The sequence below is a fragment of the Perca flavescens genome, chromosome 3 (genome assembly GCF_004354835.1).
Source record: "Perca flavescens isolate YP-PL-M2 chromosome 3, PFLA_1.0, whole genome shotgun sequence".
NCBI classification, from domain to species: domain Eukaryota; kingdom Metazoa; phylum Chordata; class Actinopteri; order Perciformes; family Percidae; genus Perca; species Perca flavescens.
Window position 1 is genome coordinate 19666548 of NC_041333.1, and position 72089 is coordinate 19738636.

At 39.7% G+C, this 72089-nt stretch overlaps 1 protein-coding gene and 1 long non-coding RNA gene across 3 annotated transcripts; one reads left to right on the plus strand and one right to left on the minus strand.

The window, feature by feature from the left end:
• Nucleotides 1-14559: 14559 nt before the first annotated feature.
• On the minus strand, nucleotides 14560-40758 carry si:ch211-136a13.1 (HHIP-like protein 1). The gene is made up of 14 exons (XM_028573010.1): nucleotides 39391-40758; nucleotides 27906-28170; nucleotides 24637-24916; nucleotides 24386-24511; nucleotides 24079-24222; nucleotides 21997-22109; nucleotides 21502-21642; nucleotides 20999-21073; nucleotides 20595-20721; nucleotides 20025-20170; nucleotides 19176-19257; nucleotides 18594-18676; nucleotides 18000-18362; nucleotides 14560-15962 (listed from the first exon to the last, which is right to left on the minus strand). The coding sequence occupies exons 1-14, from the start codon at nucleotides 39682-39684 to the stop codon at nucleotides 15232-15234; spliced, it is 2970 nt and encodes a 989-aa protein (XP_028428811.1). The 5' UTR covers nucleotides 39685-40758; the 3' UTR covers nucleotides 14560-15231.
• Nucleotides 40759-46925: 6167 nt separating this feature from the next.
• Nucleotides 46926-57758, plus strand: LOC114552320 (uncharacterized). Of its 2 annotated transcripts, none has more exons than XR_003692157.1 (3): nucleotides 46926-46965; nucleotides 54671-54754; nucleotides 56648-57758. It is a non-coding gene; the product is annotated as an uncharacterized LOC114552320 (long non-coding RNA). The 2 variants fall into 2 exon arrangements; XR_003692158.1 differs by lacking the exon at nucleotides 46926-46965 and adding an exon at nucleotides 47069-47143.
• Nucleotides 57759-72089: the final 14331 nt, after the last annotated feature.

Below are 72089 nucleotides of genomic sequence, written 5' to 3' on the forward strand. Positions count from 1 at the left end.
TGTCAAAGCATGTACAGCATGTCAATCCAGAACGGATCTGCATTCATCAGCCAGAGCTGGTTCTCATAGAAAAGAAGAAATTGTTCTGGTCCTGATGTAGTCTTAGTGATCTCTCCAATGTTAATTTCCTTCTTCCTTGTTGTTCCTACACAAGATGAAGGTCCAGTTCTTCTCTCTGTAGTTATTCCACTCTCCCAGAGAACTTGCACAGCTGGCCCAAGATTTCTATGTCTTGTCTTAATTTGTAGCAACATTTGAACTTAACCCAACGTGGCTGTCATCTGACACACTTTACAGTTTTTCTATTCCGGTGTAAAAATCCCTTAGAATTAAAAAGTGCAAGTGTTTTTTCCTTCTGTTTCCCCCTCCGTGGTGCAAGGAGTCAGTTCTTTCCAGAGTGGCGTGTTGGCATCAATATTTAACGGGAAACTCTTGCTGTGTTGCTATCAGAGTTAAAGTTTCCATGCCGCATCGTCTCTATGTTCTTCTTTTATTGGTGTGTTCTACTTTTTTTTTTTTTTTTTTTGTACCTCTCTTCTGTCTATCAATTTGTCAACATTCTTGAAGCTTGTCCTGCCATATGCAAACCTCAGTAATGTCCCCTCCTTGTAGTAAGACACAGTTACTCAGGACTTTATCCCCTGTAGCTGCTCACATAGTTTTTCATTAAGCCTGTCCTTCTGTCCTTCACTGTTTTCTGTCCACTCTCCACCCCGCAGCAAACCTTCAATTAACCTTCCCTCAAATCCTCTTAAGTCGTATGAAACCTTCACTATGTAAACTTGCCTTCGTCTCCCTCTAGCAAGCTGATTCACTTGGCCTATATCTTAGATCCTCCTGCCAGTGTGGCTGCTTCTGTCTCCTCCTGTCCTTCTTCTGTCTAATGACTGCTCAATTCTGGTCAAGTCCTCTGTATTTCCCCCCTATATATCTCTCATTGTTCCTCTATCTCCCTCTACCTCTCCTCTTGCATGCCGAATACACACTATTCTAGCTGCTGTACTCTGACTCATACTGCTCTCTCCTCCCTTTTCCTCCCAGAAGCTTGCTAGGTTTTTTTTTTTTACTCCTGTCTCTAACAGCACATTAGGATCCATTCAGCAGTTCTCTTTTGTCCCAGACAACGAAATGAGAAATCTGCATCTTGTTGAGACAGATGGAAGGACAGCATGATTACAGGTGGTTTCTTCTCTCCTCTTCTGAAACAGAGGTGTCCTTTCACTTGCTGTGGTCAGTGATGCAAGTTTGCTCCCTTTTCCCCCCTTCTGCTGCTTCTTCAAGTACAGGTTTGGCACAGTCTAGAAAAAAAAAGTGGAAAATGTTGCCTGAAAACAACACAACAGAGAGACTATCTGAGAGGGGTAGAGAAGGATTGGAAAAGAATGATATGTGGAGAATAAAAAGAATAAAATAGATGCCCTCAGGATCTGTTGAAGTGACAGCAGAGGAGATATGGAGAGAGGGGGAGGAGGCAGGGTGGGAGGAGGAGGATGAAGAAGAGGGGGAGAAAAAAAGCTTGTGTGGGTGGAATGAAGAGATTATTGTAAAATGGACATGGACTGAAGCGAGAGGAGAAGCTTGAAGCAAGTAAGGAAGGAAGGAAGGAAGGAAGGAAGGAAGGAAGGAAGGAAGGAAGGAAGGAAGGAATGCATGGGTGAGTGGATGGAAGTGCCTGGATGGAATGAGGGATAGATGGATACAGGGGGAGAAAGATGGACATGTGCCTGGATTTATGGATGAATGGATGAATGCTTTGACAGGTTGACTGCTCTTCTATAACATCCAGGAAAGCTGTCATGGAAAGAAAAGAAGAAAAGGGCCTCTCCCAGTCTCTAATCAGTTAATACTATTAGTATTCAAAATATATAATTTAAATGTTTCATAAATAGTTTGAAGCTATTTGATATTTTACCTGTGTGGGAATCCTGTCATGCTCTCTCAAACAATGCTCCGCTCCTCTCTCTTAATTTCTACCTCGATTCTCTCCGTCCCCCTGTCTGCTCCTGCAGTCGCAGTCTGTGCTATCCCTAAAATGCAGCATGCCTCTTCCCTCCCTCCTTGCCTCCTCTTCCACACCCTGTCTCTCCCACTTGGCTCCCCCCTCCCCTCCCCCCTCCGCTCCAGTTCTCTCTATATTTGTCCTTCTCTGCCTCTGCCCCGTTTTCCTACTCTCTCCTTCCATCTTCTCTCCGTCTTCTTCCTCTAGTACCTCATCCCACCCTCTGTTCCCTCTACCCCCATATTTCATCACAACCTCTCCATCTTACTCTTTTGCTGTCCTCTCACTTGCTTTTTTCACCCCTCCCTTGCTAAGAGAAGCTTCGAGAACAGAATAGCCATGCTCTGGGAGTGGAAAGCTCTCAGGACAAGTGAACACCATTCATAACCATGCCACATGAATAATACACACACAATACATTCATATTTTCTCATACAGTATGCATGCACATGTGGAAAATACACACACACTCTCCGCCTCTCTCTCTCCATCTGGCTGACAAAAACAACAACACATCCTGCTGAAAAATAAACATACAGTGAGGTTTTCATGAATACCTGAGCAACATTCACAACACAGCCACACAGCCACACACACACACACACACACACACACACACACATTCACTTGGCACTGAAACACAACACACTGAAAGCACTGATAATAAAGGCAGTTTTTTGCAGTGTGAGATAACAGCTGCAAATCGATGTGAAAACTGGAACAGAGAATATATAGTGCATGTACACACACACACACACACACACACACACACACACACACACACACACACACACACACACACACACACACACACACACACACACAATGCACATGCTGGGTTAAAACGTTCTCATTTGAAATAGAAATTCTGTTTGACAAACAGCGACCAACAGTGAACAGTGAACAGTGAACAGTGAATAAATGTGTGACCAGGGAAAGAAAGAGTGTGTGTGTGTGTGTGTGTGTGTGTGTGTGTGTGTGTGTGTGTGTGTGTGTGTGTGTGTGTGTGTGTGTGTGTGTGTGTGTCTATTCATGTGTATGTTGCCCCATATTTGTGCAACTACATGTGGGAACTACAACAAGTGTATCTCGTGTGTGTGTGTGTGTGTGTGTGTGTGTGTGTGTGTGTATATGTATGTGTGTAGCTGGTTAGAGCCGTCCTTTTGGCCTCTAGCATCACCCAGTGCCACCATCTGTCCAGCCAGCAAGATGGTATGTGTGTGTGTGTGTGTGTGTGTGTGAGTGTGAGTGTAGGAAGTGTAATAAACAGCCCTTTCCAGTTGTCTTTGACATACTGCTTCCTGATACATTTAAATTTAATTAAAAAAAATATTTTCAAATTTTACTTTGCATTTCTATTCATGTCATTAGTCTCTAGCTGCTAATTAAACTACACAGATGTACAGCAGGGGGCATGCAGACAAATGTGGCTATGTTATTTAGGAGGCCAAGCATAGTACTGAAGGTGTATCTGTAGTCTTTATTTATTATGCTATTTTTGTTTTCAATCTAGAATCTGGCAGCCCATATAAACAATAGACCCAAGAATGCACATTTTGGACTCAATAAAATTCTATCGCATGACCCCATCAGTCAAAGATTTATTGTCAACCTTAAACCAACCTGTATGAACAAGCTCCTTTTCAGAGCCATCTGTGGCATAGCAAATATACTGTAGTAGTTAAGATTAATCCCAAAGAAGTGTGTATCCAATGTTTTGTGCATCATCTATAAATAGATGCAAGCAGGATGTTGATACTCCCAAGTGTTTGCTCATGACATGCAAGTGAATTTGGACAGAGACAGAGAAACTGGAAGTGAGCCATGTCTCTGCATTGCAACTGATCCAGGCTTTACTTTTCAAGAGAGTGTCTGACTATCCCAGAGGTTTTCATGTGCCACGTTTTAGCCATCACTAGGTGAAGTTGACTCCATTTAGAAGAAGTTCTAGCAGCAGACACATCTCTAGAACAACTAGACTGCGCGAATCAGGCCTTCATGGTCAAATAGCTGCTAGGAAACCACTGCTAAGGAGAGGCAACAAGCAGAAGAGATTTGTTTGGGCCAAGAAACACAAGGAATGGACATTAGACCAGTGGAAATCTGTGCTTTGGTCTGATGAGTCAAAATTTGAGATCTTTGGTTCCAACCGCCGTGTCTTTGTGCGACGCAGAAAAGGTAGGGCTGTTGGCTGTGTATCAACCTAACACAGCAAAACACAACTGATGTTCCCAACCCCATTAATAAGGGAAATAATTACACTAATTAACCCTGACAAGGCATACCTGTGAAGTGAAAACCATTTCAGGTGACTACCTCATGAAGCTCATTGAGAGAACACCAAGGGTTTGCAGCGCTATCAAAAAAGCAAAGGGTGGCTACTTTGAGGAATCTAAAATATAAGACATGTTTTCAGTTATTTCACACTTTTTTGTTAAGTACATAATTTCATATGTGTTCATTCATAGTTTTGATGCCTTCAGTGAGAATCTACAATGTAAATAGTCATGAAAATAAAGAAAACGCATTGAATGAGAAGGTTTGTCCAAACTTTTGGCCTGTACTGTATATATATATATATATATATATATATATATATATATATATATATATTAGGGCTAAGTTTTTATTTATTTATTTCTTTTATTATTGTAAAAGTCTGTTGCTCACAGGCTTTTATTATTGTAAAAGTCTGTTGCTCACAGGCTTTTATTTTGTAAAAGTCTGTTGCTGACTGCTGCCGCATTTACAGGAACTGGAAAAGAAAAGAATAGAGAGCCGAAGTCCTGCCCTTCTACTTCCGGTCCATGGGACCTTAATTCGGAAAAAATATGAACGAAAGTCAATGGAGAGATAATAATAATTTTTTGATCCCGTTTGAATTGAGCCATGGATTACAAATATGATGTTCATCAATTTAAAACATTACTTTTCAACCGAAGAAAGTCTCAGTGTTGAAAGTATAAGACTGTGAAAATTCATAATTAGAAAGACTACACACTTCAATGTCTCATGGATGACATCTCGCTGAAGCTACGATGTCTGTGTGTATTGTACCGGGGATGTAACGTTACTCAAATGAGCAGAGGATCTCGCTTGTTCTTTTGCTTATCTGCTGAAAACACTTCACTGGATAAAACACAGCAGTTAAGATAACGTTACATGTGTTGTTTAATAGAGCTAAGCTAGCTAGCTAGCGAGCAAGCTGAGCATCAAGCTAGGTGAGGTAGATTGTGTGAGACGGGAGATGTTGTTCATTGAGCGGTTTCACACAAAACCAAGTGGTCATATGACAAAGCTACGGTTAACTGAGACCTTCTTCGGGTGAAAAATTATCTTTTAAATTGACGAACATCATATTTGTAATCTATGGCTCAATTCAAACGGGATCAATATCATATTTTTTCTGAGTCCACCGGAAGAGGCGTGACTTTGGCTCTCTATTGGCGGATTAACAAACATGGGGAAGGGTACGGAACTTTTACATGGCCATTTTCATTTTAAAGTTCTTCCAGACGGTGCAGTCGACAGAACCAAAATTATTTGTAACCACTGCAAAGTTGAATTTTCTTATCGCCGGAGTACTTCCAGTCTGAAATATCACCTAAGTGCAATACACACAGTTGATACCAGCAAATCATTCAACGAAACAAACAGTGGTGCGTCGGCAGACTACGTTAGATGCAGCGTGTGGGAGTATAAGTATAGATAAAGTATAGATAAACAAAAGCAAGAGAAGCTAACAAATGCCATAGCGAAGTGGATAGCTACAGACTGCAGGCTGATTAGTGCTGTGGAGGACGTCGGTCTGAGAAACATTCTGAAAATCGCAACAAATGACGGCAGGTATGAGATTCCCTCAGCATCACAAGAAGAATACATACACATATATATATATATATATATATATATATATATATATATATATATATATATATATATATATATATATATATATATATATATATATATATATTCTATAACATGAATGCTCTGGCAGTGGCAATAAGCTTTAATTTTGTATTTGCTTTGATTACATTGTTTAAATTAAGATTTACACTAAATATTTTATTTATCTGCTACTGTATAAACAAAATGCTGATGTTAAGTGTTTGCAGAACAAATGTTATGGCACTTTCGTTCATACGGCAGAACATTTAAAATAAAATTGCGCTATACACTACTTTTGACTTCATTGTTGGATTTTGCTTATAACAATGTGATTAATTGCGATTAATCAGGGAAATCATGTGATTAATATATATATATATATATATATATATTGAGTGAACAGTTTCAACTTTTGCACAGTTCTGTCAGGAACATTTATGTCATGCGTAATACAGTTCTGTCAGGAACATTTATGTCATGTGTAGCTGACCATTTGACTGTGACAAAGTTTGCAATGAAGACGTGAACAGGAAGTGGGCCATATCTCAGCAGTGCTTTCTCCAGTCATTCAAACATGCTCAGTGGTTGGAAAAGTCCTCATTTTGCTTTGCCTCTGGAAATGTTGACTGAAGCAACAACAGTTCTTTTTTTTGTTAACACAAAAACACCCTTTGTGGCAAGATGAGTGACAGAGGCATAAGCAATGTAGCACTGGTAACACCCTTTGATAGCCGACTGTTCATTCTGTATATAGTTGACTGTCAAGAAGATTATTCTTCACAGATGAATAAACTGTCATGACAATGTCCACTCCATCTCCATCTCATGTCCCTTGCAGTAAAACCTCCATCTCTCTAGTCTCTGTTGCAATATTCATCCATTCAGGGGCTGAACACAAAATGAAATACGTCACATCAAGTCAACATGGCTGTACTTTTCATTTTAAAGGCTCCTCCTCATGCAACAGAGGCTACATCTTCATCTGTGGCAGAAATTCTCCTTGACCGCTGATTCCACTATGCTTGTTCTAATCTTGCCTGTTTTTTATCTACTATAGGCCTGTCTGACTAACCAGGAGTGTGTTTTTACTCCACCTCTTGTATCCAAGATCTGCCTGAAAGCATCACAATGAACAGCAATTCAGCCAACCAATGGCAGATGTGAGTCTGAATTTCTGGTCAACATATTCTCTTAAATGAGTAACTGGTCTTCTACACTAGATATACCTGCAATAACAGATTTTTTGGTCAATTAAGAGCACCAGAAACAAATTGTGAACATATCACCTTTTAAGTTGATATGGTAAATTTGTTAGCTACCAGTTGCTTATTTACTCATCCAGCAGATATTGAGCAACTTTTAATTCATTGATGGTTGCATTTCTGGACACCTGGCAATTGAAGCTCTACAGTTAGTGGCTGTATATTAATAATTGATAATCAGTTGTATGCACAGGTTACAAAGTGTTGTCTATAGAAGTGAAATTATTGTTGGAAAGGGCTAGGTGGTGTGATGCTCATTTAACAGTTTTGTTCCTATGGTGTTTGAATAGGAACAATTTGCCCAGAACAGCACACCACACACTAAAACCGGAAATCTCGCGATTAACTTGACTTTAGAGTATACAAACATAGCGACAATGGAAAAACTGCACTGCCCGGACTGGGCTTCTGCGAGAGGTCGGTGCTCATACAAAGGTTACCCGCTGATAACGGCGGTCGGGACGGTTAATGATGAGCATGGCTCTCTCCCGGAAGCAAGGTCACCATGATGAGTGTGAGCTAACCATGTTGTTAACTAATGCTCTGTTTGCACTGTTAGCGCTGTTAGTGATTCCCGTTTCCTCCACCCTCTCTCCCCCTTTGTGATCCACTGATCAGCTGTTTGAGCACCGGTCTCCCTTAGAATCCCGTCCCGGGTAAAACAAAACTGGACTGCGTCCTCAGCTGTCCTCAGCATTCTCCACACACAACAGGATGTCAGATCAAAAATTTTGAACATGTTTAATATTTGCGATTTGAAATCAGTGCGGCCAGGATAGACTTCTGAGCAGATTGGGGGATGTAAGAAAATACTCTTAGCATACCTTACACAACAGGAAATTCTGGCAAGATAATCTTGAGAATCATCAAAAAAATCTAGTCTTTGCTGACAATTGTCAGGAGGGGGGAATCAGGCCCAAAATCTGCTTGATGCTTGTGTGGCGTGTACCCTGCACAACCTTAACCCCTCTTTTTTTGCCATAAACTTATTAATTTACTAACCTAACCATGTTGTAGTTGCCATGTGCAGATATTCTAGGTAGTGACAATTGCAAGTGTTGCTTTGGACAGTAAAACAATGTAATTGAATGTCACAAACTTGGCTCAGGGAATCTGACAAGGGAATCCACACATGTGCATAATTTATTAATCTTAAATTAACACAAAACCAACAATGAGGGGGTGAATCACAAATGTCAGCAATAAAAGCAGAAGTAGCCTTTCACAAAGGTTGCCATTACACTAGGATGGCACTACTCCACCAAGGCCACAATGACCCAAACTTTCCCACCACTGCCACCCATTTTACCAGCTCCATTTCCCCCACCTAGCAACGTTGGATCCTGAGGAGCAATTTAAGGGTGAGAAAACTGCTAGTAAACGAAAAGCAAGTGATTTGGCAAGTCAGTAGGCAGTCACATGGTAAAACTAATGGGACATGGCTGTTTCTGAACTCTTATGATTGATATCAAAATGGTGTAAACAGTATCCACCTCAAAATGCCGATCTGATTGTTGTAGAAACACAGGAAAGTGAGAAAAAGAACAGTGAGGAGTGTGGTCAGCAGGAACTGAGGTTCAACCCTTGAACCAAAGTACGCATCAAAATGTTAAGCACCAAAGCTCATCACAAGTGTCCAAGCAGTTTGACAAAGCATAGTTCAAGATGCTCCGTCTTCTCAAAATCACACCAACCACCATCTACCAACTGCACACAACTGGAATTAACATGCACTAAACAAAAAAGTAGCATGCCCAAATAATGTACAAAGGATAGCTACATCAACCAAGCTCCGACACAAAACCAAACAAAGCTGCAGCTGTACTACTTACCACCAAAGCTTCTTGACCAAATTGCAGATACTGTTTAAAGGAAACAACTTTCTCACTACCGATATTCTAGTCCTAACCTACCAAACCAAATTCTGCAATGAACCTAAGCTTCAGACAGGCTCAGGGCAAGTTAAAACATGTGACCAGACGGAAGGCACAGACTTATTTTCCAATCTGAGCCATGGTACAGTAGTTTTAAGGTTACAAGTATACAAGTTACAAAAATACATGTACTGGAAAGTGTGCAATGGTGAAATCAAAGATAGCCACCACACAAACCAAATTGGTCACAAACATACCAATCAACAATTACAGTCCCGGACGAGCCCCCATTTGTCACAAACTGCTCAGGGAATGTGACAAGGAGGGAGTCCACTCTACGCAAGGGATTTACTTAAAACAAACATTATTTATTAAACTAAAGTTAACACAAAACCAACACAAGAGTGGGTGTAGTAGATCAGCAATGAAAGCAGTTATTGATGTGTGGCATGTGTAATGTAATGATAATTCAAAGTAAAAAAAAAAAAAGTTTTACATTTTTCTATGCAAGTAAAGATGTTCTAAAGTAGGAAGTGTGTTTATAATCTACGATGACATAATACACTGATGTCATGAGGATGTTTGTGCCCAGACTTTAAGCCATGTTTATTTGCATAAATGTTCCAACATGTCAGGCAGTGAAAAGAAACCTCATGAACAAATGTATGCACTGTAAATATTGGATAAGGTACGGAAGAGCAGAATTGACGCAGTGGTTAATCCTACTAAATACTTTAGCGATGTGGCAACTCTGGAGTTCATATTATGTGATGTGAATTGTATGCCTTACTTGTAGAGAGAGGCAAAGACAGATTGATATACAGAATAGACAGGGTAAACAGATACTGTAGATAATGAGGAAAATAATGACACGCGCGTGTCTGGCAGCAAACAGACACCTACACATAGGCAGGAAAGCAGCAGGAACCTACATATTTTTTCTTATTACAAACTTTGCTGCGTCATTACCCTGATAAGACCTTAGCTGCTCTCTTTTCCTTAATCTCTTCAATATATTTCTTCTCTCTACCCTTCCTCATTTCAAAAAAACCAAACCTGCTTTGGTAAAGAGTACTACTTTAAAGAACACTGCAGAGTAGCATAAGGATAAGAGAGATGGAGAGAGTGATTAAGACAGAAATAAAGAGACAGTGTGAGAGAGGGAGAGCTAAATTAGGAACAAAAGACGGGACACCGGAGGGAAAAGTATCTGTGCGCGTGCTCATGCATGTGTATGCTTGCATGTTTTTGTGTCTGTGTGCAACTTTACAAAACCCCTGTAAAACCGCAGGCTGCTTAATTCAGTTTTTCCGGTTCAGTCCCTCCCCCTCATTGCCCTCTTTCTTCCATCCCATTCTGTTTCAGAATCGTTTGGGATGTAATGAACTTAAAAACAATAGCTAGCTATAACTAAAAGAAGATGTATTACTTTAAGAAATAAATAAATGAAGTATAATTGTAAAAGAATTTCTATCAGGTAATCACATATAGGAAACAACTTTCTGTTGGTATCCTAGAATCAAAGCATTATTTCCGCCCACTGGGATATTCAAAATATCCCTTTCATTCCTGTAGCAGTAGTGTTTTACTGTAGATCAATAAGACATCCAATCCATTCCTTTCGGTTTAGATCCTGTTTGGGGATATTTCGGTAGATCCATTAGATATAATTACTTGTCAGTTTGTTTGCTGGTAAAGAAAATAGTCTCTTATACCTAGTATGATTAATGGCTCCCTCTCTCCCTCTTCACTCATTTTTATACATCAGTATATGTCTCTTTATTTGTCTTCCTAATATACAATACCAATTTTGTCAGAAATGCTGTATCTCAAGCTAAAGCCAATGCTGTAATAAGAGAATCCTCCATACATACACATATACATGCAGACACTTACAGCTAGTTTACAGGAGATATGTAGAAGGATCATCATCATAACAGCAACGTGTCCAAAAATTAAAAAATGCAGTGCAATGCAATTTTCAACACTGTTAATATGTTTTTTTCTGGGTCAACAGCAGACCACTAGACTGAGTAAATAATAAACTGCACAGGGTTATGGCTCCTCCTTGTGTTAATGTTTGAGACTGCAGGATGTTCTGTAGTGAAGTGTTTTTTGCCGTGTAGTTTCAGTCACAGATTGTAGTGGTTGTTTGTGGTTTGTTTTGTTATTAGGCGATGGACCTAGTGCCAATGAAAAAAACTGCTTAAATCATTATTATTATTTATAGTGTAAATTGTACAAACTGATTAAAACCCCCCAAAAAAACTCATATGGAGTGTCTTATGCACTGTTCTCTTAACGTCTTCCACTGGCGACACATCTATATCCATGACTGCCTCCCTCTGCTCTTAAAGAAGCAGAAGCATTTTTAAAAAACATTCAATTTGTTGACAGTGTACTATAAAATTGTTAATAGAATCATTTTCATTTTGAATACACAATTTTAAAATGGGTTCACCTTTGATATAGACTGAAACTGATGTCTTTGTACCGTATATTTTGATTATTTACTGGAGAAGTGGAGAGCTAAAGTAGACTGCTATCAACTGTCCCAGTTCATTTGCTTCAATGCCTCCTTACAGAATCTGACTGCCTGGAGAATCTTGCTTTTGCTTCAGTCAGTTCAGGTCAGATGTGCTGCAAGTTCTTCAGACTTCACAGCAGGACTTGCTCTCAGACACTACACAGTATATAGAATATAACAGACAGGGATAGAAATACACTGTACACAGACACACGTGTCCTTTATTCATTCATGCCAACCTTTCTGACTGAGCAATTCTGACTGAGCAACCTTAAATAGTAGTTTATTGGTGTGTAATGAGCTGTAAAGCATTACAGTACACAGCAAATCAGACATGTGTTTGTCTGACAGCTACTCCGGTATATGCATTTACATTTTTATTCTTTTTGACTTAAGATGTGTTATCTTTTAGCAATACTCAATGACAGTGCATCACATATTTGCACAGATAAGTGTCTTGCTTTTTTTTCTGTTATATAAAAAAGAGTAACTATTTAAAGATGTGCGTGGCAATGGAGCAATGGAGTAAGTTCAGTCTTCATATCATGTAGATACAAACAGTTGGGAAACCAGATTATTATTATATTATTATGTGCACAATGAGAGATTCTATCTATAGAATATTTTTTGAGGGGGCTAATTTATTCTTTCATTTGTCCAAGCAGCATGTCTCCATCGATCTATTCATCCATCTGTTCATACATTAATTTGATGCAAATGTAACTGACTTAAATTGGCAAATAATATTACACAAAAATGTCCCTTCATGAAAAAACTCCACAGTGTACTAAGGACAGTAGTTTTATCAAACATTATCACATTTTTTAGAAGCTATTAAGAAAGTGCTGCCTTCCACCTCGCTGAGCAGTGATTCCTTTACAGTTTAACCTGTCAGCACTGGAATCTGTTTGAGTCTGTTTTCCTTCTGTCTAAACCTTGAAAGCATAGTACATAAGACCTTCCCATTCTCAAAACAAATTCTGTTCCAGAAAGCAAGAAGTTGCTGAAAATTTTAAAGCCTACATGGGATCTTCTCCTGTGTGTTACACTTTTTCATTTGTCTGGCTGACACATCGTGATTAAAGATTGGGAATCTGCCAATGATGTCAATAATATTGGTGATTTCTTTCTGTTTGATCACAGTTACAAGGTGAGAAAAGTGGAACATTAAACTTTCTTCAGTCCCACAGGTTTTCCTAAGATCTGTTAGGAAGCACTGTGGATGATTTTGGTAACCTGTGGGAGCCAAGGACACCGTCTCACTCACAGAGCCACATGATGGGAAGAACAGTTTGACAGTGAAAGTGTGTGTGTGTGCTTGCTGCTGTAGGAAAATCAATGGGAACCAACGTGATCCATTGTTATTCAGCACATTAGAATACATCGGTTGAGAATAATAGAAAATGGCAAGGAGGTCATTTTGCAGTAAAACTTTTTTTTATATCACAGGCACTCGGTGCCCTCAAATCTCGTTATATAAAAGTGGAAACATTATTCATCATACAGAATGTCCAGCATTACATATTGTTATAGCTCTTTAGATTTGTTCATCTTAAAACTACATTAAAAAAAAGTAAAAAAAAGGTATCAAAATGCAAATTATAAAAAGACGCTCAAGAAAATAGATCTGCTGAAATGATACAATATACAAATATACAAATGTCTTCTTAGAACACAATGGACTATTTTAAAGGGATATACTCTCTGTTTGCCTCATGGATGTCTAAAACAGAACACACAGAAAATTATTAAAGTTTCTCCAAGACTCACTTAGTCCACGTTGAGCATTTATGAATAAGTCAAACTCATTAAAAACATATGCGTTAATGCTTGAAGACCTCACACCACAAACATCAAATCACTCTGTAGTTGCACTAATCTTACAATGATCCTTCATCAACAATCGCCATCTTTACCATGAACAATACTCATGAGTGTGGCATAGTGGAATTCCTTTGAGCGTTCTTTGAAATAAGTGGTGCTTGAAGATTAACTTAAAGTGCCCATATTATGCTCATTTCAGGTTCATAATTGTATGTTGAGGTTGTACCAGAATAGGTTTACATGGTTTAATTTTCAAAAAAACTATATTTCTGTTGTACTACACATTGCTGCAGCTCCTCTTTTCACCCTGTGTGTTCAGGTCTCTGTTTTAGCTAAAGAGTGAGGCATCGCCCTTCTATCCCATCTTTGTTGGGAGGCGCACATGCGCAGTAGCTAGGTAAGGATCACATCAGCTAGCTGTTTGTTTCTACAACTTCAGTTAGTACAAGGCAGGATTAGCCGGGAGACTTCTTCTAAACGAGGGCGCACTTCCAACTTTGCGTAGAATACCTGCAGAACAGGGACATGTAAGTAGTTCTTTTGTAGATTATGGTGAACTATTGTGTGTTGTAGCAGTGTTTTGCCATTGAGAACGAGCTAGCATGCTTGCGCTAGCATGCTACGGTTAGCTACCTCATCTCGGCTACTGATGTAGAAAGCCCTGCAGATTTTGAACAGCCCACCCGGAGACTGAAGGTAGAAGACATTCAGAAACCCGTATCTCACTCTAATATCTGTATCTAACTCATGTATTTTTTTTTTCTTCCAAGTTTGTATGCGTGTGGAAGCACCAGAGACACAAAATAACACCCGAAATCCCAGAAAAAGTAATTTTTTCATAATATGGGCACTTTAAAGCTTTAGTGCGTAACTTTTGGTATTAATGAACGTCTGTTACATTCAAGCCATTGCCAAATGAGATGCTACAATGCTAATTAAAAATGTCTCCACACAACTCTCTCTGTATTTCTATGTTCAGAAGATTGTGTCGTCCGGTGACTTTCCCGGGCAGAAACTTGAGTGAAGATAAATACCTCTTCTGAAGAGTCCATCATGTTTTTTTAATCCTCCGTGTCCTCCGTGTCCTCCTTGGCTACTAGCAACTACGTGGAGGAGGGGTGGGGTGGTGCGCGATCATGGAAGGCTTGTATCATGTGGACTCGCCAACAGTGTTGTTGTTATTACTTAGAATTCCTCATGTGGGAGACAGAAACTACGCACTATAGCTTTAATTACTATTTAGTCGCTTAAACAGTTGTTTTAAGGGAAGATACTTGTATCATCCTGCACAACGTATACTTCAATATATATAATTAGATGATCAACAATGCAAATATGTATGCCTAAGTTCACATCTCAGAATACCTTTTTAATAAGTGTCTGCAAGCAATTCCACCGAAATTACTTGATGTGTTCGGAAATATCACTGTAATAAAAGCAGATATGACCCGAGCCTTTGTTACACAGTGGTTAATAATGAGTGATATAGGGATAGATAACTACATAATGGTTTATGTGTTAATATGAACTTTCACAATTAGTGTTATTTGCTTGATTAGATTTTACAAAACAGTGGACTGAGTGAGATTAGGAGAAACTCCCATCATAGGCTCCTCTGGAATGTTTTTTTTTTTATTATTATTTGGCAGAGGAAGGGAAATGACAAATGAAACATCAATATGTAAAACTGGAAAATGTGAAAAAACAACATTCCTAGAATTGTTAGCAAACTGACATCACCAACATCAATGCTTAAAAATGAGCAGTCTGTAGTAACCTTTCATACATTCTTCAAACACTATCTTCACCACTTCTTTCTTTTCTTCCTATACTTTAACTTTTCACCCCTCCGTGCTAACCGCAGATCACCCCTACATCTTCCCCATGTGAGCAGTTGTGTTTCCCCACCCTGGATCTCTTGCACTCTAGCAGCGATCGCTCCCCGCCCTCACACTCCACATCATCCAGTAGGATCCTGACGCTGCGGTCTGCCTCCCCAAGTGCAGCCCTCTTCATCACGGCCAACGCTGTCGTGAAGCCGAGCTGTCGACACACCACAGAACCTGCTTTGCTGTTGAAAAGGTCATCGCAAACTGTCCCCCACTCACCACGGATAAAGATCTCCACTCTACCTCGATCTGACAAACCATCGGCGCTTACCAGTCGCACTGAGCCAACCCGCAGTCTTCTTCCTCTCTTGTGACCGCGACCTCTTCCTCGAAGCCTCTTATATACTCTGTTACCCTCTCCTGCACTTTCAAGCTTCTCTCCGAGCCACAGTCTCTCTTCCTGTGATTTAGGTAGCGTTGTGTTGATTGGTGGTCTCTGGGGCTTGAAGCCTGATACCGTGGGTTTCTGGCTCCAATATGGCGGCAGTGGTGTGGTCAGCGCTCCAGGAGACTCCGGGTATCGTTTCAGGGATGTTGTGGATGGAGAAGGAGGATGTTGTGGTGAGGTAAAAGGTTGTGAGGTGGTAAAAGGGGCGTACTGACGGGGTCTCCCGTGTCTCCTGGTTGGAGGTGTGGTGATGATTGGGGTTTGAGCAATCCTAGAGTAGGCTGCAGTCATGACGGTTGTGAGATAACCTGATGGAGAGACAGAATCACCCTCTTTATTTGAATATATGTAATTTAACAATGTGTTAAAGATGCTTATATGGTAATTATGAAACTACTTCCGGCAGCTGGTTAGCTTAGCTTAGCTTAGCATAAAAAGAAAGAAAAGAGGGGGCTGGCTCTGTCCAAAGATAACAAAATTCACCTGCCAGTTTGTTAATTAAGATTTGTTTTCGGTGTCAGTTTTTTATTTGGCTTGGTTCTAACAGATTAAGTCCAAAGTCTAAAAGCATCCATGAAGTCACTGCGTCCGGCAAAAAAAAAACAGTTATTTTTACACTTTGGTTTTGTACAAACAAGATATAATATGTTGATTAGTGAGCTTTAGAGGTGCTGTTAGCTGGATTTTGTTACCTTTGGACAGGCTTTCTGTTTCCCCCAGTTTCCAGTCTTTATGCTAAGCTAAGCTAACCGGCTGCTGGTGGTAGCTTCATATTTATCGTACAGATACAGTCTTTTCTTCTAAATCTCGGCAAGAAATCAAATAAAAATATTTTCTAAAATTTTGAATATATCTTTAGCTAGTACACCAAATTGTTCATTTGTGAACATGTTTTACAAAGCTCAGATTTCACAAAAGCCATTTAAGACCGGCAAAGGAAAGACATAAACACAGACACACAAAGATGAATGTCCAAACTGAAGCTGATGCAGAACCATTTATTCAAAATAAATAATGCCAAAGTACCTGATTTAATTTAAGGTACTGCAACACATAAATAAGCACCATTTATCCTGCTTTAGACTCCAGTACCAGCCAAAGAATATAATGCAAGAAATAAAGTTGCCACGTTCGCTAATTCCACTACCTGAGTTTGACACAAGCTTGTGTGAAAGGCTCATCCTCACCTTCTACATCCGCAAAGGCAATTTTGTCCTCAATTTGCTTTCGGTCAGTAAACAGAACATGAGCAAAAGTTGAGACATTGGTACACTAATACTTTATATTAATTTTCCAACATTTCCATTTCCATTTTAGCATTTAATGAGGTGTATACTACTAATCTGTTGTGCCCTCTTCAGAGACTTAGCACATTTTATGTAAGTTTTTTCTACTTTTCTAGTGCAAAGTGCAAAGACTGAAGCATTTAATTTAGTCATTTTTATGAATTGTAAAAAGTTTTTTTTAAATAAGGCTACTTTGCCACAAAAAAAACTGAATAATTTAAAATAAATACATTACGTTCTCATTTATAAATTAGACCACCGGCTATTTTACTGTATTTTTTTATTTCCTCACTTTTAAGCATCTTTTAATCATATTTCGATTTTCACCATGCAAGAAAATACTTGAGAGCTAACTGTAGGTAGTTCATCTCTAACATACTGTGCAAGCTGCGATATAAAAGATTACAGAGTAGTTTTAAGTTCATTCTTATGCTGTAAAACTAGTATGGAGCTTTGAATAAATAATGCTATAATAGCCAGTTGTGAGCTATAATTAAGTTAATTTCTACCCTGCAGTATTTTAAACTGATATACAGACCAAAAACTGGTTAAAAAAAGTAAAAAACAAAAAAAAGCCAAATCATATTTCCATTAATCCAACTTAGCTGCCAAACTATATTATTTTATATTTTCTATTTCTATATGGTTGATTGATTGTAAAGGTGAGTCATTAAGCGGCCTGTAACTGACATTTGTAGCAAGTAAGACTGCTTCAGCAATCCTGTGTAACTGTAATGTACAGTTTTCTAATTTAATAGTGATTTGATTTGATCAAAAAGGCAAGTTATATTAATCATTGAAGGTAAATAAATTGCACAGCATTTAGTTAATTTAGCTATTAGCATGTTAAAATGTAAAGCAAAAATAAAGCGCAGAAGGTGAAACCACCTGGTTTGACACTGGTGGCCTCACCGCGCATCAAGACACTTATTCGTGTGGGTTCACCGGTGGATTTACTGTTAGTCCTAACAGTTGATTTAGTGGTTATGTAAAGAGTGGGCCTAGTGGTTGGGTAATCAGTGGAGCTGGCTCGGTAAACAGGTGCACCAGTAGGCCTACCAGTGGGTGTGGTTGTGGCGGGGGTTGTTGCCATGGACATCTGGACAGGTGTTGGTACGGTTGTTGATTTTATTGTTGTTGCTGAGGTTGTTTTTATTGTTGTTGTTGCTTTTATAGTTGGTTTTGTGGGCGCTGGGGGTGTTTTTCTCGTTGTTTTTCTTGTTGTCTGTAATGTTGTTTTTCTTGTTGTTGCTTTTGTTGGTGGTAGGGGCGTTTTTCTTATTGTTGCTCTTGTTGGCATTGGTGGTTTTATTATTATTATAGGTGACTTTCTTCTTGGTGGTGTTTTTGTTGTTGTTGTAGTTTTTCTTGTGGTTGTTGTGGGTACAGGTGTGGTGGTTGGCTTCTTGTTGATTACAAACTCTGCAAAAAAAGGAAGAAATAAAGACATTTGAGCAGTGTCAAAAAGCCTATCCAGAATTTGATGCACATTGACAAGATAATCAGAATTCTAGACACGATTTATTTGATGAGGTTTTGGTAGAGTACATATGGCTAAGAGTCTAATGTTTCTATAAAGAACAACAACAAACAAAAAATGGGAAAACACACTGACAAAACCAAAAGTGGAACAGAAGTTAACCATCTGCTTACCTTCTTTGGGGTAGAAGTGAATCAGTTTTCCTTTTATCTTAACAGGTGAAGGCTTGACCCTGCATTTTCCTGGTGCTGCTCGCCTATGTGGTCAGGAGAGAAAAAATAAGCACACACATGCAACTTATTATATCATTTTTGAGCTTTGAAGAAATGTTAGTGTATTCTAAGATCAGCTATTCTACTTTAACTAGAGCTAGACTGGACCGCCTTGGTAGCCGAGTGGTTACAGCTTGTGTCACTTAACCGGTTTAATTACAGCTGGGGACCTTTGTTGCATGTCATATTCTCTCTCTCTCTCTCTCTCTCTCTCTCTCTCTCTCTCTCTCTCTCTCTCTCTCTCTCTCTTCCCCCATTTCCTGTCTCTCCTTGGTAAATTGTTGGGGCTTATTGCTGATACATTTGCATCCACGTATATAGCAGTCAATAAGCAACAAGAAAAATCAGTTTAGTTTAGTCCAAGTCTACATACAGTAAGTCACAATGACCAATGTCCCCATTACTACACTCTACACCACACACCCTGTAGGTATGATGAAAGTAGATTTATTGCTGCAATGATGTGTTGTAATGGTTAGCTACCTGGAAGGGTCAACTATCTTATAGATGACTCCTGCTCTGGCTGTGGCACTCGCGGCTCCTGTTGCTAAAAAATACAGTTCACCTAGAAAGATGGACAGAGGAAAGGGAGAGAGTGAGGCAGACAGAGATAGGTGGAGAGTAAAAGACAAAGAAACGGAGGGAGGTGTAATGAAGGTGGACAGCAGGGAGAATGGAAGGAGGGAGGGGATATGTACAATGAGTATGGATGAGGCGTAGAGCAAGAAAGAGGGAGAACAATGGCAAAACAGAGGAGATAGAACTTTTTAACTTTAATCTTCTCTGAGGCACTTTCAGGGGATGGAGGAGATTGTTTAAGACCAGCAGCATGTGTACAACCCTCTCCCTGGTAAATCAGCAGTCTCTTTAATACAAACCAGATTTAAAGTCAAACCAAACCCTCTACTGGGTCCTTTTGGTGGTAATTAATCATTATTAATGATTCCACAATTTAAAAAAATTATACTTTAGGAAACAAACTCTTTAACCATATCATTTAACTTTACATACATGTCCCACACCTCAATGACCTCATTAATGTTTACTTTTAATTAAGCAATATACTGTATATGATACAAGGACTATTTTTTTACATTACATTGCATGTCATTCAGCTGACACTTTTATCCAAAGCGACTTACATTTGCTATATATGTCAGAGGTTGCACGCCTCTGGAGCAACTAGGGGTTAAGTTAAGTGTCTTGCTCAGGGACACATTGGTTGATGTATCGCAGTGGGAATCAAACCCATGTCTCCCATACCAAAGGCATCTGTCATATCCACTGTGCCATCACCACCCACTATTTGTTTGCATGTTGGTAAGTTCTTACCTGCTTCATCCTCAGCAAAAGAGATGATGTATTTGTAGTAACTGTTGATGAGTTTGGGGAATCTGCAGGTCTGGTCTCTTCCCATGCAGATCTCATTGTACAGCCATTCACCAGAAGTAACATTCTCCTTTAGAGACATCAGACGCCTAAACAGAAACAAACCGCACATAAGTATAAATATATATAATATTTATCCCCATAAATTCTTTTATATACATGCATATTTATCATAAATATGAAATCCAGCCTGTGCACAATAGCTCAATATGAGTGCAGATTATTGCACTCCTTATTAAAAATAATATGTTGTAATGTTTTTCCACGTACTGTAATACTTGATGTTGCATTGGCTTCACTAAAGAATTGAAGGAAAAGGTGCGGCTAAAAAATCCTCAATCAAAGGACAAAGACAGATCTATATCATGTATTTTTTTATTAGGCTTTGTATTGTAATGATGTTGCAATTACGGCTTCTACAAATTGGATCCTGGGTCTCTGCAGTTATCGGCGAGAATTTGTCTCAAGAAAATGTCTAAAGTTTAGATTTAAAAATGACGCAGAAACACTTACCCACTCATAAAATCCCCGAAGATGTAGAGTCCATTGAGGTTGGGCATCTGACAGCCTCTGTAGATGTATCCTCCCGTCACTGATTTGCCCAACTTGTGGGGGTAGGCAAAGATAGGCAAGATGTCATCTAGACATAGACATAGAACAACACACCAGTTTATCACCATAACAAGAAGACAAAACTATAGCAACCTACTGCTGTAAATATGCATCCTATTCAGAGGCATATGAAAAGTCACTTGACCCCACAAACTTGAACTAAATTAAAATTAGCTAAAGTTATTATTCACAGCCTTCAACAGTGACCATACATATCATGTAAAAAATGTAATCCTTCTCAGTAGTGTCTGCAAAAAGTGAACGTGAAAAAAGTGAAATAACAGCAGCCTAAAAAGAGTCCTCACCTAGCGAGGAGTTGTGACAGAGTTTGCGATCGTAGCAGCTGAAGCCTTCTTTGGCCCTCCATCCATAGTTGCCTCCTTTAAACATGTATTGACAAAGTTAGTGCAACTTCTCAGGGAAAGCGCTATTGTACCATTCTTTCTAAATGGAATTGCTTCACAATCACAGAGTCTATGTTTACAATGCAGTAAATATACTGTGAAAAACCTTTGGACTTGCAAAATTATTGTTCGGCTGTAATTAGATGTTTATTTCATGCCCCTTTCAGGTTTCTACGTAATCAGATTGCATTCACCCTAATTGTTAGGGAGAAGACTGAGATTAAGCTATGATGTCTGACTCACTGTCTGCGTGGTCTTTGAGAGAACAGTTGTATATGACATGAGGATGATAATGATACCCTTCTCATATTTCTTATGAAAATGTTAAAAGAATTTTGAACACTTAAAATTCAGTAAAATCTCTCTTTAAAGTAAAATGTTGCTTCAAACTAAAATTACCATACCTTTAACAATAAGGTCCACCTCTTCATATTTGTTCTGGCCTACGTCACCACAAAACATCCTGCCTCCGCCCCGGCCTGTAGCGGGGTCACCACGGTCAATGGAGCAACGCCACATATTGCGAACGCCAAAGGCATAAATCTCTGCACAGAAAGAAAAAAAAAATACATTTACATATTGACAAAAATAGCACACATCCATTGTGAGGCTGCATACAGAAACCAAAAAGGCATATATTTCTGGAATGAAAGGTGATTTTGCATCTGCCATAGCCTAAAGACATGTTTTTTTTTTTATTGTATTTAAAAATGGCAGTTTACTGAGTTATGTTTTCCTCTGTAAGAGAAGGACAGTCCCACAGCAGTCACATATTATGTGTGCTCATTAGAGTCTACATTAATATTTATTATTGTGCAATTGATCTTAAATATCCCATTCATTTTAAATGTGACCAGACATAATTATTCCACAGATATAGAACGTTTTAAGAGATTTACCGGGTCGTGATTCTTTTTCTCTCAAGAATGGGTTATCTGAGGGGATGCTGTATGGGGGGCCATCGTCATTGTTGTCAACATCAAGACGCAGCACCTTGCCGAGGAGTGTTGACCTATAGTCAACAGAGTAGACCAGAGAGTGAGAACGATTTAGAGAGGCTTCAAGACTGAGGTGACTGAGTGAGTGCTCTTTTTAGGCAGATATAAAAAATAAGCTTGAGCACCTTGACCTGAATCTTTTCTTTATTTTTCTGTCCAACATATGTTTCACCTTTGACCTTCCACTCTCCCATCATCCTCTTTTTCTACTTCTTGCAACACACCTCATCTTCCTCTTTATTAACTTCCCTGCTATTTATTTTCTCTCTTTCCCATCTTCATTGTTCTTCATAATGTCTTCCTCTAAATCCACCTTTCCTATCATTGCTTACTTTCCCTCACCTTTCTCTCTGTCCATCCATTTGAACTAAATCTCTAAGTTTGTCCTTTATCCCTTTCTCCATTTTCCTTTTTCTCTTCTCCTCTCTCATTTACTGTGCACCTTTCTCCTCCCTATTCCCTGGTCGCTCTCTCCATATACCCCTTTTCCACTCTTTCCAATCCTTCCTTTCACTCCCTCACTCTCCCCGTCTCTCTCTCTTTCCTCCACATACCAGTGTGTGGCAGTCCGCAATGTGTAGTGTCAATATTAGACTTGGCAGGCGCTATCCTCCCTCATTCCCAGAACAGCTAATACAGCCTGTCAACAAAACCCCTCAGAAACAGTTAAAGGGCCAAACTATAACCGTCTGGAGAAAAGCTGTCAGCATCTCAGATAAACCTGTTTCCTAAACTGTCGTTAACCTGCTGCTGATAAAATTCATCAGAGGGCTTCCCCAGTCTGTCACAATTCTGATCAGATTTGTAGGCTGGTTTTGAGATAAACAACACCATGGGTATTCCAATTTAGCTTTAACCTCTCAGTCCTCTGCAGTCCCTTTAATACAAGCTCCTTTTATAAACTCTATGTGCACTGCTCTTGGCATAAACACATCCTGCCACCTCTCCTTGACTTTGACTGTTGGAACTCCCATTGGCACATGCCTGCCACCAGATACTGATGTGGTTTATTCTTTTAGTTTTAGAGAACAATTGCACATACATTATGAAGTGGAACTCTACATTCAGTCCACCATTACTTCAAGTCAATTATTGGAAACGTATGTCCCTCCTGATCTTTGGACAGTTTATGCACTACTCCTACAATAATCTTTGCTGACATGCTTACATCCAGCCCTGTTAATTCAAGTCCCTTCCAAAACTCTTCAGCACTTTTCATTTCAATATAATATAGACATAATTGAGATCTTCTCCATAAACCCTCTAGAATGTACAAAAAGTTCATTATTGAAATCCTAATTAAAGAGGTGTTCTACAGGGCATATAAAGAATACTTTTTTGTGATAATTTGTGTGCACAAATGACAAATATGTACTTTTGGAATGATAATCTGTGTTATATGAGCAGGTTCCCTGCCCAGCAAGATCCTTAGTTTATGGGAATTTCCATAAGTGGAAGATAACCTGTCTTTAAAAAGCTATAATTTAAAGTTGCAACAGAGTAACTTGAGAGTCTTCACAGCTTTGAAGTCTACCTTCTCCATAACTTTTCATTAGACTTAACTGGAATTTAATTAGCGGGAACTCCTTTAGGCAGAACTGCCTGGTTTTAACCAGACTTTGGTATTTTTTAATATATATTTATGCAGCCAACATCTCAACAACGTCAAGGTGTCTGGCAAAATTTTCTATGATGAGCACCTTTATCATTTAAAATTTTAACAACCTCCAAGTGTAATCAAAAGGATGTGCTTATCTTCCTTTTGTAAATATTTTTTTTTATTACACATAAGGATGAAGCTTTGCAAGGAGAATTATTTCCTTTTCCTGTGCTCACTTAGATGTGCAGCTCATTTTCAGGTTGGCTGTTGTAGATGAAAAAATATTACAACAATGACTTACGACTTGAAGAATTGAATGTGATGTGTTAGGAAATACTGTAGGCAACCTAATCAAGCACCTACATTTGTTAAATTATTCTTACTTGTTCTGTGAGTTGCCAAACTTTCCAAATGGGTCCCCAGCTCGGCCCCCATCACCAATGAAGATGTACAGGTACCCGTCATGGCCAAACAGAAGTTGTCCTCCATTGTGATTGGATGCCGGCTCTACCACCTCAAGAATAGTCCTAAATACAAGTAAAGTACAATAAAGTACAAGTACCAGAACTTACAAATATCCTATTACTAACTACTACTAACAACTAGTCAAAGTCTATCAACACAAATCTAAAAAAACGCTCTCTCTTTGTTTCCACTTGTGTTTCTCTGACTCTGAAATTCTCTCCCCACCTCTCAGAGGAGTGGTCTAGTTGGTTGTCATCATGTGCTGACAGTGTGAACTCGCTGATACGTATCCTCTCCTCCTTCTTGACAGACACAGAGTAGTATACATAGGCTTTTCTGACTGCGGTGATCCTATGCACGAAAAAGAAGCAGAAGAAGTCATACTGTACACAATCTGTTGGCACAGTGGCCTTTTCCCTTGAGAATTATGCAAAACATTACTGATAATGTCTCTACATTATCATGAAAGTATGAACCTTGGGTGTAGAGCTATGCAGAGGAATCCCCTCTCGTCTCCAGCCCATGGTGATGTGAGGACAGCATGAGTGAGGTTAAGGAAAGGACGGTCGATCCTAGAGCCGTTGGCCAGATACACCCATACATAACCCAGCTGCTCCGCCACAAAGAATCGATGAGTCCCATCATTTGCGTGAATCATGGCCACGGGATTACGGAGCCCGTTGGCAACCTCCTGCAAACACAGCTCCAGACATCCTTTGGGATCCTCACTTACCAACCCCAAGTTAGCATTTAGTGCTAGGGACAGAAAAGATGATACGAGAAATGAGAAATGAAGCCGGGAGTAAAACGGTACTGTTAATGGATCTTTATAAACACACAAAAACAGAGCAGAGTTTTAAGGGGCTGTAATATTAAAGTGTCAGTATCCATGAGACTTGATTAGTACAACTTCCTTTCTCCAGGTTTCTTAAGGTTAGAATTAAAAATCCATATTCAGCAAATACAACCTACTGCCAGACCAAAACAAGATGTATATATCCAGGCAATCACTTAGTTTTCTAACTTGCTTCTTACATATATAATATAATATAATATGTCTTCAAAATCATGCTTTTACCCTACAGCCAACCTTATGTGCAGATTGGTCTGCACATGAATCATAAATAGACTGTTATGGAGTTAGAATCATGCCAAAACCTCACACACACACACACACACACAAAACGTGTTTTACTCACGCCCAACGATTCACAAACAAACTCAGTGTGGTTTGCAAATACAAAACATCATTCACAAACTAATGCATTTTGTTCTGCAAATAAGAAACCTACCTATCAAACAAATACAGTATGTTTTACACATACAAAAACATATTTCTTCAATGACAAAAAATATCCTGCAAGTACAAACTAAAATCTTTCAAATACAAAAAAAATCTACTACGAAGCAAGATCAACATGCTGGATTTCTTCAGTTACCCGGCTTCACCTAACCTAACAACCACAATACAGTCGCTGCTTCCTAAAACAGGAAGGAAAGCTGGCAAAAAAAATAGCGGACGCTGTAGCCTAGATGCGTAGGCCTAAATCACATGGCTTATCAATATCACTTCCCCATCAGTCTGATATATCTGACCATAATTACACTTGTGCTTTCCATAAACTGTCGTTGCTTTCGCCTATTATATGATCAGTTGCAACCCTGGCAGTGGAAGCGATCATGAGAGCAAATACAATATATGAAAACATAATTCAAACCGATGTGCGCATTGGCGACACACGGCTCAACAAGCGGATATGCAATTCCCTCCCATTAAAATCTAGCCTATATATTTAATAATAATACCCATCAGGGAATGTTAACAGGGTTTTTTGTCTCTAAAGGTTTTAACTTTTATGAGCGCATCTATTTCTCTCTCTCTCTCTCTCTCTCTCTCTCTCTCTCTCTCTCTCTCTCTGTCTCTCTCTCTCTCTCTCTCTCCACCGGGCTGCACCTGATCTTCTAAGAACAGTGACGGCGTTATCAATCGAGTAGCCTATTGACTGGTCAGTAGGCCTATGTGGTGCTCCCGACCAGGTTAGGTGTTCAGAATAAGTTACCACGGTGATTGTACCCGGTAACAACTGATCCACCGTTACCATCACTGTGTCACTATAACCAGCGTTGTGACACAGGTTATTCAGGACCCCGGTTGTTAGGTTAGGTGAAGCCGGGTAACTGAAGAAATCCAGCATGTTGATCTTGCTTTGTAGTAGTCTACAGGCTGCCGGTCTCACAGAATTCTGTGAAATGAACATGGCCCCTTAACTCAAAAACTGTGGCAGTTTCACAGATTCGCCGAAAATTCTGTGACGGGCCCACGGATGCGATGCATGTAGGTCAATGACATCATCATCCGTGGTTTACGCACAGATTCCCTGATCACAGCACGTTTATTTCTGTACAGAGAAGCTGTATACAGCTTTGCTATTATTGGTATTTTTAGCCCAATAACCGCTGTTTTAATCAACATTTATTCACCAGATCTTATGGTTTAATTGTATTTCTTTTAATGTTATTATTTCGGTCTATTTCGGCCAGGGAAGCTGCTTTGTTGTTTTGATATTTTTTAAACTATAATACTACATCTAGCAACATATATGTAGATATTATCATAGTATGCATTTCTTTACTTTAATAATATTATTTTGGTCTTATTACTGGTGAAATATTACAGTAGGCTGTAAGACAGAACACGATATGATCAGAGTTGGGCGCATGCAAAGCCGATTTCCCACAATGCAATGCCGGCATTCATTTCAGAGAATCAGACAATGATCAGCGGGTCTTTAACGCCAGCATCGCTTCAATATACATATATATAATCAGTGGTTTTGTCATCAGCAACAACACGTTGCTCAGTTTTGTTCCAGTAAGTTATGTACCATAATAACGTTTAAAAAAATCTGCGTGTATATATCTATGGTCCTGGTAGGCTTAAATTGACTTAACAGCGCCACCTGCTGTTGTGGAGTGCGAATTACAGGACATTTGTTAGAAAATTTACCTGCATTTGTGTGTGGATCTGAGGGCATTTGTGTGTAGATCAGCAAGGCGGAAAGTTAGTGCCAAAACTCGCGTGACAGTTTTCCGTTCTTGTAGAATTTGTTTTGTACTTGAAGGATTTTTTTTTGTACTTGAAGGATTTTTTTTTGTACTTGAAAGATTTTAGTTTGTACTTGCAGGATATTTTTTGTCATTGAAGAAATACGTTTTTGCATGTGTAAAACATACTGTATTTGTTTGATAGGTAGGTTTCTTATTTGCAGAACAAAATGCATTAGTTTGTGAATGATGTTTTGTATTTTCAAACCACACTGAGTTTGTTTGTGAATCGTTGGGCGTGAGTAAAACACATTTTGTGTGTGTGTGTGTGTGTGTGTGTGTGTGTGTGTGTGTGTGTGTGTGTGTGTGTGTGTGTGTGTGTGTGTGTGTGTGTGTGTGTGTGTGTGTGTGTGTGTGTGTGAGGTTTTGGCATGATTCTAACTCCATAGATGTCTTTTTAGCACAAGTTCAGGTTCTTGCCACTGCGAATTTAGACTTTCTTTTTTCTATGACAACCTTTTTGTTCATGTTGGCTGTTTATGTAAATAGAAGTAATGAGATGAGTTTTTCCTCAACTCAACCTCACAATTAGATCAACGTGTTCATTGGTGTGTGTGTGTGTGTGTGTGTGTGTGTGTGTGTGTGTGTGTGTTTTTGTGTGTGTGTGTCTGCTGCTGAACATAAACATATGTCCCCATACCTGCATTTGTCAATACATTAGGATAGCAGTACTGTTTATCCTTCAGCTCCAGAAAGTTGCAGAACTTTCTGCGATCTTCTTCTATCGTTGCAGTCATGTTGGCAAACTGCTGCGGCCCCACCAACTCCTCCAGGAGGAGGCTTAGCGTGTACCGGCACTGCTGCCAGTAATCGGAGCAGTAATCCCCACACATTCCAGGCAGCATCCGCATTGGAGTGTTAGCATCCTCAGCATCATACAGGTGGGCAGCGTATGGAGAACACTCCTGCAAAAGTAAAGATGATTAAACAACAAAAACATTGAAAATTCTCTTATAATTAAGGTTACGAGGACGTTTTTGTCACTCTGTGTAGATATTTTTCAGTGTCTATACTATTAACATGTCTTTAAGCCAATGTGTTTATCTCAGAGGTAAAGTTAAGGACATGTATGGATCACATAAATATAGAATTTGTGCACTTATTCCACCGCAGCTCCTCACCGCCTCACTATTACTGGTCAGGCTTAGGTAATACACAGGCTGTCTGAGTGCAGTCTGGTATAAATGGATCCCAGGAAGGTCCAGTCAGTTATTAAGTCACAACCACACTGTCCACACCCAGAATGGTAAGCTGCAGGCACAGGCAGGCACGACAACCAAACCATTATGTGGTTGACTGGTGCTCTTTCACTCAATGCCAGATCATCTCTTAACTGATCATCACCAGGAAACAGAGCCCAAAGCACAAAAAGCACAAGATCACTCATGAAATGTTTGGCAGAATACAAATATATGAACAACCAACTGACTAGATGGTTAACTGATCCAAGGCTTCCGGTTGCAGTATCTGTGTTTTGTGTGCCTAATGCCCATTGATGAGTTAATTTTGAGTGATTTATGAGTTTTTGGCGTTTTAGCAAAATAAAAAGTAACTGGATGCAACAAGTTTAAATACTGTAATTTAGCACACATCAAAAGAACTCTAACTGACATTGTACCCCTCGAAAGCAAATGTGCTGTTGTCCCTAATAGCCCAAGGACGGACAAACACACAAGAAACTAGAACCTTATTTGTACACCTACACAGGCAAACTGTGTGTGGGACACTGAATGTGTGCTTATACTGTACCTGGATCTACTGCTCATAAATCATCACTTTTATTTCTTTGTGCAGGTCAAGCTAAAAAATCCCCATTAACTATGACATATTATTAATTATGAATACAATAGAGAGATGGAAAAGGAAGAAAGTATATGCCCGTGGGTCTGAGTGTTTATGTAACTCCAGGTTTGTTATACATGTCTGTGTGTAATTCTTTTATACTCATACATTCTGACATTATTCAGTTTGTATCAGGTAGTCCTATTAATTTAGTTTTAAGGCATCTTTGTAATTGCAAAATAAATGTTCAGACCTACTGATTTCCTGATTTTTTTTTATTGTGCAAGTACTCATTCATAATGACCCCATACTGAATGTAATAGCATATACAGTAAGTAATTTCCACATAATATACTGTATAACAGATAGAATTCCTCCTATATTCCTGTCCACCCTTGAGATTTGATCTTTCCATATCATCCCAATGACACAATGTTGAGCCTGCCAGAACCACAGGACTTGTGTGTATTTTCAGTTTTCTTGGTGCTCTGTGTTAAGGAGGTTGTGTTCTCTGTTCGGTTTGTTGATCTATTGGTTTTGTTGTTCTGTCCGCAGGATTACTGAAAAACTACTGGCCCGATTTTCATGAAACTTGGAAGATTGTAGCATGGGCCAAGGAAAAAAACACTTGGGAGTGGATCCAAATCAGAGGCAGATTCACAAATTATTTTTCACTTTTATTAACTTGCGAAATAGAGCATGGTCTTGGTGGAGGTCTGCACTCTCTGAGTGGCCTTCTAATTTAATATATTTTAGATCTGGCATTGTTTAATCCCTACAGTTAAATGGTGATAGAATGATTATATAGGGTATTTCACACTGTTCCCTAAGGTCTCCTAATAGGATATGTATCATTGGTTGGGCAAAAAATTGCCCGAATGCTATTTTATGGGCCCTTAACTACTCTGTGAATATGGCCTTATTTGTAACAAGAGCTTTTCTTCCAAATATGGTATGCTCATGGATATTTAGATGAGCTGCCCGCTGATTGGTTTGAGCAAACCACATAGAAACACATTGGACACGAGACAGCAGGTCTCATATTTCAGACACTGCAATGTTTCGTTACTAAATTCACTTCTGAGACTTTTTTATGCGAGAAATCAACTATGTAAAGCTCAAATATGGGCCGTTTTACGAAAATGTATGGCTAATTGCAAATTTGGTAAGACGTGTCGGATTTCAGGAGGTCCACACAGTCTGACGAGACAGCGGCAGCCCCGCTGCGCTCCATACCCAGAAGAAAGTCACCGTCACTGGGTTACTGGACAACCGGGGCTCGGGGCTCTGCGGAGCTGCCCGGCATAACTATAATATATTTACAGTTTGAATTTTGTCTCGCTACTTATATAACAGCTTCCCTAAGGTCTTACACAGCTAACGCTTGTGTCCGATTTCAATTTAATGCATTTTTGTGAAGAGGAGGGGTTTCGTTAGCGGCTGGTGTCCGTTCAATCCTATGGGTAGCTAAAGATCGAGGCTAGCTAGCTAGCATCACTTTCGGTATAACTAAAATATATTTACAGTTTGAATTTCGTCATGCCACTTACAGAACAGCTACCATAAGGTCTTACAAAGCTAACGCTTGTGTCCGATTTCAATTTAATGCATTTTTGTGAATAGGAGGGGTTTTGTTAGCTGCTAGTGTCCATTCAATCCTATGGGTAAAGTTTGCGGCTAGCTGCAGGCCCTGGAGCTCCGTCAGGGCCTCGCCATTTGGTAGTCCAGTCACCCACAAACGGTGACTATGCACGTGTATGGAGCGCTGCGGGCTTCCAGTCACAGCGAGCCGGGGTCTATCAAGGAGGACACACCGGGCGGCGAGGCAGCACCGGCCGCTGTCACATTAGCCTGCTGAGCTCCTGCTGAATTGCGACATGCTAGAATGGCTTGAAACAAGGTAACCAAGGCATTTTTTCCACAAAAAATGTTACAGAGTCCATGGTAGAACTTCAGACATTACCACAAAGTAATGAAATACATGTGGCAGGGCACCTTTTAAGGTGTCTGATAGTGTTTTATTCAGGAAAATGGGAGACATCTATGTAAAGTCATCACTGGTCTATGGCTACAGTGTCTTTACTTCTCCTTTTTGACCCACTGAAGTTGAAACCCCAGCTATTGTCAGTTCTGTTTTTGGCTCCTACTATAATAGGGTAGGATAAATGCATTTAAGTAGGAACAGCTGTTCCCTAACAATGCAGCCACTTCAAACTACTATAATTTGGTGGTAAAGCTGCAGTTCAGAATAAACTGAAATTCTGTAAATAAAAATTCAGTTGTCTACCTTCCTGACTCCCCATACTGCACTGAAAGGTCTAAATTGTGTTTTTTTTATTCAACAGAGTCATGGCAAACAGATGGCTGGTAAATGTGTGAACCTAAACCTAAAGTAAAAAACAAAGTGAGATGAAGAAAAAAATGAGAAGAGATGTGACTGTGCCTTAACTTTTCTACAACAAATGGTCCCGATTTAACTAAATCATAGCTGGAGTCAGTTACTGAGTGAATGCAAAGCCTCAGTAGCTGTGATTGTGGTGAGAGAAGAAAAAAAAAAACATTAGATTGTCGGATGCCTCGGATGTCTGTGCCTTTGAGATTGTTGTGGTCTTGAAGTGGCCTTAGGTGGGTTTTGTTGTTTTTTATTTTAATTATGAAATATACTCTATACTATTAAAAAGACAGTTATAACACATATACACACACACACACATTTCTAATTTTCTTATACAGTTGCACCATCTTTTCAACTTCAGTTTCAGTCTTTCTTTAGAGTTTATTGATCTCCATTTATAGGTTTCTTTTCCTGTTTTTCTGTTTCATCAGTGCCTCCCTCTATCTTTATTTATTTTCACTGCTTTTCTCTCTATATCTATCTATCTTGCTTTTCCTTTCCTTCTCTTCTTTCTCTGCCCCGCTCTTGCTTGAACTTGATATAATGTATCCTGTACCCCTGGCCAGAGGAGGAAATGATTGTTTGTTTGGTCAGTTGAGCTCAGGGATGATGACAATCTCCCTCCTGTCTCCCTGACATGCACGCATGCACGCACGCACGCACGCACTCACACACACACACACACACACACACACACACACACACACACACACACACACACACACACACACTTATTATGCCTTCTATTTGTCTCTCTCACCATCTATCTGTCTCTCTCTCTCTCTCTTCACTGTCTCTCTGATATCAGTGCAAGAAGCTCTTGCAGCGCAGCTGTAACAGAGGGCTCAGTGTGGTGGGTTTACTCAGGATAAGTACCTTGGCAGTGGGTTGATTTGACCACCTCCAGGGCATCTCTTACCTCAAACAACACAAAGTGGGTCTGAGTGGAGCTCCAAAGAAGATTTTTATTTTTATTGAAATATTTAAAACTCAAAGAACGAACAGCCACACCGCTCAGTGCTATAGTCCACATTTTTTGACTAACCCTTTAGTAAAAATGAGCTTTACATATTTACATTGTTCAGGACTCTGGCTTTATCTTACTCAAATTAGACTGTTCTAAGTCGTATTTGCGCTGCAGCGCTGTCATTACACACAGTCTACACTGCGTGGAAAGAACCACATAATTACCACAGTTAAAGAAACCTAAATTTAGGAGTCAGAGGATCTGTCACTGTCTTAACATAGCGTATGATATATTAAACTGCCAGGAAGTCTTTCAGTTAGTTTTTTTGCATTATTTGACTGTGTGATTTTTAAGTGCTATTTACGGTAAGTGCCCGTTTGTTTTGGCTTCTGGAGAATGAAGATTTTATCTGAGGTAGCCTATATGAGCCAGAAAAAAATTGTGCTGCACCTATGATTCAATTTGCACTCACCATCTGCATGAAGTTAGTGTCTTAGATGCAAAGTCAGCATCTGATTATGCAATCAGTATGTTGGACTGGCTGGCCAGTAAAGGAGAGGTGGATCTGTTTAAAATTAGCATGCTCAGAAAAGAAATGGAAACGTAGTGATACTGAAATAGAAATACAACAACATTACCAAACATTAACAAAGGCCACAATCCCAGTTGGGATAAGGTGCAGTATTTCTAACGCCGATACAATGGACGTCATTCACCAATATCTTCCTACGTTTTCTCTTAAATATGTTCTTAAGAAAGTCCCTGAGACATCAGAATTGTTCACAGGTGTGTTCTTAGAATGATGAATCCCAATGTCTTCGTAAACTGAAAGCTCGTGCCTGTTGCTCCTATTTAGCATAGGTACCGACCGCGATAAGTCCCATAAAAGGGCATGAGATGACAGGGCCGTGTGTGTGCACACTTAGAAAAATGTCCAAAAGACTTGGCAAAGACGGTGGAGGCCTCAACTCCAAAAGAAAGAAAAACTTTAGTAATTCTGAAGTAGAGGTACTGCTGCAAGAAGTTAACAAAATATGAGACATCATATTTAGCGTCAGCAGTGCATACTAAGCAGCAAATAAAACCGATGCATGGAATGTACCGGTAGTTACTCATGCAGTGAACGCTGTATCCGGAGAAGGGCGCGGAACCAATGAAGTAGAAAAGAAATGGTTTGATCTGAAATCTGAGGCAAAAAAATTAAGTTCAAAACATAGAAGTAATCTTGGCGTACTTAATATTGGATGGCAGGGTTCACCGTTAACATAATTGATGTGAATTGAAGGCAAAGCAAGGCAAGTTTATTTATAGGCCTAGAACAACTCATACACAAAGTGCTTTACAAATGAGCAGTAGTGTGTATTTATTAAAACAAACAAACGTATAATTATGTGAAAACGGAGGGAAATGTTAAATTTGAAATTAGAACGGATGAAAACAGCATAGCTACTTGTTTTGCGCAAACATGTCAGCAAATCCCAAATAAGAAAACATTGATGAATGCCAGAATCTTCGTGAAAACTGCGTAAGTGGGGTTTAAGAACACATTTGTTCTCATGAACGTTTGGGGAATGAGGCCCATTGATCACACTGGCCCTCATTTATCAACCTAACGTAGAAACCAGCGCAGATATGAGCGCAGAAATCATCTTACGACAGGCTTCACGTGGGATTCATGAAAAGTTCGTATCACACCAATCCGAGCGTAAGAATGGTCGTACATTGATAAATGCGGCGGCTGGAAACGATCGTCATTTAAATATCACGCCCTAATATATTCTGGGTTTTGAGGCCTCGCCCCTACAATTTACGACATGGCGAGACGTAATCCGGCTGAGAAGCGGAACTTTTCAGAGGTGGAGATTGAAACCCTGATATCTCTGGTTCATTTGCACTAACGTGTGTACTATTTGGCAGCCTGAAAACGGGTATTAAAGGCTGTAGAAAGAATGCGGGATGAAAAGAGATCACTGATGCGGTCAACAGTGTTGCCGTAGTAAATCGGACTCCAGCTGAAGTTTAGCCTATTTAATTTATACATCCTTGACACATTTTCTATAGTCCTAATAGTAATATACAGGCTTCTATTGCAATCTATTAGGCCTACATGTAGGTGTACCTATAATTAAATAAACACACGGTAGCGGAGTTTATGCAGTGTCTTTTATTTTACTCGTGTTCGTCGGAACGAGGCAACAGCTGAGGGAGAGTGCGTGTCCTCCGCCCCCCCGTGCTGGACCCTGTCTCCTGACAGCAGAGGGGCTGGAAAAACAAGCCAAAATAACTTGGTCAATGGCAGAAATAAATCATTCACTTGAAAGAGAAACAAAAACCTGAAGAATAAATAAAAATGTTGTGCATCGTCATGTTTCCTGTATTGAATATCATTGCCAAACATAACACTATAGGCTACCTTTTAAAAGTGAGGAATAATATCTTGTCTCCTTCATATAGCCCTCAGTCGGTGGCTGTTCTGGACACTGCTCTCTGGGCATCGGGTCATCTGGCTCCATCGCTACATTTATGGCACCGTGTCTTCTTGTGCGATGTTGTGCAGAACCCCACAGGCTAAAACAATGTTGCAGACCGGCGCATAGAGGTCTTCTAAAAGAGCCAGATCTGCCATTACTGATACGTGATCAACTGATGACTTCTGCTTCTCCTGTTAAACTGATTATATGCTGCACCGCAAATCCACACTGACTCAAAAACTTGCGTACACGAGTTCAGACCAGACGTGAGAATTGATCGCAGCCTACGCTCACGTCCAAATTGATAAATGCCGAGCTTTGCGTAGGAATCGGCGTACGCCCGTCGTACGCCTGTTTTAGGTCGTACGCACGTTTCATAAATGAGGGCCAAAAACACTATATAAGACAACACAAAATAAGTATTGAACTGTTCAGTGAAGACATTTCTGATGGGGCTATCGGCATGACATTTTCATTTTGCACTGTAAGTGTTGTGAAGATGTTTTATTATATTCAGTTTGTTAAAAGTGTTTGGCTACTGCTAAGAAACTGTTACTTTTTTGTATACTTAATTGCGCATAATGGGCCCTATCTTGCACTCAGCGCAATTGCCTTTGTACACCGACGCATGTATCATTCCTATTCTGCACCAGACGCACAGCGGACTTTTACAAATAAATTTCGGTTCAGCGAAAAGAGGAGGCGTGTTCCGGCGCAAACGTTACTTGGTGCTATTTTGCAGTTTTGGACAAAACAATTCCACCACTGACCAGGAAAAACCTGGTCTAAAGTCAGTGGCGCTAGTCTAAAGTCAGTAGCGTGTTATTCAGATGCTATTTTAGGGGCACATGCTTGGCCATAATGTAGCATGTGCACAACGCGCATACACTTCTCTCATCTAAACGGACGCAGCAGTTCCCATTTTTCCAAACCATACATAATTACAAAGAAAAATATTACTGAAAATGCGCTTCAGATGTTTGGATAGGTCAGGAGGCACTTTACAGTACAGTCCTCAAAAAGTGTGTGTGGCTTGTTGTGTTTTACGCAACATTTCCGGCGGGATCTGGTCGGGAGTGGCAATGCGCGATGTGCTCCTGGTGGAGCAGGTGGATGGAGATGGAGTGGGGGGGAGGAGGAAGGGGCACAACAGGAGCAGGTGGTGCGTTTGGAGGCCCACGCTCCATCGCTGCAGCAATCCTCTCCAGACTTGAGGAGATGCGCCCGAGAGGCCGCAGCAACATCGCCACCCAGACAAGACGGGCATTTATTACTTTGCCGCATCCTGGACAGCTCCCGCTGGCGTGTGCCAGGCAAATCCGCCGTCATAATAGCAATCCACCATGGAACAAGCGCGCCTGCTCTTAAAGGGAATGTGAGATGACACTCTGATTGGTTTATTGCACGTAACGCCCAAACCACACCTAGCTACTTCAGACCAACCCATTTTAGATTTGCTCACTCATCATTGAGATTTCTATAGAATTAAGGTTATTTCAGTTTTCCCATCCACAAGTTAGGGTAGAACAGAGAGCTAATACGCTTGATAGGTAAGGTAAAAAAACATTCAAGTTCTTCCAAATCTTTTGATGATGTAGTTAAACTTTTAAATTGTAAATGTGGGATTACCAAAAAGGAAAAATGCAGTAAATGTGTTGTTTAATTGTGCTGCAATCTATTCAGTCATTCCACTTCATGGTCTAGAGTCCAGGTAACTCATGTCTGTCTCTTTTGTGGCAGAAGATACTATGACAAAGATTTCCAGGAAGGAATGAAGCATAGTGTACTCGTTGCGGATTTACTTGCACACATGAGCAAATGTAAGCAAGTGAATTTGTCAAAAATGTACTTTCAAAGTTTTCTCTTAAAGGATTTCCTCTGGATTTAGTTGTTTCAATCAAACAGTTTATGTTCTTTATTTCAAACCAAGTTGAAAAGTTTATTGCACTGCATTTTTGGGCTTGTTTAGATTCATACAACACATGAACAATACTAAGGGCCCTATTTTAACGATCTAAGCGCACGGCGTAAAGCACATGGTGCAGGTGCATTTAGGGCGTGTCCAAATCCATTTTTGCTAGTTTGACGGCAGAAAAAAGGGTCCGTGCGCCGGGCGCATGGTTCAAAAGGGTTGTACTTAGTGTCTTCATTAATTCATAGGTGTGTTTTGGGCGTAACATGCAATAAACCAATCAGAATGTCATCTCCCATTCCCTTTCAGCCCAGTCTCACGGCAGTTCGTGAAATGGTCACATAATTTAATCTATTGATTCGTGTACACGGACACGTTTATCTCCTTTTTTTCGTGATGGTCAGCACATTTTTTTTTTTAAACTAATGTATTTCAATGGGAAGCATCTTTTGTGATCACAGCACGATTCATTAAGAGCGATTACGTTAGCGAGTAGTTTGAAAGCCCGAAAATCCGCGTCAAAATCGTGTCACGTTTCCTAAACCCAACTGTCACTTTCTTCTTTTACTAAACCCAACCGTCCCTTTCTTCTTTTACTAAACTAAACCATCCCGTTTTTGTCCCGCGTCCCGTTCTTCTTTTCCTAAACCCAACCGTCCCGTTGTTGTCCCGCGTGTCATGGAAACTTAAGCCCACCCACGACTTTTTCCTTAACTTAAGGGGCTGTGTTCATTTCATGGAATTCTGTGAGATCAGGTTGTAAAAAAACATGCTGACCATCACGAAAAAAAGGACATAAACATGTCCGTGTACACAGATCAATAGATTAAATTATGTGACCATTTCACGAACTGTCGTGAGACTGGGTTGTCCCTTTAAAAGCCAGGTGCATTTGTACCTTGGCGCATTGCTATTATGTTGGCGGATTTGCACCATATTTTTATTTGTAATCTTTTGCATGTTTGTATGCTGCTGCGCTTCCCTGTGTGTGTGTGTTTGTGTGTGTGTGTGTGTGTGTGTGTGTAACAAGCACAGTGTGCGTGCACTGTGCATAAGCCTAGGCACATTTTACTAATTTGCTGTTAAAATAACAATGAAATGCTGCGTTATTGACTTTAGACCAGGTTTTTGTTGGTTAATGGCACGATCACTTCCCACTGCCTCAAAATAGCAATACATCAATAATTCACCTGAACACACCTCCCTGTAAGACCAGCACACCCATGGGCGCAAAGGTGGGTGCAGGTGCATTTGCTATTTAAACAATGAGGGATCTGGACGGGAAATTGACAACTGTGTTGGTCTTAAACTAGCAAAGACACTTGGTCGGGCTTTGTGCTGCGCCGGGTGCAAGATAGGGCCCATAGACTGTGTTTAGCTCTCCAAGCATGGGTAAGTGCTGTCTAACAGATGCCAACCTCACCATGTAGCCATTAAACCACATGTGTTGATTACTGTTTAGGTTCTTACTGACAAACCACACCACAGTTTTGTTTAGAGGGAGACAGAAAGTTGGATTTTCAGAGTGGTGGTTATAATGCTGCCCACTGAAATATAAATGATATTATTATTATCTGACAAAAAAACAGAGGAAAAAGAAATTTAAATAAATTGCTCAATGCACATTGTGCTCATTTTTAAAGGTCCAATGTGTGGGAATTTCTCCCATCTAGCATTGAGATCATATATCGCAATCAACTCTCTCGCGCCAAAGTACATATTACAGCTACAATAGCCTTCACGCTTTTTTCTGATGATGCCGGTCTTTTGCTCTTTTCAATATCCTTTTTCTTTTTTTGGGCGAAGAAGAAGAAGACACGGGAAGCTACGATATCCATTAGCAGCATTAGCAACACCTGTGAGTTTATCGTGTGACAGCGAAAGGCGGAGCAGTATGTCCTGTTTGTCCCTTACTGGCTAACGTATTTCAAGATGGCGCATAAATATGGAGCATCTACCCCAGTTCATGCAAACGCAAATGTAAAATTTCAAGCCAATAGGAATACTTGGAATTGATGGTTGGAATTGATGGTGGTGGTAAATATTCATGAAAAAGGACAAATTTGTGAATGGGCAACACAGATTTTGATGATGAACAACTAAAAACATTACACACTGGACCTTTAAGATGTCTTACGGAGTAATACCTTGGACGCAAAAACCAGGTTTCCGAGTTGGGACTGCAAACATCCGCAGCCAAATTTACACCTTGCATGATAGACATATTTAGGTTCACAAAATATGGGACTGTAGTCACTACTGTAGGCACTCCATAAAGTAGCTACGGATGGAAATTAGCCCTTGGCTACAATCTGGCATGTTTAGATGCATGTATTCCATGTTTGTTCATTAACATGCACTGTCCCAATCAAACACTAACACATAGTGGAAACGATTCATGTGAATCCCACTGTAAAAATGACTTTAGCAGGTGACCCATGTATATTTCCAGTATATTAGTATAGTTTCAGTTAAATACTCAAATGCAATTAATTACAAACATTATCCCTTGAACATCTGGATGCCCAGGATAAGGAGAGCATAGCCACATAATCAAACATAATTATAATGATTCAAATAACTAAATGTTTCGCTTACCTGGCAGAGGATGCTGCGTATGTACTTGGCACATGTCACATAACCTGAATGGTCAAAATTGTCCATGATGGTGTAAAACTTGACTGATATCTCCTCATCTTTTTCCAGATCACAGCATCCAAATTTAGAATACTCCTTACAGAAGACCAGTGGCTGCCGGGGCTCAAACGGAGGCTTGTAGTCCAAACACTGGGGGTGACAGCACCCCCGCAAGGCATGGAGGAGCAACAGCAGGACCAGAAGAAGGAGGTGAGGGAGGACAGTGTGATGCAAATTACAAGTTTGTAGGGTCATGGTGTGAAAATGCTGTCTTTCAGTTCAGTGTAGTTTGGCTCTTGACCCAATAATTCAGCAAATCAAAGCACTTTGGATTTGATATTACACTATAATGTGTTCGAAGAGTGAAGCCTTGTTGTAAGACAATGCACATGTTACTTTGCCACTGGCATCTGTCAAACACAGGTATGAGACTCAAAGTTAGCTTTGCTGAAGGAGTTTGGAGATTTAGATGTCCTCGTGTGATGTCCTGGTCACTGCAGTTTCAGGCAACCCTGTGTGTGTGTGTGTGTGTGTGTGTGTGTGTGTATCAAACACACTGACCACCCAGCATCACACCTGCCTGCAAGTTGGCCAGAGACCTACAAAGCGCTCAGAGTCCAGGCATTATGCCTATACGGCAAGTAGGGGTCAAACTGATCCCGGTCCAGTGAATTCTTTTGATGGTGAGGAGATCTACAGTGCAGCTATCCGGGTGGTGTGTGGAGGATGGCAGAACCAATGTCCCAAGGTCCTGTTCATGTGGAGAGTTTCAGTTCTTGTCACTACAGTAGTATCATATCTGCAAAAACATCTGTGGATCACAACACAATTTCTTGAAAGAAAGAAAGTGTCAAAATCTTCTAGTTACTGAAACTCCATTTCCATCAAAAATAAGTTATTTGCTGGATGCTCAGCAATCCTCAAAAGAAAGCAGTCCCATTGCTAAGAAGTAATCCAGCAGGGACGGAAGTTTAGACTTGCACCTTCAGCCGAAGTTGTGCAAAATATTTACTTCCAGCCTGAAGTCACTTGAAGAGCCTCGCTGTGTTTGCCCTGGACATGTGCTCACTCACTGCAGCCGACATGAGCCATACATACGGAGATCAGGAGAGAGTGAGAGAGAGAGAGGTTCTTTCATTCAGAGACAGAGCCACGCTGCAGAACTTAGCTTAGTTCCCTCCCTCCTCGTTCTTTCCTCCTCCTCCTCCTCTCTTCTTTTCATTTGCTCTTTCACTCTCCTACAAAGACACAGGCATTCCTTCCCATAGCATGTGGTCTATATTGCCCTGAAGTTGCAACTTTCCAACTCTCCTCCCTCCCGGCTCTCCCCCGTTCAGCATTCCCAGACCTCCTTTCTGTCTCTGCCGTTTCCAGACACAGTGTGTGTGTGTGTGTGTGTGTGTGTGTGTGTGTGTGTGTGTGTGTGTGTGTGTGTGTGTGTGTGTGTGTGTGTGTGTGTGTGTGTGTGGTCAGATGAATCAGGACGTGTGCTGGAAGTAGAGACCAATGGATTCTCCAGGCACAAATCCAAATCTTTTTACTTTTCTTTAAAGAGCAGAGCTGGCCAACATTTGTATCTAATTGTATTGCTTCAAGTATTTGTAGCTGCATTATCTTCCTCTTGAATCAGCACAGAAAACAGTCTAACAAATAACTTGACATATTATAAGGACTTACAGTGTGTGCTCTTTATTATGCTGAATTTGGATATTGTCATTTTCTAATAACTTAAAACGGCTTTAATCAATATTTTTGTGTCAACGCTGGATCACATCAGAACCAGAATCAGGTTAATTCCCAAGTAGCTTTTCACATACAAGGAATGTGTCTTGTTATTAACGGTCACAATAAGCATAGCAAGAGAAAAGGGAAAAGAAACAAGTACTGCAAATACTTAGAATAGAATTTTGAATATAAATTAGAAATTTAAAATAAAACGTGTAAAATATTTCTGTCAAAAAATGTAGAGAGCTATACAGTGTTTTAAAAAAAGAGGATACAAATACTGCTGTGTGTGTGTGTGTGTGTGTGTGTGTGTGTGTGTGTGTGTGTGTGTGTGTGTGTGTGTGTGTGTGTGTGTGTGTGTGTGTGTAGACATACCGCTACCATCTGTGTCTCATTATTGCCAGCCACTTTTCAGATCATAGAGTGACTCCCATCTGGATCACTCTGCACTCACAGATAGAAACATAATCTACAGCCAGAGATTCCCTAGATTAGAAAGATCGATGTAAAGTAACTTCATGGTTCATTACAGTTCTCATAGACTTACATGACAACGTGGTAATAAATGTACACTTTCTGAAGTTGTTTTGGAATCTGATAATAGACAAATACACCAAAACCATAAGCTTTCTAGTTTACTCTTCATAGTGGATTCCCCATGTGTTATTATTAGCAGTTTCTGGTGGTTCAACACACAAATGATAACTGCAAAATGAAATTCTAAAGTTGTTAAATAAGTTAATCACATATGGAATGTCAGTATATTAATACTTAACCACAAGCTTTATGACCTAGTGAGAAGAGTATCTAAATCTTTTCGGAGCTTTATGTCACTGTTTACATCCAAAAGTAAATAAAGTTATGAAGCCTTGAGAAGATCAGCTAAGACAAGATCAGACGTGTGCCACGTAAGAGCTGAAAAACATGCAGCAAGCAGTATTTGTTCTTGTAAAATGTGCTAATCTGTAGAATGACTGAGAGAGTGAGTCAGTCTTTACGGGAAAACACACACACACACACACACACACACACAAACACATAAACACACAGTAACACAACAGTGCTATCAAAGCAACTGAGCACACTAAATCTCAGACCTTGTGTCTTTATCTTTGCTTTCTTCTCTTACACACTGCAAATCTTAAGGTCATTTTCTGGCAATGAGTTCACCCTAAGGGCAGTTAGTCATAACAAACACTCACACGTACACACTTTTATTGCCATAGTACATACTTTTTTAATCTAGTTGCATTCTGTCATAACTACTCTGGGATCTAATGCCATTTGTATCATATTTGATACACAGGTTTCTGAGATCTCTACATCATCACCAAGATCAATAATTACCTGACACACCTATTGTATGCAAGCTGGCAAATGTTAACTGCCCTCTTGTGGTTTCTCAGTGTAATGCATGATGTAGAGGACTACACACATATCCACCACCCAGACCTCCACTCCCACTACATTTTTATGTGCTAAGGTAAAACTAAAGTAAAAAAAACTAAGACTTTTAGAGCCAAGTTTACATCATTATTTTCCTCTGCCCTTCTCACACCATATAAAGACATCTTTGTGCCTGACCAGTACAGCTATTCAATAAAAACACTGCTGTGTGTGCATGCGTGCATGTGTAATCAGATTTCTTGTAACAGACGTTTCATCCTTTAATTATAATTAATTTAGTTTATTGCATTGTTTAAAAGTGCATTTAATAAATATATTAAATGCAAATGTCCTCTTTTTCATAAGTCAACCAAGACAAGATCATGTAAAAAAATAACTGTGATATATTTCTTTTAATTTGTTTTTTTTAACGCTTGTCTTCTGGCTTTAAAGAATACAAAGCACTTTGGATGGTGTTTTCCAAAAATGTGGAAAACAAAGCTGTAAATTATTAATATTGGTGAACGGCTTCTGGGTAACGTCTTGTTTATCTCACAGTCCGTTAGGTCAGGTAGCCCTGCTCCATGGACTGAGGAGTTATTCATATCAAATAATTTTACCACAACAGTCTGGTTCTTGAAACTGTTGCTTCATCCATCCTTATCTTTGTTTGCAATTTATGAATTTCTTCCTTCTTTCCCGGCATGGCCCCCGTGCTGGATTAAATGTACTGCCAAAGAGGCTAGTGATCACTGTTTTTGGTCATTATGCAGCCAAAAGATTTCTTTAATTTGCCTTCCAGCAGATGAAGTGCCTTTCATCAACATGTGTGCTTTTATAAACTTGAGCCAACACATTGCTTTACTTCATTGGCAGGTTTTCAGTGCTTTCCAGTGAGGACTTGCTATATCGGGTCACTGCGACGATTAGATTTTGAACGACGTGTGATCCTCTCCTCAAGGTCAACATATCTTTTGTTTGAAGAAATGTCTCTTGGTCTTGTTCCATCTCTCAGGCTGGTCATGGTAATTGCTTATTTTCTTTTCATTTTTTTAATGCCTTTTTATTTTTTATCTCCCAACATCCATTTCATCCACGTTACTCTAATTAAAATTAAAAATCTGAAGAATTTTTGGTCCTTAACTGATGCTGTGATTAAACACAAAAAATGGAAAAAAGTGAAAATAGAAACAAATGGTGTGCCTTTTGGAAGCACTGTTACCAGTGCTCAAACAGTCTAACAAATAACTTGAAATAGTGTAAGCACTTACAGTGTGTGCTCTTTATTTCGCTGAATTTGGATATTGTCATTTTCTAATAACTTAATTCGACTTTAATCAATATTTTTATATTGACACCGGATCACATCAGAAGCAGAATCAGGTTTATTCCCAAGTAGCTTTTCACATACAAGCAATTTTCCTTGGTATTAACAGTCACAATAAGCATAGCAAGAGAAAAGGAAAAAGAAACAAGTACTTGTTTTGTGTGTGTGTGTGTGTGTGTGTGTGTGTGTGTGTGTGTGTGTGTGTGTGTGTGTGTGTGTGTGTGTGTGTGTGTGTGTGTGTGTGTGTGTGTGTGTGTGTGTGTGTGTGTGTGTGTGTGGGACAGTCTCATGTATGTGTGTGTGTGTGTGTGTAGACATACCGCTACCATCTGTGTCTCATTATCGCCAGCCACCTTTTAGATCAGAGAGTGACTCCCATCTGGCTGTCTGTCAGACACTTTACCACTCTGCACTCACAGATAGAAACATAATCTACAGCCAGACGTTCCCTAGATTAAAAAGATCGATGGGCACTTTATCATGTTATGTAACTTCATGGTTCATTACAGTTCTTATAGATTAACATGAAAAAGTGTTGATAAATGTACAAAAAAGTGAAAATAGAAAGGTGTGTCTTTTGGAAGCACTGTAACCTTGATGATACATTTCAATAGAAAAAAAAGAATCATTCAGTGTTAAATAACACGAGATATTCCTTGTGTATGTGTGTGTGTTTGTGTATGTGTGTGTGCGTGAGTAAATGAGCGTGTGCGTCGAGCGTGCATGTGTGTGTGTGTGTGTGTGTGTGTGTGTGTGTGTGTGTGTGTGTGTGTGTGTGTGTGTGTGTGTGCATGTGCATGCGCATGACTTCATTCATCTGTATTTGTTTGTATCTCTCCTCTCCCCAAAGACAGCCGTGACTGGCAGGACTACAGATGGAGTGTCTGGGATAGCCTGAAGTGCTAACAATCAAAACACACACACACACACACACACACACACACACATATACATGCACAAAGAAAACACTTGCTTATACAATGCCTTATGAAGCTTACAGAAAATCACACAAAGGAATATTTAGTCGATTAAGTGTACACAGATCTGTGTATAGTCATTAGTCTTTGCCATTCAGACAAAGAAATGGATAGAGAAAAAAAATGAAAGAAGGAAACAAGAGAAATAATGAATGATGAGATGAGAAGAGGAAAAGCAGTAGGATCACAGTTTAGACATGGGGGAAAAAAGGAAAGAAATTAAGTCGTCTTCAGATTCTGTCTCAGATGTCTCAGGCCCTGAGAAACTCACTTTCCTCACCTGGCTAGTTCCCTTGGAGTGGCTCCGCTTGGCTCCGCTTTCTGTCTCTCTCTCTCACTCTCACTCTCTCGCTTTTCTCTCTCTCTCTCTCTCTCTCTCTCTCTCTCTCTCTCTCTCTCTGCAGCAGCAGGTGAAGCTTCGGGTCACAACTTGTTGTTTTTCGTTTCTTCAGCTCCGGCTTTTGAAGAGCCAAAACATGTGGTTAGAGCAGGATGGTGTTGGTTGAACTGGAGCAGTTTCTCGGAGTCTTTGCAAGCTTTTTCAGCGCTTCGTCCAAACTCAATGGTTCCGTTTTGAGTTTTAAGCATACGGGCCGCATTAGGACTAAAAGATGGGACAAAGAAATGTCCGGAGAAAAGGTGTGCCAGGGGGTCTCAGTCACAGGGTCAGGTAAACACAGACAGGATTATGCAGGGTACAAGTTAAAGAAAGGAAGAAGGAAGAAAAAGAGCACACAAGTCTAGTGTCGTCTCTTACTTAAAAGTCTTCTTGTCCTAAACATTTCTGACATTAATTCTCCTGACCTAATCTTTCCCTTTTTTGAAAATAAATTTCCCTAGTTTCAACACCTTAACCTCCTATAATTAAATATATTTAGCTGCATGTATAATTCAAACATTGCTAACATTATTATTTAGCATATAAACCAAAATCAAATATTGTAAATATCAATCCATGAAAAGCAATCACATAACACATAACAAAACATCATGGCATCCTTTTACGTCCATAGATAGGCCTATATATAGCATATTGAGGTATAGAGTATGTGTGTGTGTATGCATAATTTAAACAGAAAATAAATGATTACACTCTGATGAAGTTACATGCTTGCATGGGTGCTTTCCTAATGTAACCTCCTTGAGAAGCACATAGAGGTGTCCTCCTTGGGATACCATTTGTTGGAGCACCCCTCATCTCTCAGCATGGGTGCTGTGACATACCTTTCCTGTTGGTTCAGCATCCTTTGATCAGGCATTTGAATAACTAACATACACATGTTACTTTAAATGTAAAAAGTCAGTTTCTGTGGTTCTAGATTAAAATCATCAATTGTGTACTCTGATGCAGTTTACAGTATACTGATCTGGAATGTAAGAGCATTAGCAGATCTCAGGGCGTTAAAGGGGTCATATAGTGTAATTCCTGTCCTGGGTTTTCCATGACTGCTACGCTGGAGTCTTACCAAAGTCCAGTTCTGGATGAGTTCCACAACTGACCAAAAACTGAAAATGCTACACTATTTTCTCAGTAATATTGAAATCATACAATTAGTTTCAGACATGTTCATGAAAACGCCTGTTCTTCAGTTTGACCTGCAGCATTTTAGTGTTAAGGGTGCAAATACTACTTAATCCTGCTTTAAAGGTCCAATATGTAATATTTGTACTGTAATAAATCCAAAAATGACACCAATGCCTCATCAGATATTAAGGAAACATGTTAAACTGAAATACTATCTTTTCTGACAACAATGCTAATGTCAGTATTTTTTCTTTTTTAAATTTACATTCCGTGACGGAATTTATGTTTATGTTTTGATCTGTGTATTATCAACGGCCCAGTTTGACAGGCAGGCCGGGTTGCCAGATATACCTGTAAAAACGTAAACCCAGCACGCTACAGCTGTAACGTTAGTACAGCCATGAAAGCAGCAAACAAACGAACAGGATCAACGGAGATAGATTCTACATTACATAAAAAAAGAAAACAGCATGTTTCTACCAGTTGCGTGACCAGAGACGTAACAACCCCCTGGTAAATATTGGAGATGTATTTGAAAGATGGAGACAGCTTAGAGCCCAAAAGGACGCAGAGTTGGCTTATTTTCTCCTGAACAGGTAAGCATTAGCTTCAGGCTAATTTATCACAGCTACTAGGGATGGGCATTTTTTGTCATTTCAACATTTGTGTACTCACATTGAATATAGCTAGAGTACCCGAGTTGGTTACTCGCGGACCAGGCATGCAGCCCATGGCAGTTTATAACGTGTAGTTTAGCGGCTGGAGCCGACAACGGTGAGTTATTTTAAGCCACGAGAGGGGGGCTGTAAATCGGAAAGAGAGGACTGAGAGTTTGCAGTGTGTTTAGCGATTGTTGCCGTAATTCTAAGCCAATGAAGTGTGTTCCGTCGGCAAGTTAGTAGTATTTTTAGCGTTTCGTATTGTAATTCTAAGCCGAGGAAGTGTGCCTGACTGGCGTGTGGAGAGGACAGTGAGGTTGTTGTGTTTTTAGCGGTTCATACTGTCATTTTAAGCCGAAAAAGTGTGTCTGTCAGTTGGTTACAGAGCTCCGCGTGAGCACGGGCTTTTATGACTGTCAATATAGCCAGCATCTAACGTTAGCTACTCGGCTGTGCTGTGGAGTAATGTCTGGCTATGTGAGAAAAGCGTCCAGCTACATTGTTGTGAATGCTGCGGTCTCAGCCTGGCAACTCCCGTAAACTTCGAGTCTGGGAAGGAGGGGGCGGGGGAAACGACTCTGCAGTATTTTGAATTGGTAGTGCGGTAACAATTTTAACCGCTAGCTGCCAGTATTACATACAATATTACATATTGCACCTTTAACAAAATACAGAATACATAGGTACTATTACAAATGTTTTGAGCTGTAAATGTATTTTTCATGCCTGATTAAGATGATGTAATTCTACTGTATGAGAATGGTGCAATTGTTATTATTCATACAATCAGTCTTTTTAATGGAGCTGCAGTCATTATTAGTTGAAACAGGAAATCCTGTGATCATTACTAAGTCAGAAGAAGATGATTCAAGATGAAGCCACATTACCATTAATTAAGATTTAGTCAGTGTCATCAGGATGAAGTCCTGTCATTATACATTCAATGGAATATATCAAGACCAACCAGACCAATTAAAGAAATCAATCCCTAATAAAGTGACAATTATTAGCACCTATTATTCAACGTTCTGCCCTTCCTCTTAATTAAGTAAAGTACCAGGAAGGCCAGTACAATTGGGTTCATTTTAGACAGCGTTGAATCCACTGAAATAAGAACTTGCCTTTCAAATCACCTTTTTGAAATTATCTTTTGACGGGTGCACTTTATATGACTGTGGTTGCTGTTTGAAGGCACTCACTTAAAACCAGCCTCATAAAAGTAAGAAAGCTGATGATCTGAGGTATTGGTGTTTTAAGCCCCCAACATCTGCTTCCAGGCAGCGCTGCCTGGAAGGCACTAGGATTAGGCAATGGTTATGGTTGGGTTAGGGTTAAGGTTAGGGTTAGGTGCCTTGAAGTCAAGGGTCGCAGCGCTGCCTGGAAGGAGGCGTTGGGGGCTTTAAACACCATCGAGCATCTAAAGTACATGTCATCTAGACATTGTACATGTACATTTCTAATGCATAGCCTGCACATAAATTATGAAAATAACTTTATTTGCATGTGAGAGTTTCCATGTGGATTATAAATGTAAAAATATTATAAATAGTACAAGTAGAACTGCATGATTTTGCCATAAATTCAATGTGACAAGCATTCTTAAATAAAACTGATGGGATGGACAAACCTCACACATTCTTATTAATTTAATGAAGTTATATTACAGAAGTCATACAGTAGAAAGGTCCACTTTTACAAAACTTCCTTTGAAGACGAGGAACTATGATTCATGGCATGATTGGAAATGTACAAAGGGAGGAATTTCTCAAATAAAACTATATAACTGTACTATATATATAATTAAATATATAATGGAAATCTAAAATCAAATGTAAAACCAAACCTTAACACATAAACATATATATTGACTAAAGTACAAATGACTGACAGGTATTAGTGAAGAAGGCAAACACTTTACTCCATCAACCAGGGTGTTATTTGCTGGGGGGGGATGCGTGGGATTATATCCTTTCTGGTCTACATATCCGTGCCTCTGCTGAATTATTTTTATCCCCGGTGGGGACAAAATGTATCCCCACCTCAAAGTGATCAATGCTACTTCACCAATATACCATTATATACCTAAAATAGAAGTATTTTAAACTAAATAAAGCACTGTAATGTGAACACATAGTGCCATAGAACGATAAAATCTGAGCGGCGGGTGCTGGTTGTATTTAGCTGCTACAGAGCTCCGGGACGCCGGCAACCAGCGGCAGTTTTTTAGCCGCCAATAGGTGACTGTGAGCCGGCTACAGGCACTGCCAGATGAAAGTCCTTTCAGGGGCCATGGTCATTCAATTTAGCCAGAAAAATTGAGTGTCATGCAGCGATGACAAAGGGACGAAGTTTAGGCACCAAAACGACTAGTTAAGTTTAGGAAAAAGATCATGGTTCGGATTAAAACACTCCTGCATCGTGAAGTGAACTCTGCTGTCTGGCCTGAAAGCGCTGTGTTTTATGTTGACATCACATTGTTCTATTTCATTTTGGGATTAGTTTCCATTGAATATTGATGTTTATAAATAAGTGTTTTGGCATTGCTGGCTGAGTGGCACTATATCCATGGTGGTATTGAAAGGGGGATATCATTCTTGCATGTTTTGTTTTGTTGTGCATGAAACCCCCACCACCCCACCCCCACCCCCTCTGATTTTTCCACAAATCACACCCTGTTAAGGACAGTGATGGGAAAGAGAGAAATCTGCTGGTAGCCATGCATGTAAGTGAGGTACACATAATGCTACAATGGTAGCATGTTAACATTTAACATTGAGCTCCTATTGTTCTGCTAGCCATACAGTGCTGCAGATGTTAACAGGCATACTCTTTCTGTTTCTTATTTGCATAGCGATCAATTTCTCATTATGTCTGCATCTGTTTTACCATCTCTGTCTGTCTAAGTGAGTGAGTGTATGTATAATAGGCCTATGTATGTGCTTTATTACATGTTTAACACCTACAGAATTTAATGTATTTTTCCCTTCGAACATTTTGGCTTTAGTTGTCACAGTGAAGTCTCCATAGCTTATACCTTATCATAAGTATAATACATTATACACTTCTCAGCAAGTGATGACATTTGGAACAAACAAGTAATAGTTAATATCATTGTTGTACTATTTAGTTTTTTTCCCCTCAAAACCTTTAAAGGTTTTATCACTGTTTGAATGTCTTATCTGCACAACAATATCTTCCTTCCAGTCCCATAGTCCAAATCGTACTATATAAATTCAGTCCAACTTCTTTCATTGTCTTCTCCAGAAACTACAAACTACATTCACCAAATATCCTCATTACCGAAATCAAAAGATCTAAGCAAATATGTAAGTTATTACTACCACTCTGGTACCAGATATTTGGGGAGGGAAGGTTATCTTCAAACTGTTCCTCATCATCAGGGCTGTTGAATGTGAGTGTGGTGTGGGCTTGTAGCCAAATACAACCTTAATGAGACATTTGCTTAGGCTGTTATTGCTTTTCCTTATTTGTCTGTCTTCTCATCCGGCAAATATCCTCATGTCACCACACTGCAGTTTTTACACATCCTCCACAGGATAGAGTCACTCTTCATGTAAATCCATTCTGTTTCATGATGTAGAACATGGTCATCCTGACACACCTGTATCGCCATGTGTACTTTTATTCATAATCCAGGAACGTGGATCAGAATGAAGTCAGTGCCACAGTGTAGTCTCTCAGTTTGTTATGTGGAAGACAGACCAGTCTGGTTGCTACCTCTCCAAGTCCATTCCTTCTTCTATGAAGATCGCTGTTGGGGATCTCTACAGAAGTAGAAAGCACGCAGAAAAAAAGATTCAGGATCAAGGTTTTGCCTTTCTTGCGGAAATTGTATATATTTTAGCTCTCTGTTTTCATGGTCTGATACGTTTTCTATTTGACAGAAAATTTCAACCCCTTATTTGTTTAAAATGTATAAAACACATAACATTATATCATATTTATAAATACTCTGCAACCAGGTCTGCATATTAGTCAACCCCAGGTACAACCCATGTGTACCACAGTAATGCAGTAAATGATGAGTTACATAAATGTCCAATGAGGGAAATGAAGAAAGAGGAAGAAAAGAGGATGACATAAGATAGATGGAGAGAAGAAAGATTGGACGAGTCAGAGGTCTGGTGAGGGGTGTGTGTGTGTGTGTGTGTGTGTGTGTGTGTGTGTGTGGGGGGGTGGTTTCACAATGTGGACTTCACGGTCTGGTGCATCACATGCATGAAAGGAGGGATGTGGGAGATGACAGAGGAAGGAAGAAAGAGAACAGAGGATAAAACGTGTCATAAAAGAGAAATAGGCTACAGTGAATTCAATGATTTTTAAATAATAGAATAATAAAACCATTATAATAATAATCACATATGCTAAGGATAAATAAGGTGTACCTGGTATTCCTCAAAGGAGGCAAAGATAACAGTGAAAAATGCCACTCCTGTTTACCCAACAAACTGATCCAGGATGAATCTGTTAGACAAACTCAGATCCATGGATGTGTTCGGGTCAGACCCTGAGAGGAGATGAACTGAGAGAATCCTCTGTCAGTTCAGGTTCCTGGATCATTGAGCTCATTATACTGCCATCTTGGGTTCATATGCAGTGTGGAGGATTTTTGTTTTTTACTTGCACTCCTTTAAAGTACTGCATGGGGGCCTATTAAATGCAATCTCTTTATCAAGCAAGATACCTTATCTTTTAGCAACAAGGTTAACTTCTATATGCATTATTGTGTATAGACTGTTTACTGTTTAAAAGATTCATTATGCAATGTCTCATTCATTTATTGCAAGAACAAAAATCTTTCCTGGGAGATGATGATGTCATAGAAATCCTGTTTTTAAGTTGAAGACACTGGGTGACTCATGTTTGCTGCAGACTGGCCCATCACTTTCAATGAGCGATGTTACAGTAATACTGCTAACAAGCTGTTTTTCGAGGAGAAAGAAAAGGTAAAACGAAATGTGTGAGCATGAAAAATACACAGCAGCTGTTCTTCCTAAAAGCAAAAGTGACCTACATTAGGTTGCTGCACCACACCAGTAACTACAGTACTTTACTTCTCACCTCTGGGTGCCTGGGTGGCTGAGTAGATGGAGCTACTGGAGTTGGAAACAGGCGCCTGGAGTTGTTATCCTTCACTTCCATGGGGCTGTGTAGGCAGTTATTGTCAGCAGTAAAATGGAGAGAATGAAAAAAAACACCTGTCTGATTGGAGGGTTTTGTAGATGGCCTTGTCCATCATAACAGATGCTCATGTTTGCGTGATTTCTTCTTTGTAGGGTCCGCTGAGTCACCTCCAAAAGCTTTGGGTCGCATAGGTAGAAACACATCGATGCTATCTAACTGGTTGATACTGTATAGGTCCATGCTTCCACAAAAACTGGCCATTGATAGACAGTGAGGGAGTGAGGGTGTTGTTTGAGGTAAACTGTAGGTGGTGGATGAACACCTGAGCCTCGACTGACCAAACAAGGACCACAAACACATTGATAAATATTGTGAATATGTACTGTATGGTTGAGTTCTCGGATGTTTGTTAAAGTTTAGAAATATAGCTAACCTGTACACTTTTTACTTTTTTTGCATCTTTGATTTTTCTCTTGTCATACTAATTTCTTCTTACTCTAGAGTTTATACTATTCTTTCAGTCAAACATCATCCTCGTTACACATCCTCTGTCCTCTCTCTGGCGCAATGTTTCTCCTTTCCTCGCTCAAACAATGTCTCTTTCCATGTCCGTTGAAGTACTGTGAATGTACTGATGGTGGAAATGAAAATGAGCATTCCCTGCCTCATTATCTTTCCTCTCTCTTCCACATCTTCCCTTTTCACTTCACGTGTCACTCATTGCCGCTCTTCATCTCTGATGACCAATGTTACAAATTATTTCTTCCTCCGCTCCTTTAGACTCTGTCTTTGTCCCGTCTTTGACAGCTGAAGTTAGCTCTATTCTGTCTGTAAAATCATTTCCTAATAAAGTCGACCACAGAGATACGATCTGCTCTGACCGCTCTTCCCCTGGGATGTCAAGCAGGGGAGGGGAAAAAGAAAAAAACATATAGGAAGCTCGAGAGGCACATTACAGCTCATTACTCTGCCGAGGACTGACGGGACAACGACGCGCCTCACACAGGCTGAGATAACGAGATGCATGTGAAAACACGTGTAGTGGAAGACACTGGCTGCATGATTGGTTCTGACTAGACTGGGTTAAAACTACATACAGTAATGCAGGAATGTATGCTCATATGTTGTCCTCTGAGACAGCATAGTAGAACGATCACTACTACTTTGTTTATTTTAACAAGTCTCAGTTCAACATATAGTACTTGATGGTCTGATGTCCCAAATATAACAACAAAATAATTTGTCAGTACCTCTAAAACAGTTACAGTTTGGTTCAGTTTAGGCACAAAATGTCTTGGTTAAGTACGGTTATTATTTCTTTATTAAAGTGGCTATAATTAACATTTTTGATTATGTATCACACAGCTACGTGTAAGGCGTAAACCCACAGCAGTTCCCCTCGGCTCTGTGGAGGTACTGTCTTTAAGCTTGTTCTGGTTTTCTGGACCACAACCATAGACTATATAACATACAACTTAACTGTTTTGTTAAGTCTCATTTCAGTCACATCAGGCAGCTGTTTTTTTTTGTTGCCAAAAACCCACTGTACCTGCCCAGCACACTGCAGAAAGACAAAGTTCCTAACAAACTAATGAAAAAGAGTGTGGTTTGTTCCTTCTGCTACATTCCAGTTTTATTAAATTTCTTCCCATTACTTTTTGACCTCCTCTGACCTGATCTACCCTCATCTTCCTCAGTCTGTATCTCCATGTCCTCTCTATGCCTTTTCTTCTCCCACCATTGCCTCTTTATGAGATTTCATCTTCTCACGAACAGAATGATTTAAAGAGAGCTGAAAGCGAGGGCACTACCGTTTTTAATGATGTATTTATCCTTATAATGGGGAAAGAGTAGCTGTGACAGAGATGCCCCTGCGCAACATTCCTTGCTTGTTAAATTTCAACAAATCACTGCTCAACCACAGCTGAGCCTTTATAAATGGAAAGGGTTTCATGTGGGCTTTTTAAGGATGCCACAGTTTCTTCAAATGCAAGACATTGGTGTCAGATGAACTGGAGTTTTTAAAATTTGCTATCAGTGTGAATGTGTGTGGTAATTTACTGTTCTCTATTTCCGTGTTCTACATCAGGATGCTGACTTTGGGTCCTGGTACAGCTTTAGTCTCAGTCTTTTAGCACAACATCATAGCCATCAAGTACAAATCTAAAACCCTTTTACATGTGTCTCTTTTTAAAACCAGCTTCACAAGTTGGCTAGCTAAAGCTACAGTTGAGACCTGTGGGTGACAGTTGTCATTTCAACCTGCAAAAACAACAGTTGTCAGCTAGAAATGAGAAGCCTGATTTTTTTCTACCTTTGTCTTAAATCAAGGACCCATTTTAAAACAAATCATTAAGAAGTTATTATATGTTTTCTCATTTGAACTCTGGAAAACGTCTGGACAATTAGGTCCGGAGAGCCCTTTTCACACATGTAGCACACAAAATTGTCCGTGTCAGATGCATTCTCACTAACTGTAAATACTGTTTTGGTTTAGGCGAGTGGTGGTGCTTGGGTAGAACGTGCAGGAGGCAGAACATGGCGAGGATTAATTGGTCAAGACATGACACAGATTACACAGGTTTGTAATTTGGTTATAAACAACAAGTCTGTTTCTTAAAGTTGTCTGACAATTTTGGCGTTAGCCTTTCCCAACAGAAGTTCTAGAATCATGTTGTTTCTACAGCTAGACATTTTCGTTTGTATCTTCACATAAATGGCCCTTTTTCTTCACCCTCAGATGTTTATATTCTTCCAGTTTTGTGTCAGCCACATGATAGAAAGGTTATCAAAATGCCCACTTGCTTGCTGTGATTTCTCCAGACAATAACCTGCTCTATATACACATAGGCTAAATTGGACATTACATGGACTTTGTACTAGGGTGCTGGCAGGGTATAGTCTGTTTATTGCCCGATCCAACTGATTCGGACATTTGCGTTCTCACATACAGTTCCTCCGTGTAGTGTCTAGATAAGTTCAGGGTTGCAGTGCATATGTGAAAAGGGTCTATTGACTCGTGAAGCAACAGTAAGTAAGGGGTGCAGGGCTAAGGGAACGGCCTATTCCTCTTATTGGCCAGAGTATTCAGAATTAATCAACTAAATATACTGGGTGCTGGAAATGTGAGAATACAATTAATAGAATAAAAAAGAATAGTATAGACAATACAGGTTGGAGTTCAGTGCTTAAGTCGAGCATCATCAGGATGTTATACAGTAGGGCTCAAACCTCTAGCCTCTCTAACAACTAAATCCCATCACACACAGATTTAAATTACAAGCTTCAACAGTGGATCTCTCTCAGGCTTCTGATCCCACTAAGAGATCAAGCTATGATCTCGTCTAATGCGTTTGACCTCTGCTGAGCCTGGTGTAACCAGGACTGAATGGGGTTATATAACACCAGCTTGGCTTGCATAACCAGCTGACCATTGGCAAATATACAAGAGCACTATTATGTTAAGGCCAATGCTTTTTTTAGCCTGGAATCCAAGATGAATGAATTTAGTATTTTGCCCAACGCTCATTAAAATTTTTATTGTGTTCTCATATTGGCTAAAATAAACATCCCTGTGACCGATTTAGAGTCTGCAACCATAAAGGGCAAACCTGAGGACATGTTTATCTGATTGTAGTTTCACTGGTCCTGTTTACTTTCCAGAGATTAAAGCACACATATGTGTTGTATGTATTTGACTGCTGTGGGTCATATACCTGGATGGCAAAGACAACTGACTGAATTAGGAAACCTTTTAATGTAATAGTAGTGTAGATAATAGTAAACCTAATAATTTTAGGCTATTATGATTAAAAGGTTGCTGGTTGCTGACAAGCAGAGATCTGGAAGAGGAGTGGGTTAAGTTAATGAATGAAGCTTGAAGAATGAAGTGTCTACTAAAACTCCAATTAATATGGCAGGGTTGTCTTTGAACTTTCTGTAGATCCAAATGTGTGCTGGGTAGCTTTATTGCTGGTCAGTCATATGAAATGTGCAAGGATGTACACGCATGGTATCTGGCTATGTGTGGTCTTGTTTGATCGGTATCCAGTATTTTGAGTAAGATCTGCTTCAGTAGTCATTGTAGAAGTCCCTTATTGTGACTATGTTGTTTTTGTTTAACCTTAATTCTTTACTTTTAACATTGTTTCATTGTAGAACTGAGGTGAAAAAGTTATACTTGTGTCTCATCAGATCATTATTTCAATTTTCAATGACAAATAAATGAATAGTTTTGTGTTTCATATTTTAACTGTACTTAATAATTTTACTCTGTTCTGTTTATGGAAAAAATGTGAAAAGCATTTGAATGAGGAATCTCATGCAAATTCCCTTTTTAAAACTCTTTAAAAATCTAATCTAAAAGTAAGGCTATTTTACATTATTTTTGAAGACAAATATATTTTCAGGATGTACAAGATTCCCCATTATCAGACAGTCGCAGTATTTTTGCTCAACTCTTCTTTCTTTTCAGAAGGCACAGGCGCAAACCACAGCCACCACTACTATGTTGCCAATGGTTGCCAGCACAGCGATCCACAGCCAAATGGTGTCACTGGACACTTTCCCATCATCCTCTGCTTCTGAAGGTCGAGAGTAGCCGGCATTAAGGTTGGAGGTGGACGTCTGCAGGGACGTGTTGCCATTGTACGGTGAATCCATGAAGGCCCCACTCACAGCCGGGTAATGCTGTCAGGAGAGAGACACACAGGGAGGTTTTCAGATTAAAGTCTGCGAAAATTCAACACAATCATTTTTGTTGGACAAAGTTTGAGGAAAGTTAACTGAGCTGAACTCAAAACTCCAATCCAGTGATCATCAGTAATCCAGAGATTTCAGCAATAAAGAGACAGAGAAAAATAAGAATTTTAACAAAACAGCATATTACAGAACAGACTAACAGTTGTTTTTCTACTCACTGCTCAGAGTAAGACAGAAAGGTAAAGTTGTTTAATAAGGATTAAACAAATATATTAACAACCATTAGAAGTAATGACAACAGCTGAAATGTTCTTTATCAAAATTGTTTTAGATCATTGTATTTTGCTAATTAGTTATATTAACTAAACTATCATTTTGCCAATTCACTTTACTCAGGAAGTCTTTATAATGTGTCTAGATTCTCACTAATCCACAACACAAGTAAGAATATGACTACCCATTAGTAAAATATCATTCTTTGAGTTCATCTTTTGAAAGCTTTTAAACTCATGTAAAAATGGTAGCATGATACTCACACTGTCTTCAATATAGTTAATTGATCAATCAGATTGAATCATCAGTTCTGATTAAGATCTGATTTTCTACTCTTGCTGAACGCAGTGACATTTTAATTTCTAAAATATTCTTTGTCTTAAAAGGCTAAAAGTGAGATGCATTCAGCCTTAAATCAATCTTACAATGATGAGGACAGCATGGCTGAACAATAACATGTTCGGTTCAGGAGGTTGACCCCACAGCTGTGCCTGGTCTCAGGACAGCTGTGCTGTACAGTGAAGAGAAATCAGCATCTCAAAGGGATTAATTCTCAAACGGATTAAAAAAAGTGAAACATATGCTGTGGAGCCACTGGCACTTCAGTTTGCATGGGGGTGCAGATTGCAGATTTCTGTCTTTTTGATATGAATTTGAAAATTAATTTCTATTTACTGTTTATTTTAATTGTAAGTTTTGTATAAATAAATAATAAGTCATTTAATAAAGTCATTTATATTATTGTTTTATTATTATTATTATTATTATTATTATTATTATATACTGAAAGAGACAGATACACACACGTAGCTTTAGTTGCTTGTGTTGCTGCCAACTCTTGAGTTGTGACGCCTGTGTTACAGACGTGCAGTTGGTAAACTCAGGTGTGTAATCTTAAACTACTGTAACACACAAGCTCAAAAAACACTACAAAAAAGCCAAGCACAAAGGCTGTTTCATACTCTTACATACAAACAATAGACTGAACAGCTTGATACAAACAGACAACTCAGTGGCCTTTACAATTCAAGCTTTCATTCTGACAGCTGAAAGGTTCAAGTAAGTTTGACCCTTTAACTTATGGGTGTTTTAGCATGTAAAAGCACTATTCTGCGATTGGCAAACAGCATCACTTCCACCTGGACTGTGAAAGTTTGACAATTAACATTTAGTTGATAGTTAAAATATTAGATATGGGGAAATAGGACGCAAATACTGTACAGAGAGGGTTAAGGGTTAATTTAATGAGGAGGCTGATTCTATAATAATTTATTTTTTTTATTAGTTGGAGGCTCAGTTCACCCAAATCATATTTTCTCACTTACTTATGGTAGTATCAGACTGTCCTTCATTGAAAAATGCCCATATAGGCTGTTTGTTTTAGCAGCAATTATGACTCATATTAATGTTTACAGTGGTGGCGCCCTCTAGTGGCGGTAGTAATTATGACGGGAGCAAAGTAGGCTGTAAAGTGTCGTATTAGAGCGCCATATTTGGGATGGTGGATCACTGATGTATTATAAGACCTGGATACAGCGCTGGAGGCGGAGCCCCATTCATTTCTATGAGAGTTGCTCAGTAGCGCATCATGGGAGCAAAAAATACCCAGATCTCCCCTCTGCATCCACTTTTTTTGCGCACTGCTAATATGAATAGGGATTAAATGATTTAATTATGCGGTTCTTCTAGACTTTCCAAATGTTATCTGACTGAATGGAAGAAATTCTGATATTGGGGTTGTGAAAAAAATGTATCCACTGATTTACAGACATCTCTTTCAGTCTATTGCGTGACTTTGCAATTCCATCTTTGGCTGCTATATTCAATTTGCATTAAAGCCTGGCACATTTCCTGGAGGCCTGTGGTGGAACAACCGGAACCATGTCATGTTCTACATCACGTGCATAACTGGAAGTGAAGTAATGTAACAAATATCCATGATTTTCAACCAAACCACAACCTTTATCCAAAGTTAACTAAGTAGTTTTGGTGTCTAAACGTAACCAAACTGTGACTGTTTCAAAACTTCAACGACATATTTAAAACCGCGCTGTGACATTCTGTAATTTAGATATGAGGATGGAAAACGCTCCTGTGGGTCGTATTTCCTGCCTAATTTATAAAACATTCCTATGGGTTGTTTTATAGGAATAAACAACCTATACTGTTGTGGTTTAGAGAATTTGTTGGGTGGTATCCAGCAATGCAGATCGTTTTGATTATATTTCATTACTGAGGAAGATCCACATACCTCTCTGTGAACAGTGCTTCAATTCCATTCACCCCGGGGAAAGGTGTTAAAAATGTGGAAATTTAAAATCTCAGCAGATACATTTTTTAACATATTGATATTTCCTTGATTTATAGTAAGGAATTGCTCATAAACACAGTTACAAAACATGTGCAGAGCACACCTGAATAGAAAGAGAGAGTGCAAACTATATTAAAGAATATTAACATTCATTAAGCCGATTAACTGACATTTTCTTACAGTGTGGCTCTCGGATGCTTCAGGCATCAGGTTCAGTTTGACCCTACTGTAAGTGCTTCTCTGGCTTCTCTTGTGTCCTCATCCACTCTATCTCTAGACCCAAACTGCAGATATGTCTTGAGCGCAAATTCTTACTGAGCAAACCTTTCATACAGAGGGGAGAAAAAGAAAATCTCTTTCACTTTTGTTAACACTCAATATTAAGAATCCCATTATAACACATCCAGTGCTAGCAGCTCAGTTAGTCATTATTGTTGTGATTTGATTGTAATGTTTTCACAGGGGAATGGAGGTATTTAACCTAAAATAATTTCCTATACAGAGCCATTCTGAATGTGGGTTCAACAAGGAATCACTGAGGGGCATGACACAAGGTTGTGTGACGCCACTTGGCCGCTGATGCATGGTTAAAATGTCTGCTTGTTTTGGCCAAATCTGCTTCTTCAATCTGTCTTTAAAGCAGATGAGGTGCACATGATTTACTGTAGAGTTTGTGGACAAGTTAGAAAGACACTTTTCCAGATAACAAAACCAGCCCTCGATATATTCTACATATGCAGCAAGAAGACATAAAGACATTCCTCAAACAGTTCTAATGAGGACAAAGTCACGAACAACTAAATTACCACGGCAACTTGAAGGAAAAGAGACAAAAATGATGAATAACATCAAAAGTGAGTGATTCCGACATTTAATATTGGTACAAAACCTGAACTTTTTGGGGGATACAGATGTCAATGTCAATATTACATGTCCCAACCAATAGGTATAGATTCCAGGCCTGACATTATACAGTATATATTAAATCCCAAAAGATTTACCTTCATGCATCATTATTCATGCACAACTGTCTCATCTCATTTTGTAAAATGCAACCACCGTTTGTGTGTGCTTGTGTGGTGCATGCATGTGTTCATTTCTTTGCAGAGGTGAAAAAAGACTTGAGTCTAAAACGTTGCAACCGTTAATATAGGGCAGCATAATTTATGAGAAAACTTTAAAAGCTCTCACTCCAGCCACTTATATGTATATTTAATTAACTGCCTCCCAGTTTTTTTTTTTTTTTTTTTTTGAGTGAAGGAAAGGGAAAGGAGTAAAGTTTGCTGTTCCAATGCTAGTTTGTATGAACTTAAAGGTCACATATTATGCTTTTCCATGTTTTCTGTCATATGTACAATGTTATAATGATGGATTTTCATGTTAAAAGTGGCCCAAACTATTTTAGACAAATCCCTGTGAGCTAAAATGTTCAGATTTCCGACTATTCTGAACACTCCAGTTTCATCAGTTTGTTCTACTCTCAGCTAAGTGTTAACTCTAAGCTGGTCTTCTATGATTGGTCATCTGTTCCAAGTAGGCAGGACTGGAGTGTTTTTTTTAAGCCACTGCGGTGTTAACATTGTCCCATGTAACTACATGCTAACAGCAGTTAACAATGTCACCTTGGCTGCCAGCGTCGTTATATTAGTATTTGGTTTAAAAACCTTTATTTGACTATCAAAATTGATGGTATATTTTATTACTCAACTATTAACTAAAGTAGCTACATGGCTAATGGCAGTAAACAATGTCATCTTGGCTGCCAATGTTGTTAAATTCTCCCCAATTTTGGGTTGCACTACTGCTGAAACATGTCCTATTAGGTAGTGGTTCAGAATCCTTTATCTGCTAACTATTAAGTAGCTATATGCTAACACAACATAGCTGTAATCTCGGTCAATGCTGGTCATTTCTCCCCAAATTCTGGTCACTTTACTGCTGGGACCGGTTGTGTAATATTTGGTTTAGAAGCCTTTACTGGTGATTGTTCATGGTACAAAGTCTTGCTATGTACTCCGTTGCAGTAGCTCCAGCTTCAACTAGTGAAACACTGAGCGGAGACTCTGGAGTTTCCAGGCACTGGCTAATCAGAGCAGACTGTGCTTTTTTGGGAGGAGGGATTAAAGAAACAGGCGGTCCTACAGAGCGTCTCATACAGAGGGTGAATACAGGTGCAGCAGCCTAGCCTGGTCCTACCAGACTCTCATACATTTCATTTGTACAGATAGTCTGGCCACTCTCCAAGTGTTAACTTCTTTGACGGCGGGTACTCTGTTGAAGTTTAAAACTGGATCTGCCCAGAGCCAATCTGGATCTGCCATAACCAATCATTAACGTTTGGTTGTTACGTATGTCATGTGCATGTGCAACAAGAGGGTAGACCGACAACAACTATCGGCTTATATTTAGCATTAGCATCGCTAGTGTTAGCCTTAGCCAATCCACCACTAACAGAGCGAGCTGGAAAATCAAACTTTTCCCGAACCCCATGGGGAGGAGGGCCACAAAATCATGGCCACCAACACAACTCAGCAAATATTGTTCTTGCTCTGGCTTTAACTTCTGGATATTCGGCAGCCCTTCCACAACGGACCGAATGGCTTCGCTCGCATCTTTCTAGCGCACGTCCTCAACGTCATCATTCTCAGCCACTCCTTCTGTTCGCTGATTGGACCACCAAATATTTGGCCGGAGAAAACCCAAGAATATATCGCAAACCCAGACGGAGTACTGAAGGAAAATGAAAATTGAGCGGAAGTACGTAGGAGGGCAGAGCCAGGCCAGCAGCAGCCATGGGCAGTATGTAGTAACATTAAAGTGCCCATATTATGAAAAAAACACTTTTTCTGGGATTTGGGGTAGTTCTTTTGTGTCTCTGGTGCTTTCACACACATACAAACTTTGAAAAAAATCCATCCATGCTGTTTTGAGTGAGAAACGGTTTCTGAATGTGTTCTGCCTTCAGTCCATAGATATATACACTAGATGTCGCCTTGAGGTTCTAAACATACGTCAAAACCGCCGCCATCTTGTAACAGGGGTCCAACGTTTTCCCGCATTCAGATCAACGCTAGAGATGCCGGACTTTTGTGCTGCTTATTGATGTTCGATAGAGGAAATGAAAAGAACAAACAGCAACGGATAACATTTATCAGGTGACAATGTGTTTTATAATATATATGCTGCCTTCGACCAGCAATCTGAGCTCCGGCGGCAGCGGGAGGCGGAGAGCTCCGTGGCCGGCCAGAAATAAAGAGTGGAGGAGTGAGCCTGGACATTTCAGTCTGTTTAAACTTCACTTTGAAGCAGAAACTCTTAGTTCAGAAGGGTGAAGTTTCCGTTTGGACTCAGATCTGTGAACCGATCATAATAAATATTCTTTGTATTAACACATTAATTAGTCTGTTTGTTTTGTAGTCGATAGTTCATCTTAAGTTTACTTAAGTGGAAGCAGTATCAAGTGGAAGAATGGGACTATAAACCTAGACTTACATACATACATATATCAAAAGCTTAATTTTTCTCTGGACTCGATCATAAATATATGTCTGACCTTTGGAACGAACCACAAAAACTAGAAAATTGCATTCATGACGATTTATGGTGATTTTTTTTTCCGTTAGCTACATTGACGCTGATGCATTAAAGAGGAGTGACTCCCCTGTTCCAAGATGGCGACTAAGTTGACGCATTTGTTCCAATGAACTGCCGTAGTCAAGGCGACATCTAGTGTATATATCTATGCCTTCAGTCTCCTGGTGAGCTGTTCAAAATCGGCTCGGATTGTGACGTCACAGTCCGAAATGAGCTGGCTAACCACAACCGTTAGCATGCTAACGCTAGCATGCTTTGTCGTCCTCAATAGCAAAGCACTGCTACAACACACACAAGTTCACCATAATCTACAAAAGAACAACTTACATGTGCGCCCTCATTTAGAAGTCTCCCAGCTAATCCTGCCTTGTAACTGACCAAAGTTGGAGAAACAGGCTTTATTTTACTGTCTCTAGAGTTAGCTAGCTGACATGCTCTACATCTGAGCTACTGCGCATGTGCGAGTGCAATCAAAGATAGTACAGAAGAAGAAGAAGAAAAGAGGTCTCACTCTGTAGCTAAAATAGAAACCAGGTGAAAAGAAGATCTGCAGCAGTGAGAGGGAGCTGTGCAGTTCAACAAAAACATGGTGTTTTTTGAAAATTAAACCATGTAAACCTATTCTGGTACAACCTTAAAATACAGTTATGAACCTGAAAATGAGCATAATATGGGCGCTTTAAAGCATGTAAACATGTTCTTGTACAAACACAAAATGCAAGTAGGCTATAATCCTGAAAATGCTATCTAATAGTTGCCCTTTAAAGCATCTATCATATGGACACAATCACAACCTGGTGACAAAACATTTTCTAGCAAAGGTAGCAGTGAACTTGTTCACCTCCTCATTAAAAAAAGCCTTTGCCTCTAAGCTGTGTCTCATTCTGTGAGTAAAACAGCACAGAAAGGTCATCAACAAAAACAGCAGTGAACATGAGCATGTGCAAGAGTTATAACACCACACGCCTGGAAGACTAGTTTCGCATTGCCTGACCTACCTTCACGAAGCTGCGGAGTAGGGTCTGGCGAGTCCACACTGCATTCCGGGATGGGAGAAAAACGAACTCTGGTGTATTGGCATTTCTTTAAACCAATCACATTCGTCTTGGAATCGGAAAGAACTTTTGGTGAAACGTGTATGTTCAAAGGTTGTTTTAGTTGTGCAACAGAAAACTCAGATTGGACAGATAGACAGATAGTCTAGCTAGCTGTGGATTTACACTGCAGAGATTAACCATAGTCCTCATAAATCGACCAGAGTTTAAAATGCCAGGCCTAAATGAGTGAAATCTGGAATTTCCATCAGCAATTGAGCAATCCCAGAAGTGTTACGTCGTGGATATAGACCACTGGAAGACAAACTACCCAAAGATATAAAAAGATATCATTGTTTTTATCATCACACGGTCTAAAGTCAAAAAGCTAAATATCTACTGCACGCTGCAACTCTGTATGGTTAACTGAAAGTGGCAATTTATGTGGGTTCTTGACCAGGAACATGTTGTAACCTAACCTTTTACTTTAGCAAATTGGGCAGATAATTGTTTATATGCATGTTAGGCACACATTTTTCAACTTAAATCTTCCCATTCTGCTAAACTTTTCAAACTGCAGGAAAATGGCTTCCCATCGAAAGAAGCCATATATTCAATTATTTCAGAATTTGAAAGAATAAAAGCACCAAAAGGCAAACAACTAAAGTGAAGGCTTTCAAATGTTTCTGTTGTACTCTCTAGAAAGCTACTCTCTAGTAGCAGTTTTGATGCTCCAAAAAAACCTCCCCCTGGGATGTCGGGCCTCCACTGGGGTGCTCCAAACTGTTTCAGTGGCCTTTATCCAAGCTTTGTCATAGGGGAGGCCCACAGTATCAGACGTTGAAATCCCATGGTCTATCCTATAACAGGAATGTATTTTCTAATGCGAAGAAAACATTTGTTATTGCTGAATCTCTGACACAAAGGCATGCATACTATATATATATATATATATATATATATATATATATATATATAGTGAGGAAAATAAGTATTTGAACACCCTGCTATTTTGCAAGCTCTCCCACTTAGAAATCATGGAGGGGTCTGAAATTGTCATCGTAGGTGCATGTCCTCTGTGAGAGACATAATCCAAAAAAGAAAATCCAGAAATCACAATATATGATTTTTTAACTATTTATTTGTATGATACAGCTGCAAATAAGTATTTGAACACCTGTCTATCAGCTAGAATTCTGACCCTCAAAGACCTGTTAGTCTGCTTTTAAAACGTCCACCTCCACTCCATTTATTATCCTAAATTAGATGCACCTGTTTGAGGTTGTTAGCTGCATAAAGACACCTGTCCACCCCATATTATCAGTAAGAATCCAACTACTAACATGGCCAAGACCAAGGAGCTGTCCAAAGACACTAGAGACAAAATTGTACACCTCCACAAGGCTGGAAAGGGCTACGGTGAAATTGCCAAGCAGCTTGGTGAAAAAAGGTCCACTGTTGGAGCAATCATTAGAAAATGGAAGAAGCTAAACGTGACTGTCAATCTCCCTCGGACTGGGGCTCCATGCAAGATCTCACCTCGTGGGGTCTCAATGATCCTAAGAAAGGTGAGAAATCAGCCCAGAACTACACGGGAGGAGCTGGTCAATGACCTGAAAAGAGCTGGGACCACGGTTTCCAAGGTTACTGTTGGTAATACACTAAGACGTCATGGTTTGAAATCATGCATGGCACGGAAGGTTCCCCTGCTTAAACCAGCACATGTCAAGGCCCGTCTTAAGTTTGCCAATGACCATTTGGATGATCCAGAGGAGTTATGGGAGAAAGTCATGTGGTCAGATGAGACCAAAATAGAACTTTTTGGTCATAATTCCACTAACCGTGTTTGGAGGAAGAAGAATGATGAATACCATCCCAAGAACACCATCCCTACTGTGAAGCATGGGGGTGGTAGCATCATGCTTTGGGGGTGTTTTTCTGCACATGGGACAGGGCGACTGCACTGTATTAAGGAGAGGATGACCGGGGCCTATGTATTGCGAGATTTTGGGGAACAACCTCCTTCCCTCAGTTAGAGCATTGAAGATGGGTCGAGGCTGGGTCTTCCAACATGACAATGACCCAAAGCACACCGCCAGGATAACTAAGTAGTGGCTCTGTAAGAAGCATATCAAGGTTCTGGCGTGGCCTAGCCAGTCTCCAGACCTAAACCCAATAGAGAATCTTTGGAGGGAGCTCAAACTCAGAAACCTGACTGATCTAGAGAAGATCTGTGTGGAGGAGTGGGCCAAAATCCCTCCTGCAGTGTGTGCAAACCTGGTGAAAAACTACAGGAAACGTTTGACCTCTGTACTTGCAAACAAAGGCTAGTGTACCAAATATTAACATTGATTTTCTCAGGTGTTCAAATACTTATTTGCAGCTGTATCATACAAATAAATAGTTAAAAAACATACATTGTGATTGCTGGATTTTTCTTTTTTTTTAGATTATGTCTCTCACAGTGGACATGCACCTACAATGACAATTTCAGACCCCTCCATGATTTCTAAGTGGGAGAACTTGCAAAATAGCAGGGTGTTCAAATACTTATTTTCCTCACTGTATATCTGTCTGGCTGTGGACAGAGCGGAAACACCTCACATTAAAATAACTCTCTGGAAGATACTAATTAGGCACTACAGTCAGATGTTATACCCCTTTGTCCTTGTCATACTTGTAGATGCTATAGAATATCAAATGAGTGGAGGGAAGGCTCCCAGACACACAGACATGCTTACAGTCATTGCACTAGGTATCAACACTAAGCTGTGTAGAATGTGTTCATTCAGACTATAGTTCCAGTTATAATATGTAAGAAACTGACCTCTTTACCACCACTTCACAGTTTCTGTTTTATGTTACTTTTCTTTTGTCTGTACTTGATTGAAAGGGCTTCTGCAAACACACACACACACAAACACACACACGCGAACACACACACACACACACACACACACACACACACAAATGAAAAAATCCAAATAAAGTTTGTTCATCAGAACATGGAAGATGTTTAAATGTTCAAACGACATTTAATTTGTTTTACACTGCGATAGTCACCAATAATATACTTTTAAAATATATTTAAACCATATACATAGACAAAGACGCACATTGCAACAACAAAAAAGGAAAATCAAGACAATTAATAAAATCAAAACATGAAGTAAGGTGACTCCTCACATAATGGACGGGTGCTATTTCTACAACATACCAGGCAGTGTTACAGAAAACTGACACCAGCTGCAACCGTAGTTGCCAACTTACAGCCAGTCAGTTTAGAAGCCACATAGTCAAACAGAGATTTTTTTATAGTTAGAAAGACACACTTACTTAACATAAAAAGAGTAAGCTGAGAAGCAGTACACAGTAAACAAAGTAGCCTAGATATTAATTGTGATTACAAAAGAAAAGCTGTGAGGAAAAAACACTCGTATTTTAACCCCACATGGCAACCCTGATGCTGGTGCTAAAATTAGAGACCTTTTTGCATTTGTTCATCATGAAACACTAAAGCGTCACAACATCATTACAGAAGTAGGGCTCGACTGCTGGTATCACATCAAGTCTTCAAGCTCATACAAGACTATGCACATCCTGATGTACTGTATTATAGATTCTCTGTAGGTGGAAAGAAAGTCCATCCACTCCATGTAGTTTCGACTGAATCTAGTGTGTGAACAACAGCTGAAATACTGTATGTACTTAAATGTTAGATACTGTATATCAGAATCTGTCTTGCATCTGGAGCAGCAGGGCATCACCTCATGTTCGCAACATCAACACAAACCTACTCAAGTTTTAAAGTAATTCAAAGAAAACAATTAAGTCATTCCACCAGTTAGTTACTTCTAAAACATGCCCATTCAAATTCAGCAATAAAAAATTAACTTCACCGTTTTTCTTTTTTTATAATTACAGGTTCCCTGCTACTTCTTGTTAGAATATAAGCTTAGACAAATGAAACGCGAGATGCTTACATAGTTTGTGTTGGGTTAGAAGAGATAGTGAAAATACCACGAAGATACAGACAAACAAGGAGCAGGAATAGAAAAATAAAGCAAGAAAGAGAGTTGTACCTACTGCCGACTGTATGTGAAGAAAGAGGTCAGTTCTGGTGTTTCAGTCTGTCCTGTCCTACACTCTGACTGAGGCTGAATGCATCTAAAAGAGAGAGGGGAAGCAGCGCAAGAGAGAGAGAGAGAGAGGGAGAGAGAGAGAGAGAGAAAGAGAGAGAGAGAGAGAGAGAAATAAAGAGAGAGAGATCCCTCTCAGTGAAAGTGAGAGAGTTGAGCGCACACTGTGAGAGCATTTGTGTGAGACAGATTTAGACATCCTGCTGTGTGTGTGTGTGTGTGTGTGTGTGTGTGTGTGTGTGTGTGTGTGTGTGTGTGTGTGTGTGTGTGTGTGTGTGTGTGTGTGTGTGCGCGTGTGAGATACAGACAGAGAGAGACAGATCACACCATGGACACGTGTAGGTGTATAAAAATAAGTGTATTTTGTGCATAATAGGGACGTCCAGGAGACGCTTACATCTATGAAACAGCTGAGCTGGATGTTTGTAGCCTCACACAGAATACAGCTCACTAGCTGAGTTTTCATCATTGATTTCCACCTGGTCAGATACCTACTGACCAATAAGACACACATTTTTGAATTTCTGTATTTGCCCACTTCAGACCTATAGAAATTGATTTTGAAAGATAGTTTAGGATAAATCTGACAGTTGATAGTGTAGAAATGAAGCTCAGCGTAAGTTCATTCAGAAGACTTCTATGCTTTCATTCTCCACTTTCACTTTCCTAATATGATCAGCTGATTCTGGGTGATTACTCTTCAGTTAAACCAACCAGAATGTGCCATGATTTCCATGAGCCAATCACATCATTACATCCCTGCTTTAAAATTTGTTCTCCTCTCTCCTGCTGTCAGTTGTCATTTCAGGCAAATCGAGCACCCCTCCTCCACCCCATTCACCTCCAGTCATCATCATTCACAGCACCCAGGGTCCTCCACCAGAAGCCCCGCTCCCATAACATCCATCCAGATCTTCAGGCTTCCTAGACTCCAACTGGGGGATATTCCTACCTACTCATGGCCTCTCTACCCCTTATAAAAAATGGACATAGCGATGGATTCTAATCGCCAAAGACTGTACATTTCAACCTTGTGCATCATGCGATGAATAAACTTATTTGCACCTTTCAACGAAGTCTCTCCTGATTGAAATATCAATTACAGCCCAGGTTTTGTTAAGTTGGTTATAAAAAGAAGAAGAAAATGATAATGTCTATTAACTCTTGTGCAGTCTACTTGAAACTGTTTTTCTCAAACTTTTTCTTCACCGAAAACAATACAATTCACCACTTCAGAATTATCTAGAAACTGATTTTGGTGGACAGTTTAGGAGAAATCAGAGCATTTGCAGTGTAAAAAGATTGATTACAGCCCAGCACTGGATGCTTTTGTCTTGTGGGTTGTAAAAAGAAGGAAATTAGAAAACTGTATATTATCTCTTGTGAAATCTACTTGAAACAATGGCTTTCTCAAACTTCTTCTTTACCGGAAACAATACCATGGTAAACAATTGGAACGACGGGGTGACTGGGCGTATGACGTGACAGAAATCCTAAATCAGATTTGAACCAACTACATAGTGAGCACACATGGCGGTCGACTCAGCCTGTTGAGTCACCAGGATGATCTGCTTTACTGCAAATACATCTGCTATTGTGTGGGCACACACAAAACATCAAGTTACTTAATCAAAAATGAGGCTTCCTGTGTGCATTTTACACGCATGCATACACGTACATATGACATGCACCTGCGTATCTGCCTGTACCGTGTGTGTGTGTGTTTGTGTGTGTGGGTGGGTGTGCTTATTGTACACATCTTAATAGCATCTGTATGCATGTGTGAAGGCATATGCACGGTTAGAGAACATGTGTTTTTATGCTTGTGTGCATCATATTCTCTGTGAAATAATGCAGAAAACATCTATCTTGACATATCATTCTGTGTCATAGTAATTTACGACTATTTACTGTTAAAACAAAAAACAAATATTCAAATCAAGTAATCTCAATACTACACGGTGCAGTGCTTGTTTGTGTCAGAAACTAATATTTGTTTTGTCAGAGTGTTTTGTCTTGAAACCACATAATGTGTGTGGATTTATTTAAGACGGAATACTTGACTACTTGAGATAAAGGTTTTTCCCAGTGTAACCTTGTTACCTGCTAGCTATTCTTCCTTTCCCATTATCTTCTTTACTTGTCCTTGCCTGTCTCTATATTATCTTTTTCCCCCTTTTTTGATAAATGTTTTTTTTTTTTTTTTTAATCTAGCCTTATTTTCAGCTCTCACCTTTCTATTTGATATTTGAGTATCATCCTAATCCAGGGACGGACTAGATACAGACAGGACATCCTGGTATAGCGTGCAGTGCTACAGGGCTTGAGGGATTAGAGACATACATATACATCTTCAATATTCCAAATCTCTGAAAATGAGAATTTATTTTGCTGCATGATGCACAACATAGCTTTTGTGTATAATAATGGGCATATGAGTCGGCTTCCTGTGCCCATCTGTGAGTGTATGTCCTTTAGGGGTTTAGATGGAGGAATCACGTGTAGTCTTCTTCAGTAGTGTGTGTGCGTGCGTGCGTGCGTGCGTGCATGCGTGCGTGCGTGAGTGCGTGCGTGCGTGCGTGCGTCGGTGAGTTAGCATTTATTTACCTGACTCTGTTCTATATACACAGGTGCATTCACTGCCGACCCTTCATTAGGTGTTTTTGCCTGTGCAAGTGAGCGGGTGGGTGTGAGTGTGTGTGTGTGTGTGTGTGTGTGTGTGTGTGTGTGTGTGTGTGTGTGTGTGTGTGTGTGTGTGTGTGTGTGTGTATCCAGGAATGTGATGGTTTATAAAGTTATATAATATTCTTCTAAGAGGAGATTCAGATACTGCCTCCGGTTATCACATGCACACAAATGCACACATGCACATACAAAGCCCAATTGAATGTTTGAGCGATATAAGGTGATATTGGGTTAAGAAAAAAACAACTCTCCCATAATTAACTAAGGATGGGGGGAGGGGGAGGAATGGGCCAGAACTCACTTATCATTTATGAGGCATTTGTCTCACAAGCTATTTGTTTCACAAACTATTAGTGTAGCCCGTGACGTGTAGTTTGCTCCTGGGCAAAGGAAATATTTCAGCCTCGTGCACATTTTCTCAAATATGCAACTTTACATAGCAGAGGAGGATTATATTTGCATGTTATATATGAAATTTCAATTCCCGAAATTGGATTCTTTCAGGACTGGAAATGTGGTTCTCGATCTGTGTCCGAAAATCAAGTATAAAAGAAAAGAGGGGAAGGACAGAAGGAAAAAAAATATATGAAAGGGTGAATAAGCAGCCCCACAGCAGCCAGCTGTTCCTCCTCGCTCTGAAACATCTGTCATAGAAGGAAAAACACAGAAAGATACAGAGAGAAAGTGAAGATGGGAAAGAAAATACAAAAGTGATGAACAACACAAAAGAGAGGGCAAGAAAGGGTGAAGACAAACCCTTAAAAATACTGTATGAGCCTTGACCAACTGCCACTTTGCTGGTTTGAAAGCCATGGTGTCTCTCTCTCATGGGTGGGCCAAATTCTCTGGGCGGGCAAAGCAGAGAAAGGGGAGGTAACCTTTCCCCTTATGACCTCATAAGGAGCAGATTCCAGATCGGCCCATCTGAGCTTTCATTTTCTCAAAGGCAGAGCAGGATACCCAGGGCTCAGTTTACACGTATCGCCATTTCCATAGGTGGGGGGGACCATAGGCAGGCTGGGGGAACTCATATTAATGTTAAAAAATAAAGTGACATTTTCATGCTATGGGACCTTTAAGACATTTGCATTATAACAAGACTAAAAGAGCCAAAGTCAACCCTGGTTGAGCCCTCAGTGTAAGGCTGTAGTACTGTGCTTTGAGCCACATACTAAAGTG

Excerpts from the sequence above, each read along its gene's own strand:
- si:ch211-136a13.1 (XM_028573010.1), bottom strand. The coding sequence starts at position 39,684 with ATGACCCTACAAACTTGTAATTTGCATCACACTGTCCTCCCTCACCTC. Across the intron at positions 24,917-27,905 it reads TAATGTATTGACAAATGCAG|CACTAAATGCTAACTTGGGG; the intron begins GTATGGGGACAT and ends TTCTGTCCCTAG. Across the intron at positions 24,223-24,385 it reads CTAGACCACTCCTCTGAGAG|GACTATTCTTGAGGTGGTAG; the intron begins GTGGGGAGAGAA and ends ACTTGTATTTAG.